Here is a 61,404-nt window from a genome sequence, read left to right on the forward strand (position 1 = left end):
TCCAATGAACTCCCTTATTTGAATAGCCTAAGATCACAATAAATATCCCTATACCGAAACGTTTTTGAACGCCCTCAAATGAAAGTTTATTATAGAATAAGACAGCAAGAGAAGACCATTTGATCAACAATTCTAAGAACTATGCACATTGGCGTACTCCCACTAGTTCCAGTAATTTGTACCAAACGGCTCAAAAGCGAAAATTCTTTAAAAAGAAAATGTTTCCTTCAACAAAAAGGTTCAAGGAATAAATTATAACCAACTAGCTTCAGCTCGCGGCTTCGCCTGCGTGTTGTGTTGATAAAAAGTAGCCTATGTATCACCTATCTACATACCCAATTTCAAACAGTCCAGCCGTTTTTGCGTGAAAGAATAACAAACATACATCCATACATTCTCACAAACTTTCACATTTAAATAATACTAGCTTCCGCCAGCGGCTTCGCCCGCGTGGTGTGTTGATAAAAAGTAGCCTATGTGTTAATCCAGGGTATCACCTATCTACATACCTTTCAATCAAATCGGTCCAGCCGTTTTTGCGTGATTGAATAACAAACATACCTACATCCATACATTCTCACAAACTTTCACATTTATAATATAAGTAGGATTAGTAAGATTACAAATTATACTTATGAAATCACTGATCTTCTAACTTGTTTCCGAACTAAAACCAGACAGTGAACCGACTTATTTAAAACCATATAGGTACCTAGGTAATACTTTTCTACAAATTATAACTGGTTGATTTGAGACTGTAAAAAAATATTTAGAAAAAAAAATAATCTTGGGACGGGTCAAATGACCGAGAGATTTGAAAAGTAACGTGAACGCCGCGTTAGCTCCAGTAATTGATCGTTTTGATCACACATTCGTATGCTCCTTGACCTGCAAGAAGGCACCTGAACTACCTTCCTCATGGCAAAAACCGAGACTCAGCCCTCTCGCTGCGGGTTGTTCGAAAGAGATACCGCGGCCCTGGTACATAAAGGCCTATGACGGAACACGACGGTTTTTAGTCAGTAAGAGTCTGACACTCCCTCACCGCTGCTAACCCACAGCGGGAGGGGTCATTTGATAATTTTTGACGTCGTTAAAAAAAAAAAGGACTCAGCCCTCTCTGACTCTCTCGGAGCACGAGGATAGTTAATAGAATGTAAGTAGTAAACTAATAATCTGTGGAGATCTAATGGGGAGGCCTATGTTCAGCAGTGGACGTCCTATGGCTGAGATGATGATAATGATGATGATGATGAAACTAATAAATTCGAAAGAGCTTATAAATTCTATTTTCTCTTGCCTTTACTGCCAGGCAAGAAGTAAAGAGGGATTATAATGATTATAACTAGGTATACCAAGACCCTTCGAAAATATAACTATAATATACATTTTCTTAGTTGTCTGTAGCAGAAGAATAGACGTTGACTTATTTATAGTTTTTAAACGCAATTTTGATCCCGATGTTCCCGGCGGTCCCGAGTGCGCTACCTACCTCCCTACTGTTCAAACCTAAGATCGTTTGCAAAATTATCACTGACCTCATGTTTTGGGATGAAAAAAAGGGAAACTATATATCGGGTGTGTCGTTCAAAATCACATTAAATGAAATGCGTTAATATACTGGTTAATATATGTCGATTTACACAAGAAAAAAAGAATAATACATAAAAATAAAAATTTGAATTCTTCAAACGAAGCAAATAGAATAAAAATTTGCGAAAATTAGAACACCATATAAAAGTACAAACATACAAACAACTGAAATTCTCCCTTGAAAACTGACCTGAAAACCGATAATTTTCACTCCCGATTTGGATTTGATTTTCTATAATATGGCTACAAAAGTTAAACTCTATATTTGCATTCATTCCATTTTTTTACACAAAGAAGGCACCGCGGCGCACGCGTTTGTATGTGAACTGAAGAAAAACCGTTGTTCGAAAATTTGATTTTGCGGTACAACTTAATGTCTATCTGTACAGGATTTAATTTAGCATAGATTTATTGTTATCTACTATTAATTAAACTAACTTATTGCTCCTGAAATGAACGAAGAAACTGAATGCTCAAATGAGTAGGCAGGTATTTCACAAATGACGTAAGTATGAAATAAGAATGGCTAACAATTTCTCGTTACTTAGATGAAATATTGTTGAGAACAACTCTAGTAAAAAACAGCTAAATTGATAAAATGATATGCACAGCAAATATAACTAAATACCTAAGTAACAAATAACATCCATGACATAAACATTTAAAAAAAGTATTTATAGAAAAAAAAAACAGAAATGAAACGTACTTGTCACATCCTTGCTGAAAGTTTCATAGTTCTGTGTCTCCATTTTAACCAGAGTATTCATCCTTATTTATTTAAATTAACACAATTAACACTAAAACCGAGATTGGCCGAAAGTTGGCGAACTCTCCCGAACTGCAGTTTCGGGAGATGTTTCTCCCTCGAACACACGTTACCAAATGATTATGGGGGTCCGACGAAATCAGTGCTAAGAAAAATAATAATAAATATGACTTGAGATGTAAGGGAGTGGACAGATGTGTGCCTCGTGGGAAAGTAAGGGCGCGCCGACACTTAAGAGAGTGGGTGGTGGCTTTCTTGGCTTTGACACCTCCCACTAACCATGTTTGGGATACAAATGTTGTTCGTAGATTTTTGAGTGATTTTGATCTTAAGCGAAAAATCCATTACGGAATCACAAATTAGGAAGAGTAAAATCATCTTTATTTATGCTGAAAAGCTTCGAAATTTATTTGATCAAATAAAAAAATTACGTTTTAGTATGATTAACATTTTCTGAGTTTTTTATTTCGAAAAGTTTTCTATGTACAGTGTCCCGCCCGACTTAATAATTGAGCTGCAAAGTTATTCAACGATAATTATATACTTGGGTAGAGGTGTATTCTATGGTTAGTAGAGTATATGTCCATGCGCGCAAAGAAGTTAATATCTCCACAAAGGTAAAAAGGAAAAAAAATAGAACTACTTGTTTTTTTTTTATGTAATCAATCTAAAACATGTAGACATATAAACAATCTTCCTATGTTTCGCCAGTAAAAAAATAAGTTAAAAAAGATATTTTAACATTTAATTGAATTGTGCAGTGCACTCACAGCTATTATTTATTTAAACTTTATGCAACAAAAATATTATTTAGGCGGTTTTAATGATATAGTCAATCTTAGGCATTCTTCTATTAGAATGGAAAAAAGTAATAAATCCCTCTTTTTGATAATCCTAAAATAATTTAAACCCGAAAAAATTTCCTTTCTATCAGAAACTAATACAAAGAAGATGCAACACGATCGAATTTTGCATCACGTTACTTTTATGTACATTTTTAAACCGAGTTTTATATTTATAAATTTTAATAGGCACATCTTTTTAATTTACCATGCGCGTGCCATTTTCTTTTTTTTGAGTTTAGAAATTTCCTCGATGAGGTGGGATGAAAAGTTACGTGTTGCACTCGAGTGCAAAGATTTTTCACCTTGTGATCTTTTGATTCCGCTAAAATTGAGCCCACTTTAAAAAGCAGTTTTGCACTCTTGTATTACGAATAAATAACTATTCCTCAATTGTTCAATTAACGGTTAAGTACACGGTAATACGAACATTTTTGATAGAGTCTTTTACATTATAAAAGTTTCGCTACGGCGTAGCAGCGCGTAGTATGATTGCTACGGCTCTCGTTTAAAAAAGCTACTGACTTATTTGTGACTAGCTGTATTTTCGTGGTCTCTCCCGTGTCCTGTGAGATATTCTACCCATTGCCCACGTTACTCAGGGATAATGTAGCTTTCCAGCAGTGAAAGAATTTTTCAAATGGGTTCACTACTTTCGGAGCCTTGGTACGAACAAACAAAAAAAATCTTCTTTATTATTGGACTACCTTTTTCCCACGGTTTGTCGTGCATCTTGTAACAACACCCTGAACAACGAATTCAACGTTACAAAATTGCCACTTACAGAAAGATAGAAACATACCATAATGCAGAAACCTATAAAACCTCCACTACTTGAAACTCCTCCGATTCATAAACTAAGACATAAACCTTCAGTCCCGCCCCCTTCTTAAACTAAATCCGTAGGAAGTAACCAAACGGCTAGGCAACAGGTTGTGAGATGCTAACCTAACATTTTTAGCCGTCCCCATTGGTGAGAAATATTTGGGTCAAATACATCTGTATAGGAAACACAGCCGGTTTTGGATAAGCAAGGTCCTAATGTAAGAAGGGGCGGGACCGTACAAAAGATGGGCTATGTTTACAAGTACATATAATATCACAAACTTTTTGTCGGACGATAGTTTGTTTAGAAACATAAATCAGTATGAAGATGATTGGCAGCACGTGTATTAATTACAAAGCTCAGGTATTTAGCCGGTATCAGAAGGTGTGAAATCTTTGTTTCGAATCAAGGTTTTCTTAAAAAAAATTACAACCATCGGGTTAACTGCCGGCCGTTAATGCTTGAAGCTATTATACTGCCCTGTCCTTCTAATTTTATAAACGCGTAAGTTTGTAAGCATATATGGATGTTTTTTAGCTTCTTTCACGCAAAACTACTAAGTACATCATATACTGAGATATACCCCTTGCCACACTAGTTCTTTTTTTTTTTCTTGTATACCTTGTGTTATTTTTCAATGACTGTATGTGTGGCTAAATAAATGGTTTAAATGGTTTAAGTACATGGAATTTGATCAAAATTTGTCAGTCATATGACTTATTAATCAGTTTAACGAATAAGCTACTTTCATGCTACTGCGAGAGAGAGGCAGTTCTCTCGAGAACAGCAAATATTTTATGAATACAAACAAGGATACAGAAATAATAATGAATGAAGTCTGAAATTTTCAATCTGCTCTGAACATGATCATCATTGTTCAGTACCCACACACTTATGTACCTATATGTTTCGTATGAAAATAGGACACGGCCAAATGTGGAATGACGTGAAACATGACCTCATACTGTTAAAATAATCTATACTAATATATTCCCTGGTGGGTTGAAGCTCTCGGGTCGTGGGGTCCAAGTGCTCATCTACTTTACAAAGACCTTGCGAAGCGACTTGCGACACATCAAAATTTAAGCATTGCCATACAACGTGGCAATGCTGCCAGCCTCTTGGGTACACTCCCGGTGGCAGCGATTAAGTATGGGGTATAATTATTATTTCAATTAATTTTATTTTAGCACTAGCCGATTTCCTGCGGTTTCACCCGCGTGCCGTGGGAGCTACTGCCCGCACCGAGATAAAATATAGCCTATATTACTCGCAGATAATATAGCTTTCTAATGGTGAAAGAATATTTAAAATCGGTCCAGTAGTTCTTGAGTTTATCCATTACAACCAAACAAACAAGCAAAGTTTTCCTCTTTATTATAATATTAGTATAGATATAATGTGTACGATAACAATATGATTCCCAGCACGTTCGTCATTTGTGTGATGTGCATCTGTTTTTGGCTGTGATCTAGGTGTTATAGTATGTCACGTATGTATCTTAGTTTAATCAGTTGTGTTAGCACCACGGAGTAAGGGAAGATCGGCTGAGATGCCATAATGCTGGTGGCTCAGGTGCCTTCTTCCAAATCCAATAGATGTAGTGTGGGCATGATCAAAATTGTCAGTTACTAGTGAACTAACGAGGTGTTCGGATTCTTTGACAAATCAGTCAACGATTTTTGGTATTACAAAAAGTGGTCGGGTCAAAAGAAGGCGTGAAGACAGAAACCTTTTTCGTCCCCCACTCACCCGCATGAGCACTCGTAACAGAAACAGCTAACCTGCGTAGACGCTACGAAAGAATGTAGATAAGATTTTCCAACTGAGGTTTTTCCTTCAGAGGTAGTTTTTACGCCACTCCCAAAATCGACTCCATTCTCATAGATACATAGGTAGTAGGTACAAAAACAAAGTAGTTTTTTCTGTCCCTATGTCCCTAAAAAAGCCAAAGTAGCTTTTTCTGTCCCTTTGTACGCTTAAATCTTCAAAACTACGCAATCGATTGTCATGCAGTTTTTTTTAATTATAAGATAAGATTTAAGAGGAAGGTTTATATATGTATAGTAAAATACCTACATTAAATAGTGGGGAAATACTGTTATCCCGTGCGAAGTGGGGGCGGGTCGCTAGTTTTTAATAAAATGTAGATGCTGTAGCGAACAGGCTAGCAAGCTAGTTTCAATATCGGTCCCCGGGCTGGATCGATAAAGTCCTGCGCAGTAACGAATGCAACTATATAGGTATTATAGATATTATAGATATTATAGATTAATGTGAGCGGACAGGGAACACATCCTTAATAAATATCATAACTAAATAAAATGCGAATTGTGAATGACTACCCCTTTTGCTCATTGGTTACCATACCGAACTGAAGGTCCAGGGTTCGGTTCCAAATACGGTCGTAATTTTTTCGATAAACTGTAGGTATACTTGTTGGCTGTGGTCTGGGTACCTCTTTCTGTAAACTTGTTTTTAACCGACTTCAAAAATAAAGTTTCTACGTTTTTGTAAACTTTCGGTTTCGCTACGAAAGGATGTCGATGAGACCATGGACATACTCGCGGACTCGCAAGCGCTATAAAGTTTTTCCTTCAGAGGCTGTCGCAACTTCAAAAATCTAATCTACACTAATACACACATCAAAAGTGTCTAGGGATCAAGCATTTTTATGCGGATTTCTTGAGATTGAGATGTGGCTTTGTAATAAATTTATGATTTTATAAATTTATATGGATCCTTTTTGGTGCATTTCATAATTTGAATCAGGAACTGTGAATCAAATTCGAGTAAAAGATGAAAATCAGCTGTCAATATTTTCCCTATAAACACATACAACGCATTGAAGACATTATTAGTGCTACTGTTTCCCTACTACTGATTAAAACCAACGTTATTATGGAGCGGCGACGTCATTTAAGCAGGGAAGAAATGCTCAGAGCCGTGGGAATGATAGAAGCTGGTTCCCGGCAACGTACTGTGGCTTTAGCTCTGAATACAAGTCAGAGTGTTATCAGTCGACTTTGGACACGTTACCGAAGCACTGGTACCGTAGCTGAGCGCCATGGAGGACGGTATCGCTGCACCACACGGAGACAAGACCGATACATTCAAATCTTAACTCGAAGAGCTCCAACAATAACCGCCATGATGTTAGCCGTGAGGCTTCATCACTCTTCAGGGAACTTAATTAGCGACCAAACAGTCAGAAACCGCTTGCATGAAGTGAACCTTCATTCCCGAAGACCGCTACGGGTACCACCTATAGCAATGCACAATCGTAGGATTCGATATCAATGGGCTCTTGAACACAGAAATTGGGCAGAAGAACAATGGCGTTTCGTGTGCTTTTCTGATGAGTCTCGTTTTGGTATGAGACCGGATACAAGACGTATACGACACTGGAGAACCCCTGGACGCCAACAGCGATTAAAATCCTGCCAGGAAGTCCATCCTTATAGTGGTGGAACCATCATGGTATGGGCGGGTATTTGGATCGGCGGAAGAACTGAGTTGATTTGGATCAGAAGCAACCTCAACGCTCAAATTTATGCTGAGACGATTGTATCAGACGTCATCGTTCCTCTACAAGTGCAAATCGGTCCCTTATTTCAGTTAATGCATGATAATGCACGACCGCACACCGCAAGAGTTGTAAGACAGACTCTCGCGGCAGCTAACATCAATGTCCTGCCCTGGCCTGCTCAGTCGCCAGACTTGAACCCGATTGAGCATGCATGGGATATGCTACAGAGAAGAGCTCTGCCGAATATGGAGGGTATCCAGTCGCAAGAAGACCTTTTTTTGTTGTTGCAACGAACATGGGCGGCCATTCCACATCGTGATTTGGATGAACTCATTTTGAGTATGCCAAACCGATGTTCTTGTGTTGTTAGTGTTCGCGGTAGAAACACGGATTATTAATTGTTTAAGTTACCCAATAAACTTTTAAAGAAAACTGTTATTTCAGTCTTTTTTTTCGAACTTTTGTGTTAGTGTTTCAAATGTCAAAAATCCCTTTATTAGGAAAATGGCAAATTTCTTTATTAGTGCAAAGGTGACTTGGTTTATCGTTACTGTGACAAACGAAAACACTTTATTTGATGAATCCTTAAAGAAAATTTTAATTAATATCAATCAGGAGAAAAGTTATTGCAAAAATATATGTTGATCCCTAGACACTTTTGATGTGTGTATTATAAAGCTGAAGAGTTTGTTTGATTGCCTGAACGCACTAATCTCAGGAACTACTAATCCGATTTGAAAAAATCTTGTTGTGTTGCATAGCCCATTTATTGAGGAAGGCTATAGTCTATTTTCGATGTCTATTAATTAGTTGTATTATGTTAATTTAGTTACCTAGGAACTAGGAAGTATCTAAACATTCTTCTCTTCAGCAAAAAACAGAAAATAATGCTGTAATGTTTTTTATCCGGGTCCGTGCAGAGATTCCCACGGAATGCGGGTGAAACCGCTGGCAGAAGCTAGTGTAGTTATATATTTTTTTTAAATGTACATGATGTAGCGAACATCCCGGTTGGATCGATAAAGCCCTGCGAGGCTAGGGCAAATGCAGCTACATACATACTCGTATATACGACATTTTACAGAGTAGAGTGAGTGGACAGAGAACACATCCTTCATAATATTCTTAACAATTAAAAAAAACTAAACTTGAATATTTGTCTCATTTGCATTTGCAATATGCATAGCTGGACGGCCGTGCTGAAGGTGAGGGGTTTCGTACCCGGTACGGTCGACATTCTTGCACAGCATGCTTGTTGTCTGCGGTCTGGGTGTTATACTACCTAAGTACCTATAAGAGGTTATCAGTTGTGTGAGGACCTATAATAAAAAGCTAATATCGATATAAATAGCTTACTATCGAGCTAGCCAACCATGTATGAAAGGTGTCCCGGTAATTATACGATTGTAAGCTATGTCCCTATATTTATATTTATTTAACTAACGTCGCATCTTTCATCGTGGTCGCTACCTAAGGATGTCGACGAGACCATGGACGTAGACTCACAAGCGCAAAGGGAAGTTTTTCTTTCAAATACCGGCTACTATGAAATAAATTGAAATAAAAATAATTACTACAAAATAGCATCAAAGCACTCCTCCTCATCTCTGCCGGGAGTGTACCCAAGAAAAAAATTGGTTGGTAAAATTACAGGTGTTATAGATGTGCTAAAAAGAGGCTTCAGGTAATGCTCACTCTGGATCTTTAAGTTAAAAATGCGCATGAAAATTCTCAGGTCACATAGGCAGTCGCTCCTTGCAAATCCCTGGAACCTACTCAGCCGCATCGGGTTAGACTGGAAGCCGCACTGCAACATAGTTGGGTAAAGGCTCGAGAGATGATGATTTTGCTTGGGAGAACGGCTTTAATAAATAGAGCAGTTAGGTACCAATACATTGTGAAAATAAAGGCATAATTTTTATATAGCTACTATAAAAATTAAATGAAAATTTTTAGTACGTAGGTAAATTGTAGATTTCAAAGAGAGGTCTAGCATGCTAGATACAATATCGGTTCCCGGGCTGGATCGATGAAGCCCTGCGCAGTAACGAATGCAACTATATAGGTCATACATATTACAGAGTAATATCACTGGTCAGAGAAATATCCGAACGAACTTATGGAAAATAAAAACTACGCGTCAAAAAACTCATTTTTTAATTTTTTAGTATTTATTTTGAAAAGTAAATTAGTTCGTATTTATATTCTATAGATATTTACCAGAATATATTTTTGCCTAACCTGTCCACTGCCGGACAAAAGCTGCCCCATTTGTTTTCCACATTTTCCGATCTGCCAATGATGCCACTATCTCGGTTTGACCTCTAGGAAGTGGGCGTTCCGGTCCACCCGCCACCTCTTCCGGAGTCTACCTCGTCTTCGGGGTGAATACCATATCTCAGGATGTGCAGCTGACGTGTCCGGCCTAGTTCTATCCTAGGTGTATTACAATTGGTATTTAATTTGTATTATATTCATACTTAATCTTATATATAAAAATGAATTGCTGTTCGTTAGACTGACCAAAACTCGAGAATGGCTGGACCGATTTGTCTTTTTTTGGTTTTAAAATGTTTGTAAAGGTCGAGAAAAGGTTTAAACGATACGAAGTTCGCGGGATCAGCTAGTTTTATATATAAAATAATTCGATATATTTACCAGCATAAGCTTTTTTGCCTTACCCATCACACTGCTGGACTTTTTCCTCATTTTCCGATCTGCCAATGATGCCACTATCTCGGTTTGACCTCTAGGAAGTGGGCGTTCCGCTCCACCCGCCAACTCTTCCGGGGTCTACCTCGTCTGCGGGATGAGTACCATATCTCAGGATGTGCAGTTGTCGTATCCGGCATAGTTCCATCCTAGGTATATTACTATGCATTCTAGTTATTAATAGATAATTTTTATTATACTAATACCAAGGAGGGTTTAGATGAAGACTATAATTTTCAGCCGTCTAAATAACAGTGCGTATAAAAAGGCATTGTATTAATACTTTCGGTGCAATGTTTCGTACCTGGCCATCATCATCTGCCTAGCCTTTTCACAGCTATGATGGGATGGAACCAGTGTAACCGCAAGCAGCTGGGTTCCAGTGTTTTACAAGGAGCGACTGCCAGTCTAATCTGCTCAATCCAGTTCCTGGGCAACTTACGTCTCAGGCATTCTATGAAAAAAGGTGCTATTATGTATACCTAAGCGACTGAATAATCTCAGTCTTAACTGGGCTAGGCGACGACAGGCTTAAAAATAATGTACTAATTAGTTCGCATTTTAGATTGGCAAAAAAAAATTACACGTATTTTTATTTTTTAACAAAACATTGAATGTTAAATATTTATCAAGATATACTGCAACAAACATTGAGAGTGGGGGCTCGTGACGTCTTGTCTATGAATTTGAACTCAGCGTCAGCGTCAACGTAACACAATATTCAAGCGTGTTGTATTTTTGTTGATATTTGCTAGTAGTTGGTAGTTAGAGAAAACAAAAATACGTTTCCATTATTTTATCGGAAAATATAGACTACCTAATTACTTTTTTTTTCGTACACCATGCCTAAATATTTGCAATAAATTCAAATAATTGAATTTCGTCAAGTTACGCAATATTTATAGGTATCGGTAATGTTTGTAACAAAGACAGGCATCCATAGTTACAGATAGCTACAGATTCGCAGGCGTACAATACTCTGGAATAATAAGTCTATTGTGTGTTTCACGGCCAAAGGGGGTGCATTGAAGCTGCATTAAATATTGCGCAATAACGACACCGATGCGCAGTTTTTTTAAGAAATAACACATTTTCTTCTATTAAGTTAGAATTCAAGAATAATTTGAGGTGAGAGATTTTTCTTAGCAGCCAGCATTGGACCTATTAGAAATAGATCTTCTTTCGTGTCGATGACATGTCTTATAGACTACACATTTTCAGCCCAATATGCCGCCACAGCGAGAGCACGGCCGGATGCACTCATGAGGTCCTGCCGCGAGCAAGTTTCGGGGCACAGTGGACATGCGATGAGGTGGGACATGGTCTGCATAGAAATAGATGAACTCTTTATTCATAATATTGACGTGTTTACAACTTGTTGCTTGTTTTACGTGAAGTGGTTAAACGACTGAAGAACTGTATAGCAGCTGTCTGTTCATAGTGGTCATCACATTCCAAGAACGTTCACTTCTAGGTATCATGTCTCTCCCACACCAAGTATGTGCCCAAACTCACCGTGAGATACACTATTTCGGGGGGTTCGTTTCTATTAGCGGGGTAATCGTTCTAAGGGAAATCGACTTTTATTTAATATACGAATTCATTGATGACATCGTGTGTATTAATTAACTTGTAGTGATTTAGCGAATTTTTTTTTGTTGTCCTACCTAGGATACCTAAGACCGTCTCTGTGTATGTATTGAAAAGTAAGACGATATGAAGGATGCAGGAAGATTGCATGCGAAGCGGAAGGTCGCAGGAGATGGCTTCTAACGGCAGTCTTTATTCAAGGATAATAATTGAAATGTAAAAGAAAAACTGCAGGGTATCTAAACCTATTTCATTATCATCAGCTTCTAAAACAGGGCACAGGTCTCTTCCCAAATGAGAATAAATGTCTGGAATCGCCAAATTGTCTTAAGTCTTAAGACTTGAAAATACTCTGTATCTACCCTAAAAATAGTAACAGCAAAATCATGGAGAAATAAATAATCAAGAATTACATATCATCATTACTTAAAATAATAAATAAATAAAAAACCTTTTATTTCATGCAATTTTTCAGGATACATGCGTAGTTTTAAGAAAGAAAGAAATAATAGTAAAGACATTAATTACACTTGTTTCCAATTAATTTAGAAATAGTTTAAATATATAACTAGGTTTGTTTTGCATGAACCCCTCCTCAAGTGAAGGTGAAGGCCTCCTCTAAAGAACTCCATGAGTCTCTATCTTGAGCTATTTGCGGCCAGCAGGTACCAGCTATTTTTATCAGCTCGTCTGCCCATCTCGTGAGCGGTCTGCCTTTGGGACGTTTGCCGATTGGACCTTTCCACGTTGTTACCCTGCTAGTCCATCTCTCGTCCTTTAACCTCGCTACGTGCCCAGCCCACTTCCATTTCAATTTCTTAGCGTAGGTTAGAGCATCAGTCGCTTTTGTGGTTTCTCTAATTTTTGTGTTACTTAAAATAGCCAAACAAAAATAAAAACATTTAAAACTGCAACGTTTATTGGAAGACGATCTATTTCAAGATCCAAACTCACTTTCTATTCAATACAATCGAAATCTTTGCTCATCCTTAACGGGACTCGCCACGCGCCCCCAAAAAACCACGGCAGCTGTGACGTCACACACATGACGTCACCACTCGGTTCAATTAGCAGTAGGCCTTAGCGGGTGGCGAGACCAGGTGCAAGCATCGTGAGAAAGTTAGCTCGTGGGGGACATACGGCTGCAGCGGGCGTCGAGCAAGTCTCAACTATTATTATTCAAACTCTTTGTATTTACTGTTAGTTTTCTTCAATGGTTTAATACTGTTATTGTGCGTCTTGGGAGGGTGTTCGAGGGCGGCGGGAATAATTAATAGCTGTACTTGGGAAGCGTGGGATTTATACGTGACGTCAAATCTTGATGGTGATTTCTTAGAAACTTTAATAACAATAGCTCAATCAATTTGCCAAAAATAGTGGGCGGTAGGACCATATGAGGAGTTTGATTTCATTTGTTAACAAATATAGTATCGTTGCCGCAATGGAGGTTCCAATATTGCGGAAAAATTGTTTCATAGCAAGATATCCTACAACGGTTTATCGGTTGCCCAATCATTGTGTAGGTATCTTTTTTTTAATAAAGACTCCTTTCTAAGAGGACTATATAACAAAAATATCTCCAAGGAAGTTATACATAATTCCAGACTTTGTGTATCAAGTATGGTTCTTGAACAGACGACACGAGCGAAGTTTTTTTCACTTCTCATTTCTAAAACCCTTGAGTTTTGTTGTATTGTGATCCCGGTGGTTCGGATTCGGTTTTTGTGTTTTTATGTGAAACAGGTAGGTACTTCCTTACTTTTTGTGGGCTATAGTTCGGCCATTCAGAGAATGCGTTCCTGACACGTCGCGATTGAACTGACGACGTAACTTTGCAATGGCGTTGCAGTTACGATAAAAATATTTTTGCTGGTTGTTTACCGTTTTAACAATTGAGGAGCATTAAAACAACATTATTATATCAATAATCAATGAATGTTATTACGTCGTCAGTTCAATCGCGACGTGTCAGGAACGCATTCTCTGAATGGCCGAACTATAGTGACGTCATTCGTCAGAAGGACACTTCTTAGTGTGGTGTTAAACGCTATTGGCTACTCAGTGTGGTGTTAACGAAAAAAACTTTTTAGGAGGTAGATATTGAGACTTTTCTTGATATTCTTATTTATGATAATAAAAAAAATCCGGATTTAGAACCTTGTTTTTTGGGAAGTCGGATGAAAATATGTTTTGCGGAGATAGATGTGTGGTGTTACAAGAATGGATAAAGTGAGGAATTATTATATTAGAGGAAGTCTGAAAGCAGCACTAGTTTCAGAAAAAATGATGTGAGGCGAGCGGTTATCCTGGTTATTACCAGGATAACCGAGGAGAGCTCAAAAAGACCAAAATTTGTGTTAACCCTTTGTATGTCGGAGCGCAGATATACTTGAGATACAATCGATTTTCCATTGTTTTATAATAACCGTCATACGAGTGGTTAAATCTTAATATGGGTGGAGGTATTCGAGAACCGTACGTTTCTTACTAAGCCACGAGCACATTTAACGGTAAAATCACCGGTCACAAAAAACTAATAATACCAAGAAATAAAATTGCGCGTTCACCACCAACTCACCCCAAGTTACACATTAGGGGAGATGTTCCTAAAACGGGTACCCCTCCTAAAACGGGTAGGCCTTGCCATTCGAATATTATAGATCTTAGTGTGAACCTGTGAGTGTAGAGTGGCGCACTACCCCCCTGCCGATCACGGTCAGTCGGCTCGCGCACCTGGAGCGAGCGTGTTCGAGGTAAGACGTAAAAAAAGTTTTCTGCTGAACTTATTAAAAAAAATCGAATTATGCTAGTGCTAACTACTCAAATATGGTGTAAGATATGGTTTTCGTAGTTTTGTATTATTATTTTGCATGTTATATGCTTATTAATTGTGAATAATTAGTGGTCTCCTTGTTTACTATTTTATGGTTAAGGTAGTTGAAATTTAAAACGTGCTTTTGGGCAAAACGGGTAGGGGCATAACGGGTGACTATCCGATTTGCCCTGGAATAATTTATGATATGTATTAAGCTGACCAGTGCCATTATTTATCTGACTCAAATGTAAAAAATACCTAATTTGTTTTTTTTTTTTTTTTTTTTTAATTGGGTGAATAAATATAAAAGAAAAACTTTAAATACTTCGTGGGATGTGGAAGTTATGAAACTGGACCGCAACCTCTTGACGAAGCTATAAGTCCACCTCATACTCCAACACCAGTAGGCCAGTATATTGAAGAACTTTCAACACCATGCAAGACTATAACGGCAGAAACACAAATTCTTAAAGATTTTATAACACCATGCAAGACTCCATCACAAACTACAATCCTTCTTCAACCTGAGGATCATCATATAACACCAATAAAATAAGGGGCACTTCCTCAATTGATCCCACAGAAAGCTAATCGAAGACAAAGAAAGCCACAGAGAGCTGAAGAAGAACAGGAACAGCGTGAAAAAGAAATTTAAACATCTTTTCTTTGATTTTTAACAAAATTATCTGTTGGTAGCATTATAATTTCAAATGTAACATTTAATGACGTAAAAGAGTAATCTAGACTGATCAAAATAAGACAACTGTTTAACATAATTAAGGAGATAAAATAAAGATTTACTGGATAATAGGAGGCTAAGATATTTTTTAAAATGTTTTTTAATTCATTTATCACATATATTCATTCATTACCTGCTTTGCCCAAAGGCGTTACCCGTTTTAGGACCCCCCCGAGGGCAAAGCGGGTATTTCGAAGGGGTTTATTTTTTTTATTTTTTTCAGAATATTGAAGAAGATTACTAAGACTATCTTATGTTTTCCAAAGTTTATTAAATAAACAACCCTATGAGTACAAATACAAGTCGCATGTAATGTTCTTGGTTATTTTATTTAACATCTTTCGTTAGCTTACCCGTTTTGGGAACATCTCCCCTACTTAGGGCGGAGTGCCGCCCGCCGTGCAGGTGCAGCCCCACGTGAGAACCCACTCCCCTAGCCCGGAGGAGTGGGTTCGATTCCCACGCCGTTAACTATCGGTAGCTTAAGTCAAGCAACTATTGTTTGCAAGGGGTGGTAAGGTCATTTGAGGTACCGTTGGAAGAAAATAAAACAATAAAGGTTATCATTATTACTTTCGAGTTTGTCAGGAATTATGATTGGAAGTAAGTACCCTGAGTTTGATTGGAATTCCAAGTGCCTTCGAAATAAACTATCTGGTCAGCTGTTTGTCGAAAGTTTTTGACTTGTCGATCTCTAAGTGAAATAGATGATTGCTTTATGTTTCTCAGGAAAGGATGGCACCACTAACTTACAATCTCCTGTTACTGAGCCCAAATCTGACTCTTACACAACACATTTACAAGAAACATTAACTAAAGCCATAACCCGTACCGTGCAGTCTTAAAAAGCAAAAAAAAAAATTACCAGTGGTCCGTCTGACCATACTTTTAAGAAATACCTGTACTAAGTTGAAGGGTTAGTAGTCCGAGGGAGATTAACACGTGCAAACTTCGAACCCCCGTCATTTGCATACCTATAATCATATTCGTTTTGCCACTGGGCATTTATGACGGCCCATACATTTCATACAAACAAACCATAAAAGTTTTACCCGATTGCACAACGTAAGGAAGGTATTGTTTTGATTAGATTTGAGAGTCTTTGTGTGTAAGTCTCCAAGTTTTAATTTTAATTTTTTGAGCTATGCTTATTTAGTGGTATTGGGTTGCCCGCATAACTTGTAAAACACTCAACATAGTTGAGAAAAAGATTAGGCAGTTTGAATGTGTTCTGCTTTAAGTCGCACTAATGTTTTAAACTTATAGCTTACACCTACATGCTATTCTTTTACGAGGAGTACTACGCCGTACAATAGGACAGTTCAAAAATGGCTGACGGTGATGATGTTTTTGTCTGAAGTCCACACATGCCTACATAAACTTTCACATTTATAATAAGTTTTTGGAATACTTACGTCCTATACTACGACACCTGAGAATTCTTAGCTTTTTATAAGTGTTTAAGGACCAAAAAAAAGCTACAAAAAAATCTATCCTAATTTTATTAAGTCCGGCGAATTATCCTGAAGTTCATATTTCCCTTTTACTACCAAACTCACGTAGGTAAATAATGTTTATTTATTTGCCTAAATTGTAGTGATATGTAAGCAAATAGTAAAATTCATCAGTTCCTTCCTAAGTGAAGGAGCATCGACCTTTTCTGTCAGTTTTAGTGCGTGTCAAATGCGTACGCGCAAATATTTGCACCAACCATGATAAAGATTAGTAGCTCGCGTCTAATCCTTGATGGACAAGATATCTTTAATCTTTAAACGTGTTTAAAAGTAAGCAAGTTTATATCTAACCCTTTTATGGTAGATATTAGGATCCGTTCAGACATACCGGCTCGGAGAGAAGAGCAAATTCTTAATACGTTGAAAATCGAGTACTTAGTATTTGTAGTAAGGTTTATTTTTGCATGTGCACTGTGCACTGCTTTTGTTATTAACAATGCTCGAAGGCGCTCGGTGTGAAATAATAAGAGGAGCCGACTGGCTCCGATCGTCGATCTTGACGTTTGGCTCCGATTGCATGCTCTTTAATGCTCGATCGGCTCCGGTCTGTATGAAAAGAAAAATGCGCGCCGATGCTCTCCGAGCCGGCCTGTTTGAACGGACCCTTAGAAATTTCAGCATGTAAGGGTGTTAAACCTTTATGGTGTTAGAATTAATTGTAACCAGGGAATGATCATCATCATCATCATCAAATGAAAAATAGATGTGTCAATGATCGGAGACTTTTTTTTTGCTTTTCCCGTGGTCGATCAATCTTGGTAGAAATTGTAATGTATTACGAGTATAGAGCTGAAAACTTAGTATATTTATTTGAAAACGCTAATTTCAGGACTACTGTACCTATATAGTAATCTTGAAGTTTTGTGCTTATAGACCATTTTTACTGAAGAAGGCACTGCGGCTATACTTTTTTCTGTGTATTGAATAATCTGTGTAATTAAAAATCAGCACATAAGTAAGCTCGTGTTTCATCAGTTTGACTATAGATCTGAAAATATGAGTAGCCCAATTCAATTCAATTTTTTATTTGCATTCCATATGTAATACAGGTGGTATTTTTATAAAGTTTTAACAATATATTAGAAATATGGACCCGGTAGGGCACAGCATAAAAAGATAGGAGAGGTTTGCAGTACTTATCATTATTACCTAGTTTAGTTTTATTAAATCTATACCAACCTATATTTTATTTATTTTTATTTATTTATTAGCTTAGAGAATCCCACCACAGTGCAGTATCTTCACATCTCTTTTTATTCACTGCTTATAACGTAACTTTCAAAAGTTACTGCAATTCAATTGACCCATACAAACGGACTTTACAATATTAGTATCTATAGAGATATTATATCTACAGTAAAAAATATTGTCCTACTATTATAGTTTAATCGTGTTCTCTTATCTACATAGTGGCAGGCGGTTAGCGCACAGCGTGGGAAAAAACTTCCTTTGGCAAACATCGTTTTATTTATTACTTTAACCAGGTATATGATATAACAGAATATTTGTCGATGACTAGCTGTTTACCGCGGTTTCGCTCGCGAGAACATCTCACGCCAGGGTAAAATATAAGACTATGTCACTCGGGGATAAAGATACTCTATCTTTGCATCAGTGAAATAATTTTTCAAATCGGTTTAAAAACAAAGAAATCATCAATTTTTTCGACTCCAACATACCTTGGCAAAAGGCTAGGCAGATGATTGAATGAAATTATGTATATTTTTTATGAGTTGGTCTTATTAAAGCGAACCTGTAAGAAAGTTTTCAGGCCGTTTGTTGGCACACAAAGGAAAGTGCGTGAACAAGCCAACGCGGGACCGCTCCGTCGCGTCATGCAGGTTGGATAACATGCAAATCATTACTTGACATGTTTTGTTTTAAAAGTATTAAAATTGTTGATTAAAAAAAATATTACAAAAAAACGCCAAATTAAATAATACCTACCTAATTACAAATAACTAATTAACGTCATCAACAATAAGCTTGGCAAAAGACATTTAGATACCTTTTTTACGAAAACAGCAATGCCCTGATTTCGTATTCATATTAAAATAGGTAACAGGGAAGCGACCTAGATAAGCACAGATGGCGCTGACGGGACAGATACATCAACTTATCAAACAAATATACCATCATATAGTACCACCAGAAGTCGTGGTGGCCTACTGGGTAAAGTACCAACCTCTCAAGTATAAGGGCGCGGGTGCGATCCCAGGTCAGGCAAGTACCAATGCAACTTTTCTAAAGTTTGTATGTACTTTCTAAGTATATCTTAGACACCATTGACTGTTTCGGATGGCACTTTAAACTGTAGGTCCCGGCTGTCATTGAACATTCTTGGCAGTCGTTACGGGTAGTCAGAAGCCAGTAAGTCTGACACCAGTCTAACCAAGGGGTATCGAGTTGCCCGGGTAACTGGTTTGAGGAGGTCAGATAGGCAGTCGCTTCTTGCAAAGCGCTGGTACTCAGCTGAATCCGGTTAGACTGTAAGCCGACCCCAACATAGTTGGGAGAAAGGCTCGGAGGATGATGACCATCATTTGCGAGAAGGCTAGTCAGATGATGAAATGAAGATGATGCATGGTTGGTGCTGTTAAGAAGTATCTGTGTGATAAGATATTCAGGCCGTTCACAAACAAAGAACATTTCGTGAAAGTGTCAAACGGGACGCGGGCCTCTCGCTCTATATTGCAATTTTGATTAGGGAACATTATACTGTTCTTATTCTATGTATGTTGTAGGTATATTTGTAAGTAAGAAATTGAAGATATTTGAACAAAGAATCATTATAAATAACAAAAAAAAAGTTTTTTTACTAATTAGGTACTACTAATCAACGTCATCAAGCATTTCAAAAGGCTTTTAGATTACATTTTGACGACATGATATATATATGAGATTTCATATTCATATTAAAACAGGTAACAGGGAAGCGACAGACGTCCTACATAAGCACAGATAGTGTACACGAGACAGATGCATCATGCCTAACCTGGCTGTATCGATCGGCCCGGGCCGCCGGTATTCCATCAACCCCTCTTCAATATGATGCATTATACACTTATCACAATTTATTATTTGGAGTAGATAGTATGTCTTTATCTTAGAACCCTGCCTCATCAGGACACCAATGTCGACGTCGCCGGCTACATATCCAAGCAGTTAGAACCCTGCCTCATCAGGACATCAATGTCGACGTCGCCGGCTACATATCCAAGCAGTTAGAACCCTGCCTCATCAGGACACCAATGGCGACGTCGCCGGCTACATATCCAAGCAGTTAGAACCCTGCCTCATTAGGACACCAATATCGACGTCGCCGGCTACGTATCCAAGCAGTTAGAACCCTGCCTCATTAGGACGCCAATGGCGACGTCGCCGGCTACATATCGAAGCAGTTAGAACCCTGCCTCATCAGGACACCAATGTCGACGTCGCCGGCTACATATCCAAGCAGTTAGAACCCTGCCTCATCAGGACATCAATGTCGACGTCGCCGGCTACCTATCCAAGCAGTTAGAACCCTGCCTCATTAGGACGCCAATGGCGACGTCGCCGGCTACGTATCCAAGCAGTTAGTATTGAAAATCTACGTGGCTTCTGGATACTCTGGCAGCTTGGCGACGATACCACCGTTGCCACTGTAATGTATGACCGCGTCATCCTTTGTTCCTCACCCGATGTTGGCGTCATTAAATATCGGGATACCTACACATAGTTGCTTGGCCCCATGTCAAGATTCATCAGCTTTGTCTTATGAATTCAACCATCATGCTAATTACACAAATGTCTATCGTACAGGGAATCGAACCCAACTGCCCCCTCCGTTCGACCGTCCGTCATGGTCACCATTGCGCTCAGGGGTCGTCATTCGCATTATTAGTAAGTTTAGTTTTGTTAATAATCAAGGATATTTGTGAAGGATGTACACTCTGTTCGCTCCCATTAATCTGTAAAATGACCTATATGTAGTTTATGTAGTTGCAATCGCCTTGCGCAGGGCCTCATCGATCCAGCAGGGCTTCCAATATCGAGTATGGCTTGCCTTTGTTCTCGATATTCATCTACAATTTTTACTAAAATTAATTAAAACTAGCATAAATATTTGAAGTTGTAAAGCTATGGAGGAAACCTTTATGTTAAAAATTTGGTTAAAACTACGGAAATATTTTATTTTATTCATTAAAATCGTACACAAATACATGTATTTCCGCTTTGTAATATTAATGTCTGTAATATCGTGATTACTTCTCGACCCTTATTATTTGAGGTCGGCGTAGCATGTGTTCTTCTTCCATACCTTTCTATCTGACGTCATCTCAAACTAACAGTCTTCGCAACCATATCATCTTTCACACTATCCATTCATCCTAGTATACCGTAAGTGCAGGAGTGGAGACCACGGACTAGCAAGCTCAGTGTAGGACGTCCACCACAAGGTGGACAGACGATCTCATAAAGGTCGCCGGAAGACGCTGGATGCAGGTCGCCTCCAACAGGTATCTGTGGAGATCTAAGGGGGAAGCCTGTGTTCAGCAGTGGACGTCCTATGGCTGAGATGTTGATGATGATGATGATTCATCCTAGTATACCGTGCTATTTTGTGCAAGTGATTAAAAAATAATCTCCTAATCCAGAGACGAACGAAAGACACGGTACTGGTACGGTCAGCGTCAAAACCAAAATCACCAAAATAGCAGACCAATCGTAAACCAATCGAATGTCGTTGGAATACGATTGGTCTTATATTAGTAGCAGAATGCCCGATATGGTTAAAACTGCTATAGCGATCATAATATTGCGATTCGATTTCTATTCAATTTTGACATTATTAGGAGAATCGCTTTCGGCAGTCATGCATAGTGATCATTGCACCAAAGGGGTCGTCATGTCATTCGTACCTATTTGTTAATTAGATTTTGTTTTTTTTTATTGCAAGGATATTTATGAAGGATCTCTGTCCGCTCACACTTATCTGTAAAATGGCCTATTATTAATATAGTTGCATTCGTTACTGCGCAGGGCACTATCGATCGAACCGGGAGACCGATATCGAGTCTACCTGGCTTTGTTTCCTTGTTTTGTACAATCCGAATGCAAGTCGCGGTATTGGTAAGTAGACAGACAAATCAACACTTTCAAAAGCGTCTAACAATGTAGTGTCATAATTTCTTAACTGAACACTTAACATCCTCAAATAATTATATGAATACTACTGGACTATACGGTGTTTAGCAGTTTTGAAAATTTAGATTTGTTCAGCTACTTTTGACGTTGACCTTACACGCTATAATTTTCGTGCTTGCAAGACCACGTCGTCCTTTGTTCGTGATTGGATATATACTTCACATGTTAATCGTTTATCCCTATGGTAAGCTAATAGTTTTGTGTCATGAGTTCAGCAAACGATTAATTTAACGACGTATTCTAAAGATTATTTAAATTGTAATGTACCTAATTGTATTGACATTAATGATTAAACTAATGACTATCCCCCGCACTCAGAGACTTTTACCATCTTACCACAAAAACTTTTAAACGTCAGTTTAAGACTTGTCTAAAAAAATGTCAAATTATGACGTTGACATACGGTTCATTTTGCAGCCAAAATTTTTTTAGACAAGTGTAAAACAGGGGTTAAAGTTTTTGTAGTAAGGCCATTAATGATTACTTAAGTTACTCCTTATAGTGACAGATTCTCATAGAAATCTGCACTAAGAAACGACTTAAGTAACCATTAAATATCTCTGAGTGTGTCCATACATCTGTATTAACTAGAACAAAAGAATTGTGATAATTTAAATAATGACATTTCATATTGTAATTTAAACATATCTTTATAGAAAGAGCAACACTCACACACAGTCGGTTAGCGCAATGGTAGCTTTGTATGAATGCAATGCAAGAAAGCTATTCCGACCGTACCGGGAATCAAACCCGACATTCTCCGTTTGACAGTCCGGATTGGTGGCCGTTGAGCTTAACGGGGTTGATTTTCGAACTATATTTAGGGTTCCGTACCCAAAGGGTAAAACGGGACCCTATCGTTTTCGCTCCTCTGTCCGTCCATCCGTCCGTCCGTCCGTCTGTCACCAGGCTGTATCTCATGAACCGTGATAGTTAGAGTGTTGAAATTTTCACAGATGATGTATTTCTGTTGCCGCTACAATAACAAATACTGAAAACTAAAATACTTACCTACATTATTGTTTTGCTCATTTTGCTCACAAACGTGATTTTTTTTTTCTAAATAATGGTACGGAACCCTTCGTGCGCGAGTCCGACTCGCACTTGGCCGGTTTTTTTATTAGTAAGAATATTCATTAAGGATGTGTTCTCTGTCCACTCATATTAATCTGTAAAATGTCCTATATAGTTGCATTCATCACTGCGCAGGGCATTATCGATCCACCCGGGCGACCGATATCTAGCCAGGGCCCCGATTCTCCTAATTTTACTTAAGCGTCATACGATTCACGTTCGACTCGATTCGACTGATATCCGATCCCGACTCGATTACGATTGAAGCGTATGTGGCATTCCGCTATTTTTTCTTTGAAATAAACGTTTTTATCCTTTTCTGTCATTCAATAATGAATCATTTTGTCTGCAAATGATTTACGATTGCAAAATGATTGTACAGCAAACTTCCGTATAGACCAAAGTTTAAAAAAAAGCAGACCAATCGCACACCAATCAAATGTCAATCGAATACGATTGGTCTTTTATTAGTAGCAGAATGCCCGATATGGTTAAAACTGCTATTGCGATCATATTGCGATTCAATTTCTACTCGATTTTGACATTATTAACTTAGGAGAATCGGGCCCCTGCTATCCTTTGTTCGCTACATTTCATCAAAAATTATAACTAGATTTGATTTTTCGAGTTGCGAAACTCTGACGGAAAAACTTTCTTCTTTCCTTATTGGTTTCTCTTACATGGCCCAGCATGTCTTCTTCTTTATGGCAAATAAATGATTCTATTCTATTCTGTTCTATTCTATTCTATTCCATACCTTCTTATCTGACGTCATCTTACAAGCAACAAGATTTTTTCTTATATTCACTAAAATCACACAAAAAAACAACTTTTTCCTCTTTATGATATTAGTGTACATACTAGACTATGCTATCCTTTGTTGGTCATTCGATGATGCCTCTTATTAAATTTCAGGACACTTTTCACACAAGGTAAGCTATTCATTAGCTTTGTGTTTTTGGTGCTAACACAACTACACAACAACAACACAAAAAGTGGTAACTATAACACCCAGATCGCAGTCAAAAAGCATGCTGCTCGTTGCAAAAATGTCGATCGTACCAGGAATCGAACCGGGGCACGATTCTGCTAATTTTACTTAAGCGACATACGATTCACATTCGACTGAGATCCAATCACGACAAGATTACGATTGAAGCGTACGTGGCATTTCGCAATTTTTTATTGGAAATAAACGTTTTTATCCTTTTCTGTCATTCAATAATGAATCATTTGGTCTGTAAATGATTTACAATTGGAATATGATTGTAGAGCAAACTACCGTACAGACCAAAATCACCAAAATAGCTGACCAAACGCAAACCAATCGAATGTCGTTGGAATACGATTGGTCTTACATTAGTAGCAGAATGCTCGATATGGTTAAAACTGCTATTGCAATCATATTGCGATTCGATTTCTATTCGATTTTGACATTATTAACTTAGGAGAATCGGGCCCCTGTTCGGCTGTCCGGCTTTACATGTTGACCATTGCGTCAAATGAGACAAATACAAGTTTAGTTGTTTTATTGACAAAGGAAATTATGAAGGATGTGTTCTCTGTCTACTCACTCTACTCTGTAAAATGTCGTATATACGAGTGTGTATGTAGCTGCATTCGTCCTAGCCTCACAGGGCTTTATCGATCCAACCGGGATGTTCGCTACATCATCTACAGTTTACTAAAAATCATAACTAGATATTTTGGAGTTGCATACCTCTAAGGGAAAAACTGCCCTCTCGCTTGAGAATCTACGTCCATGGTTTCGTCGACATTCTAAAGTAGGTAACGACTATAAATAAATCATTTATTTCAGATTCATCCATATTTGTTAGTTAAATTACAAGCTTACAGACTATGAGAAAGACGTGACTTTATTTTTAAATTATATGACATACCTAAATATATTTTGAAAGGGACACCTTTTACACATAGTTGGTTAGTTCCATGGTTCCCTTCTGGCTTTGTGTAGTGAGTTCTAACACAACTGATAGATTTTATACAAAGTGGTCAGTAACTATTAAGATAATCTGAGGTACCTATATCACCCAGACCTCAGCCAACAAGTATACTGCTCATCTCAAAAATGTCGAGCTCACCGGGAATCGAACCCGGGACGGGACCTTCAGTTAGGCATTCCAGTTAGTAGCCATTCAGCCAAAGGGGTCGTCAATCGTATTTCGTATTTTTATTAGTTTTACTTTTATGAAGGATGAGTTCCCTGTCCGGTCATTATTAATCTATAAAATGACCTATATAGACGCATTCGTTACTGCGCATGGCATTATCGATCGAGCCGGGGGTCCGATATCGAATCTAGCCAGCCAGCCCTTTCTTTGTTATCTAAAATATGCAAACTTAAAATACTAATTAGATTTTTGGAGTTGCTAGAATGAATTTTCAAAATGTATTGGTACCTATCTGTACCTACTGTTTATCAAAGAAGTTCTCCCTAGAAAAATATTCTGAACCAATTAAGATGCAATTAGAGTGGCAGTCCCTAAAAGTTTTCACTAAGTAAGTTTTCATGCACAAAGGACTCAAAGCAAGGATTACCTACCTACAGCGTTTTTCTTTGTTAAGAAGAAAAGTACCTGCAGCTACAGTGTGTTAAATAAATAGTTTTTGAAAATACATATACCTACATCTTTCTGGACATACAAACATCTGGACTATAAATTATAACACTCAAGTTCATGCTCAGAAGGTTTGAATCAAGCGAGAATAGACCAATGCTTCTATCAGCGACATATTTGGTACGCTCGCGCCATCTAGTTTGACAAGTAGGTACTTCGATTTGGAGATTGAGACTGAAAGATTGTTCTAAAAGTTACATTATATCATTAACTTCAGCCTTTTTATAATCCCCATAATGTGTGTGTACTCTGACAGACTTACCGACGAAAACCAAAGCTAAATCTCAACTACTTTTATGAAAGTTCGCGCGCCGCGAACGGCTATGCTAGGTATATATGATTAAACCAACCACTACACTAGCACCTACTAATTATTATGTCTTTGTGTTAAGGTGGGACCACACGATACAGACTTTAAGATTGTACAAATATCTGTAAGAACTAAGTTCTGAGTAAATAATCTGTAAAGTACGAGTACAAAGGAGATTGGGCAAGAATGTATGAAGTTTGGTCCAAATGTCCACCACGAACGAGACCTACATAATTCAATAGTCCACTTAATTTAGAGTAACTTTTACTAAGAAAGTAAAAAAAAAAACAATGCCAAAAAAAAGTTATAGCCAAAAATGTATTCTTAATTTTCGATAGTTTTTGTATGTTATCATTATTATTTTTTATTTTATTCCACTTCCATTTCCGCACTTTATCTAAAACTAAGATGAGTTATTTAATTTGCATATAAACAACGCATATTTTTTTGCCCGATGGATGACGAATCACTAACCAATTGAGGCGCCAGAAGTGCTTGAATATACTCAGCGGTGCCTGGATCTAAGAAAGTTCGATGTAACTGGCGGTATCTTCTCTCTAATAGTGAACAATTGTATTTTGTCAGAAAGTACGAAAATCGAACATTACGAAAAGTAATTGAAAAAATGAAATTGATAAAATCTATGCAATGAGTTTTTTGATTTTGCTATAACTTTTTTCTGGTATTATATTTTTTTTTACTTTCATAACAAAAAATGTTCCGTATTTAACTGGCTATCTAGCTATATAGGTCTCGTTCGTGGTGGACATTTGGACCGGAATCGCCCATTGTCCTTTAAAGTCTGAGTGAAAATATGATGACAAGATATTTGTGCAGACTTATCATTGGCTCAGACTTGATTTTTTATTGTACAGATATGTATGCACCGATTTTTGCGCAGACAAAATTCTACGAAAGTCTATGTAAAGTTGGTATCGTGTAGACCCACCATTAAATTTTTTCTCAGACTTTAAATTCGTACAGATACTTGTACAAACTTGAAGTAAGTAATACATAATTCAAGTGGACCCACTATTATAGGACTCTTACAAATCAAATACCTAACATCTTGCTTTTTTATTGACCAACCATACGTACAGTCAGCACCAAAAGTCGATGAACAGAATCAACATGACAAAACACCTGTTCACAATAAAATGCCATAAGTTATAGTCGCAACTAGGAAACAAAATAGACTGTACACCAGAAACTTACAAAAGTCGTTAAACACGAGTATTTCAAAAGTATCTGTGCACTAGTATTCCTAAAGTCGCTGTACACCATCAATCCAAATGTCGCTGAACATCATTGTATCAAAAGTCACTAAACAGCAGCAAATACAAAATTAGGTTAAAAAGTATATTTTTAATGTTGCCGTGTGTTAATGTACTTTTGACGCTTATGTTGTTCAGCTACTTTTGGGACAGTACTTGCTTGACCTTAATAATGTATGTTAACACGTTAGTATCTATTTCAACAATTTTAATAATTATTTTGGAAATACACTCTTTTGCAAAAAAAGCGGGCACCTATGCGAAATCTTAGTTTTAAGGACTTTACGTGTATTTCAAAGGGTTTTAATGATTGTAGTATGTTTCTAGCATCAAAAGGGTTAGCCAAGCATGCGTGAGAGTGTATTCTAAATTTGAATTTTGTACAATTGCTAAGAAATTGGTTAAACCTTGTTTTGGACTAATTGCTGGCAGAAAGTTCGTCGGTGTTTTGAAAAGTTTTTGAAGTGATTTTCAGAAAACTGATAATGCAGTCTTAATTAATGTACCTTTTTGTTAGATCAAAACATTTTTGAAAAACTATGCGTATTTGATAAAATTTTCACCTGCTCTAAATGGGCTATTCTGATGATTGATGGCAATGTTAAGAGTTTCGGTATTTTAGTGTAAAGCGTTCTTCTGTTTAGATATTATACCCACGTGTTTTAAAATATCGCTTTTTCATAATTAAACACTATTTAGAGGAGTATCAGTACATTGGGCTGCGACAAAACCAATTTAAAGTAAGCAGTGCCGATCACAACTCGTCTCCTTTCGGACTTTAACATTTTTAAAAATCTTGAAATTCTACAAAATACAGAAAATAGCGCATAGACTGTGAGCACGAGGTCTTAAGGTCTCGTAATCACTGATTTTCAAACAACCTCGTCTCTTGGGAAACTCCGTAGACCTCCGAAGATCTATGAGTCTGAGCGTTCAAATAGCGTGTTTTCATCCCACTGACATTTTATTAAATAAACTTGCCTGCACCGAGATTTCCTAGCATCTACAGCACTTTCCTGCTTAAATCATAACAATGATTGGCTATCTGCTCATTTCTTAAGAAACATACGTTTGGTCAATACCTTTGAATTCTTGACTCCCTTTCAGCGAAATCATCGTTTAGTAACCCGATACCTATGGAGTTATAGAGAGCTTCAACGTGGCAATAATTAGACTTTTTAGATAGCTTAAACCCTCCTCATCATTTTTCATGTGGTTAATTTTAACATTTATCACAAAATTTGGTATTTTTTAATGTTAAAGTACGATAGGAGACGAGTTGCGATCGGCACTGCTTACTTTAAATTGGTTTTATCGCAGCCCGATGTACTGATACTCCTCTAAATAGTGTTTAATTATGAAAAAGCGATATTTTAAAACACGTGGGTATAATATCTAAACAGAAAAACGCTTTACACTAAAATACCGAAACTTTTAACATTGCCATCAATCATCAGTATAGCCCATTTAGAGCAGGTGAAAATTTTATCAAATACGCATAGTTTTTCAAAAATGTTTTGATCTAACAAAAAGGTACATTAATTAACGGCCAGTTTCTTCATCAAAAGTTAAAGTTAAAGTAATGTCTAAAGTGAAAGTAACGGTCAAATTCGTTTTTTCAAGGCTAAAGTGACAGCAAAATTCATAGAAAAATTGAATTTAACAGTTACTTTAACTTTAGACATTACTTTGACTTTTACTTTGGCTTTAACTTTTGATGAAGAAACTGGCTGTAAGACTGCATTATCAGTTTTCTGAAAATCACTTCAAAAACTTTTCAAAACACCGACGAACTTTCTGCCAGCAATTAGTCCAAAACAAGGTTTAACCAATTTCTTAGCAATTGTACAAAATTCAAATTTAGAATACACTCTCACGCATGCTTGGCTAACCCTTTTGATGCTAGAAACATACTACAATCATTAAAACCCTTTGAAATACACGTAAAGTCCTTAAAACTAAGATTTCGCATAGGTGCCCGCTTTTTTTGCAAAAGAGTGTATTTCCAAAATAATTATTAAAATTATTGAAATAGATACTAACGTGTTAACATACATTATTAAGGTCAAGCAAGTACTGTCCCAAAAGTAGCTGAACAACATAAGCGTCAAAAGTACATTAACACACGGCAACATTAAAAATATACTTTTTAACCTAATTTTGTATTTGCTGCTGTTTAGTGACTTTTGATACAATGATGTTCAGCGACATTTGGATTGATGGTGTACAGCGACTTTAGGAATACTAGTGCACAGATACTTTTGAAATACTCGTGTTTAACGACTTTTGTAAGTTTCTGGTGTACAGTCTATTTTGTTTCCTAGTTGCGACTATAACTTATGGCATTTTATTGTGAACAGGTGTTTTGTCATGTTGATTCTGTTCATCGACTTTGGTGCTGACTGTACAATGAAAAGCATTGTGGTCCCTTACAGATACAACTCATTCAGACAACTTTACAACTTGTCGGATTAAGTGCAGCTGAAAATCATTCCACAAAGAGTTACAAAGATGCATAATACACAATGTAGATCTAGATTTGCGAATCTGGTTTTGTAAGAGTCTTTGAAGGGCAACAAGAAACAAAAAAAAATAAGCAAACTAACTTTTGCCCGCGACTTCGTTCGCGTGGAATAGTGACTTCCGACAGACTTTTGGTTTTACCCACATGTGGAAGATATTCAAGGGAACTGTTACCTAGTAGACCTCTTGTCAAGAACCACAGCGCGATCTCAACGCTATCTATCGAGCATAGTGACAACTCGGATTATTTAGGTACCTATCGCTATTCCGTTCGGGCATTTTCTTTGTACCTACTAAAAATTGTATTATATTGATATTATTTTATCGTACCTTTCTACTATTTATTTACTTTTTCCGATGAATTTAAACAATAACATGAACCGAAATGATGCTGACTTTTGACCAATAGATGGCGGTGTATGGCGGGAATAAATTTTATTTTTTATTTTTTTGGAATAAAAACTATCCTATGTCCTTTCTCAAGTTCCAAACTATGTCTAATATCACTAATTACTTTTTTTCAGCAGTTTGTGTCCAGCAGTGGAACGATGAAAAAGGCTGACGATGATAATTTGAAATTAATTGTCAGCACAAAAAAATAGAATAGGTACTTAAGTTTCGTAAATCCTAAAGGAGTAAATACTTGAGCGACATAAGAGATATATGCACAATGCGAGTTCAATTCCACCTACACAGTGCGTTTATAAACACTGGGCTATTTAGTCGTTTTAACTATCGCATTGGTATTCAGGGTTCACAAAAATTCTATTGTAAAATAATAAAATCTTATTACCTACACACTATGTGTTATCGACGAAGCTTAAGCTTGATAGCGAACGATTTTTGTTGCATTCGTCTGATAGAGCTTAAAGTGATATTAGTACCTAGGTAGATATAACTTAAATTCAATTAGGTTCAAACGCTGATTTAGGCCGTGGGTCTGGATTCAAGACCTAGGTGGACTAATCATTAAAATTGTTAAACAATGTTTCTGTATGTTTTTGTTCCACCATGTAAGTATTAGATAAGTTTTAACTTATTCATTTTTAAACAATAAAATTTCGGAGGCCATTCGATTTTAAGTGTAATAATTGTAATCATGAACATATTATAGGCAAAGTTCTGTAGCTCTTGTATGGGAATCCTTGATTTTGATGTAAAAAGTTGATAAACTTTATAACTTATCTTTAACTTTTTTGGACTATCCCAGAGCCAAAAAAACAATATAAAAATATAACTACCTGCCTTTTTTTTTAAAGAGTTGTGTTCAAATGCCAGTGTGATATAAAACATCTACAGTACTTTATCAGACAACCCTAAAGTTAGGTCGCTTTTTGCCCTTATTATTGCGTCTGCGCCGGATCTAAACATAAACTGCGCATGCCTGTCCGTCTGGCGGCCACTACGCTAATTGTATTAATATCACAATTCATCTTGACTACATGTCCCTAAGCGCTACTATTTTTTCAAATAAATATAAGGTTAAATGTAAATATTTTTCGTGTTTTATGAATAAGGTGAGTTTTTTGCAATGTTGCTCCACATACAAACTATTGATTGTATCGTAAAAGCGGTTAACAAAGTTTAATCTTACATGACATGCACGCAATACCCAGTTATCCGTCCGTTCGCTATTCAATGCGGTAATAGAACCTACAACACGCAGCCGATGCCTCTAAATAATATGACCCGGTGTATAAATAAAAAAAGGGATATTATAAATTGCATATCAAATAAATAATCGCCTATCAATAAATACTCATCATTTATATTCTTATTTACCTACATCAAATAACTTACTTCACTACAAATAAACTAAATGTTTAACAAAACTCAAACTGCAAATAATTCGAAATTATACATCAATATGACATTACTTTTTTCCTTATAATGCAATACAGTTAAATTTATTCTTGTAAAAAAATACTACATACAAGCATTAAATACTGACTGCACAGAAATTTTCCATATTTCATAGCAAAATAACTACCCCAGTCGCATATTAACCAGTAAGTACAACAAAACCTGTTCATCATATTTGTCTTAATTTTCAAGAAGCCATGCTCGGCTATTAAAACAAAAAACTCCTGTCACATTGCATTATTTCTAAAAGCAGAACAAATTAACTGAAAAAGGTTCGCGAATCGCGGCTTCGCGCGCTTTTTCGTCACTGGAGTGCAGAGTGGCGCGAGCGAGTAAGATAGAGATAGCGTTAGGTCGGGTTCCTTCTATCTGGCAGAATTTTATTTGGCTGAATTTTATTTGCATTATTTCGTTTAGTTAGCATAATGTATATTTTGAGAAACTATTATTTGGTAAAATCTCACTTGGCGTACTATGAAGATGGTAGAATTTTATTTAGATTCAATTTATTTAGCAAATTGCCATTTATAACCTTCAATTAAAAAACATTGTATTAAAAATTTAAGCTAGTAACGAAAACGAATCGCTGCAAAACCGACTCCACGTAGTCTTGTTTGCCCTACCCCTAGAGTGCAATTCAAAACCGCGTAGGCGCGGAGGGGCGAGGCGGTGGTGAGCGTGGAAACCATCTGCGACGATAAGCTCGCATGGGACCGCCGGAGCCCCGCAGCGCCGGAGCCGTGACAGAAGCCATACTTGCTGCATGTTGCATGCTTACTTCCATGTTGCATGCACAATTTTGTACATAATTTTTATATTTTTTTGCTGATCTCATTATGTGGGAATTAATAAATAATAAGATGACTGTGACTAATAAAATGCTGTTTTATTCAGAAAAAACTGCTGTAAATAAAATAAAAATAGAAGCTATATTTAAAAGAAAAAGAGTTAACATGTATAATGTGCATTAAGATTATTAGCTGTGCATTGATGAAAAAGCTTTTGCTTTAGGAAAAATCGCTGTACGCTGCGAAAATAAATTGTAGTGTGTTTAGAGATATTTTGAGTTGAATATTTTGCTGTGCAATCAGTAATTTTGATGGGAATTCGGAACCTTATTGCATAGAAAAAGGATATTTTTTTATTTGCGTTTAAATACTACCCATAAAAAAATATGACACCAAACTGGGGCACCATTCCGCTATTTTACTTAAGCGACATACGATTCACATCCGACTGAGATCCAATCCCGACTCAATTTCGATTGAAGCGTATGTGGCATTCCGCTATTTTTTCTTTGAAATAAACGTTTTTATCCTTTCCTGTCATTCCATAATGAATCATTTTAAGTCTGCAAATGATTTACGATTGCAATATGATAATAGAGCAAACTACCGTAAACAGCAAAATCACCAAAATAGCAGACCAATCGCAAACCAATCGAATGTCGTTGGATTGGTCTCCGTCTTATATTAGTAGCAGAATGCCCGACATGGTTAAAACTGCTATTGCGATTCAATTTCTATTCAATTTTGACATTATTAACTTAGGAGAATCGGGCCCCTGTATGGGTGGGCTATATATCTTTTTCAAGCGAATAATTTGTAAAGTTTGGAGAGTAATGAGAATAATCTTGGAATACCGATGAAATAAACGGGAGAAATAACTAAAATAAATATCGCTAAAGCCAAAAAACTTTTATCTGAACTAGAAATGAATCTACCAAAATGTTAGTATTACATTAAAATTTTTTAAAGTCTCAGGCTTGAAAGATCTTTTAGTTAGATGAATTTCTTATTGTCAGGCACGCAACATTAATATTTTTTCTAATAAGATTTGACTTTAGTAATTACTAAATCCATTTCTTCCATTTTCTATACATAATAAATAAAGTAATGACTAGGTTAGCGCAATTTACTTAAAATCTAGTGTTGGATTTAGATCATAACACAGTCATGATTTTAGTTTAGATCATCACATATTTCGCAAAAATAAATAAACAAAACAAAAATAGATAGTAAAAAACAGTAGAAAATAGTAGAAATTATTTTTCTCTAATAACAACTTTTTTTGTAGACGTCAATCAAGAGAACTTCAAAATCACATTGACATAGTTTACAAGATGGTTGCTTGTGTTATCTTCTTGTCCACTTTATATTGATTTCTCTCACACTATCACATCGCTAAGTACTTACATCTCATTTAAAATAAATATCCAATAATACATTACACTTAGTTAGCCATGTCGGTTAAACTGTACGAAGCGCGAGAGCACGTCAAGGCGGCAGAAAAATTGTAAGTAGAACTAATTTTGTGATTTTAATTATTTATCGAATGAAAGCATTGTATTTTTTGGGTTTTTATTCAAATATATGTAGTCTTCTTCTTAATGAATGTAGAATCATGGGGAAAATGTGAAAGAAAGGTCGTAGAATTTATTAAGTTACGTATTTTCGTAACAGTGTAGTGTTCGTAATTTAAATTTTTACGCAAGTTTTTTATTAATTTAGTTGATAGTTCAAATTCGTTTATTAATTCTAATTATACATTAATTTATTCTAAACACATGATAAGTAAATAGTAACGGCATTGTAATAGTAATTAGTCATGAATTTAAATTATTTAAAAAAATATTTAAATACTCCTGAATTGTTTTACGAAATCTAACTTGACTATGCACATATAAGGTAAGAAACTATTAGTAATACAACTAGCTAGTAGGAAACTTTTAATTTGTAGCCTTTCAATATGAAAAAAATGCAACAAAGATCAATTGATGAGGCACCAAAAGTTTTTGAACATCAGATGGACACATAAACAGTAATTTATATTTACTGCTCTTAAGAATATCTCTATAGCTGCATATGACAAACTTTTAGTTAGCAGATAGTTTGTGTGGGCTCAGAATCCAGTATGAAGGTGAATTGTAGTACATATATTACAAAGAGTTTTTTTTTTACAAATGAAAATTGACAACCATCAGGTAAAACTGCTTAGTCTGCAGCTTGCGAGTACTGAACGCCTGTGAATTACACCAATTTCAGCACATATAAAACAAAGTACGTTGTCTGCCTGTCTTTAAAGGATAAACTACTGAACAGCGACCTTAGCATGGCGATTCTATCTCTATTCTACCAAGAAACGACAAAGCTCTTTCTTTCCCACTCGACATGTCTTCTACCCGAGCATGGCGCGAGCTGTAGACTCGCGTTTCTATCAAGAGAAAGACTTTCCATAGCAACGGATAAGTAGCTAGTGATGGGTCGTTCTGCGATGAATTTACGTTTAGTTAGCCAAAAAAATGTGTTAATGCACTATTTTTCACGCATGAACCTATACATAAACTCACGTAACTCAAAGCAACAACAAAACGTATTCATCGAACTTATTTCTTATCTGTGGAACTAAAATGGTTGATGTTTGTTTGTTTACAAAAAACGATTATTGTTGTTGATTTTACATATTAATTTAAGTTGTTGATTTTTAATATTGGTGACTACTGCGGCAAGGAAAAAGTAAGTAGATTTTGTGATTAAATAAATAAAGTACTGATTATTCCAATAGTTGTGTGTAATTAATCTAAACGAACAATAATTAATTATCCATACATACGATGAAAAGAACATAATAATCTCAATAAATGGTGATTGGTGGCATTGTCCGATGAAAACTTTGCCATGCACAGTTCAATGTGTTCCTCACTGTTATCTTGCTTCCCTATATTATTGCCCGAAGTTTTTTTACTTTCGCCGTTACAAAAACTGTTTATTTACAGCGTACGAAGTCCCATCCAATAAACAGAGAAGATAGTATCGCGATCCATTGAGAAAAGAAAGCCACGATAAAGAAGAATGGGTCAGTATTCAAAAGCTGCTGAAAAAATATGGAAAAAGAACGAGTTCTTGGCATACAATGCTGACACGAGAAATATTCTATTAGTAAGTGTCTTTAAATAATATTCATTTACTAGTAATAGTTCCCCAGACTTGTTGGCTTCATTCTAGCAAAACTCTCATGCTTTGTTTTCAAAATATAATTATGGCAATAATAATTATAGTACCTATTTGTTGCTTGTGTGATATAATATAAGCAACAACTCTTAAGATAAAAAATAAAATGAGACAATCATTTACACAGAGGTAAAGGTTTATTTACATAAAATTAAGGCTACAGATAAAGTCATTTATTCAAAATAGGCTGAAAATCAGCAGCAGAAGCGGTGGAACAAACTCCCCAGCAACTCAATTCTGTCTGTATGGTTTGAAGAACTGTTGATATACAAAGATATTCATAATAGTTGCTCTTCTGTGAGTTGCAGCTTGTAGTAAGCTACCACTAAGGTCATTAGTGTGTCTCTCTCTCTCTGCCTTTCCTCGGGAAGAGTTGTAGCTTGTAGCATAGGCACCCTGCAAAAAGAAATAACTGTGTGTGTTTGGTAAAGAGTTTTTACAGTATTATAAAAGAATAACATACTGATAGTGATACATTATCAGCATTATTATTGGTGTCATGAGCCAAGACCCTAATGCATAACTAGAATCCCCTGAAAATGAATGATAATTTAATTTTGTGTTCTTGTTTCAGATTACAAAAAAAGGATGCTAAATGACAGCTGGGCCTTCAGTTTACAAATTATAAATTATTGAAATTATATTATTTAATAAAGAATGTGAATATTAAAATCATAATGGTTGTTTATTTAAAATGTAATTTTTTTCTTAGCAGATAAAACTGTCCAATTCTAGAGTCATATAGCCTGCGCAGTTCGTTCTTAATGAGAGAACTATTGAAAATTGATTGTTTATGAACTCTGTCACGATAATTGGCATTTATGTTCAGGATTTTGCACTCAGTATCTACAATCTGAAATAGAGGTCATATCTAATATTAGGTATACTAACCTTGTATTCACTGCAAAAACAAATTGTTTAAAAAATTTGCTAACAGTGGTTAGTAATGTTGTTAATGACCTAAGCAGAACCCGAGCAAAGAACCTGCAACAATTAGGTTTTGTTAAATATTTTTCTTCTGTTTAATCATTTTCTTGCAATGAAGGGCAATACCTACATAATAGACAAAATAATCTTAGAAACAATAATAAATAAAGTGAATAGATTTTTCTATATTTAAACCTTATCTATAAGGACGAAAACTTTGTCAGATTTTTGGTTGATAACAATTGGAAAGCACAACGAAATAAAATAGACTGTAGGTACTTACATTGACAAGAACAGGCAGACCCTGAGATATAGGAGACAGATTCCTGGCACAAATACTTCACCATCTCTGCACATTTACGTTTTCGATGTCGAGAGGCTTAACACTCGTATAGCTCGTTCTTTGAGCTTTACACTGATTCTTCTCAGCATAAATACTGACCACATGACGACGGTAGGACCCCGAAATACTTTGTAAATGCTATTTGAGAACTTAAAATTATAATAATATTCTTGTCTACTCTTGTCTAGGTCCGATGAGATGTAGAGTATTTGACATTTCATATAGAAAGTTATATCTACTCCCAAATGTCAAAAGTAGATAAAATATAGTCGTCATGCTCGACGCGATAGACACATGTCGATGAAGAAAAGAAACATTTCTCTTCTCGATGTCAAACATCGCCATGCTCGGATCGATAGAAATCTTTCTTCAATCTGTCATTTTGTCGATTCTCCGGTAGACAAAAGCTGTTTCTATGGCGGTCATGCTAGGCCCGCAGATTTCATAAGAGTTCATAACTCTGTTAGTCTCAGTTATAATTCCTTCCAATTTTTCTGGTTTGACCTCATCTTACCAAGTGGTATTGGGTTAATCCGGTACCTGGGTTGAGGAAGTCAGATAGGTAGTCGCTCCTGGTACTCAGCTGTGTCCAGTGAGACTGGAAGCCGACCCCAACATAGTTGAGTTGGGAACAAGGCTAGGCAGATGATAATGATAGAGGCAGATAGAGAAACAAATGCTTTTATTGAAAATTAAGTTCTATTTTGATTTTTAAATGTTTTTTGTGCCAATGCAATTATTATTGATGTGCTTTGCTTTCTGTTTATTTGATGTCAATGCTATGCATATGGAATTGGTGTTCAGTAGTTAATTGTGATAAAATTGGATGAATGATTGGATTTTATTCCTACTGTTTCATTACTACCACTGACACATTAAAACAAAGAGGATGTTTGTTCCTCTTTAATACAAAAACTTGAATGATTTAAATGAATCTTATGAAACAGAATAATTAACTCATAAGCTTTTATTTACCATGTGGAGGAAATCGTTTTCACTGGTTGTGGGTGATACCGCAGGTGAAAGCTAGTATTGTAAACCAAAGACCCAGTAGCACTGTTTATTTCTATAGAGTTTTCATGTAACGTGCATAGATCAACCTGTGAAGAAGGTTTAAGTTCACAATTTACATGTCCCAGCTATGGGTAACTTATCTTGTTGGCGCAATGGTTACTATGATGGACTGCCAAACTGCTGGTCTGGTTGGTCCTGGGTTCGATTCCTGATAAATTCAACATTAATGTGATGAGCATGATTATTGGCTGTGGTCTGGTTATTGTTATATGTATCTATTTATAAATATACATAGATATATTTAAGTTCAACCATTTTTGTCAGAAATAAAGTATGCTGAGTGATATCGAAAGTCATAGAACGTACCAGGAACAGCATGAATCAATAACATGGTCTCTAATGACAACACAATTTTGTTATTAAAAGAAGTTAGGATATGCCTGTCTATGTTCTTTTGTAAATAGTGATTTTACTGCAATGCCAAGTGTAATATATTTGCGAATGCTTTCATATCTTTTTTGATCTTTTCATTTGCTTTTGCCAGTGTTTACAACAGCTGTGCATACACGTGTTTTTATTATGTCAGTAAGTGGAATGTTTTAACATTGGCACTCCATCCCTTTCATCCAAGATTGATAAATCAAAGTAAAAAGTTGTGATGTATTATTTAATTGACATAATACAGAGAAAAGGTTTATGAAATCAGGGCTTCTTAGTTACAAGAAAACTGTTGAACAATACTCTTGTATGCCGCTTGCGTCATTTAGTTGCTTTTATAAGCAAATTATCGTTTTATTAATCAATTTGTCCTATAAATACACATATGTACATTTTTTTTGCAACTAGTTTTTATTTGTTTTAAGTTACTACTTACTTTCAGTTACACATTGTTTAATTTAAGATTTCATGTAAATTGCAAGCAACTAGAAAAAGCTGTTCTGTTAGGATTAAACAGAGCCGTTCAATCACTAGTCTAGTTTTATAACGGAACTTTTAATGGTTCAAATTGTTTGAATATAATTGTTTAGGTATAGATACTTGTAAAAAAGACAACTTAATAAATTTTGTATGTTTGTGGCAGCCTGAAGACGGGACTTCTCCGTTGGAAACCGGACTACGATTCTGCAGCCGACGAATACAGCCAGGCGGGTAAGTTCCTATTAATTTTGATCTACAGTGTAATCTGTGCACTCACTATTCCTTCACTCTCATACCCCGATGGGACGGCAATCCGACACGACCTGAGAAAGATCAGGCGCAGGACCGACATTAACGTGCTCTCCGATGCACGGGTGTATCAATCACCAAACTCTCAGGCTCCGCGGTGATTTGTGAAATTTTCTAAAACCCACAAAACGATTTGGCCCTACCCGGGAATCGAACCCGAGACCTCGTGCTCAGGAGCCGCGCTTGCGACAGCTAGACCAACGAGGCAGTTATAGTAGAGAGAGTATAGATAGATGTAGTAGATAATACACAACCAGTTGGGTGTGGCATATTTGTATATAATATGGCCTTCAGTTGACCACAGCACGACCTTGTGAATCTGAAACCGCATTCAAACTGGTGAAATTGCACGTGCCGTTCCCTTGTTTTGAGAACATTATATGAAGGATATAAGTTACGAATTACTATAGATAATATGTAACCAGCGTTGCAACCGGGTCTTTCATCCTTTTATGAAATAAATTCAACACTTCGCGCGTGGGTCCACTTTTGGTTTATTTTTAGGGTTCTGTACCCAAAGTCTGCTCATCTGTCCGTCGGTCTGTCACCAGGCTGTATCTCAAAAACCGTGATAGTTAGACAGTTGTTCAGTGATGATGTACTACTTAAACATAATATTACAGTTAGCTCCCATACAATAAATGTTTTAGATAAAGGTACAGATCTCTTCGTGCACGAATCCACTCGTACCTACAGTTTTTACATATCTTTCTTCTTTCAGCCCAATGCTTCCGCATAGCCCGAGACCTGGTGAACTCGAAGGATTGTCACCTCAAGGCTTCCGACTGCTACAAGAAGAACCGGTCGTTCTTCCACGCGGCAAAGGCTCTGGAAAACGCCATCATTGTCTGCAAGGAAACTGCTTTGCCTGACGAGGTTAGTATCAAAGTTCAAAAACGTACATTTACTTAGGCTGATAAATCAGCACTTTTCGAACAACAAAAGGCATACCCCAAAATCATGTATTTTGCGGGATATTGGTCATCTCGACACACTAATCTCACCACGAATGTGTCCAGTTGTTGAAACTCGAAATTTGTACATTTATCATGTTGTCAACTCGCCACGTCAAGATTTTAAGTGGTTCTACAAATTGGTCAGCAATATATATTATTAATCTGGTATTTTTGGGTTTATCTCTTTGGAACTGCCACTAAATGCACATTCGAATCGCGTACATGGTGTTCCTGACCATATAAGGCCTAAACACTCATCTCTTACTCTCACGTTGCCTTTAACTTTGCCACGTAGGTAAATATTTATAAAAAGCTTTAATATTTCATCTCCAATTATTCCATAATGATGTATAATAAACTACTAATACAAAGAAACCCGCAAACCGAAGCCGTAGTAATGGCGTATTTATTAAAATATTCGTTACCCAGAATACATGTAACACAAGAATACCCAATGCTTATAATTCGTGGAAGATTCTAGAAGCCTTCATAGAATTTTCCTTTACACAAATACCTATAAATGACTCATTAAGGCCGTTTGTTTTGTGTATTACAAAGAATTATGTTTTTATTCACGAAGATAAACAAAAGACGACTGGCTAAGGCTCAGACTTTCACCAAAGCGGAGCGGAGAAGTTTTGGAATGTAATCATCATCCTATCAATGCCTAGCCTTTTCCCAACTGTAAACGATTGTAGTTTTGTTTTTTTTACCTTTTTTATTTAACTGTGTGATTTTTGTTGCAATATTTTAATTTCATTAAACGAATAAAATGACAACGGGGACGAGGTTCGCACGCATATCGAACTCTTTGCAGCACTGACTACAACTATATAGCGGTTTTATTTTTTAGTTCGGCTTTTGTTTTCGTAGTTGTCATCGCGCCGTCTCTTTACTATAGTACGCGCCAAATAAAGGGCTTATTACACTTGACTAAATTCAGTCGTCTAAATGATTCAGTCACTAAATTCAGTCAAATGTAATCGCATTTAGGAAGGTAGGTTTCATTGAATCATTTAGAAATCTAATTAGACATACCTATTTAGACGACTGAATTTAGTCAAATGTAATAAGCCCTTAAGCGTGCAATAAAGTTTGTTCACCTCCTTCTACTAATGTATCCCAATATTTCAAAACGATACGAAAAAAATGTATGGGCAATGTCGCTAACACGATCAATACAAGTGTATCGTGGTAAGAGGCGTCCTTGTCGCAAAGGATTACAATCCTTTCGTCAAAATTATGATCAGTCGTTTTTAGTTCAAATATGGGCAGACAAGCGCATTCCAAATTCGGAATGACGGAAGGACATTGTTACAAAATGGTGGACAGGTGATGCGCCCCTGACGGCAGGGCGGTTGAATGATCTTTATTGCAAGTTTATTTGGCGCGTACTATAGCCACCCTCTCGTTTTCAAGCTATCTTTTACAAATTGTTTTTTCATTTAAGGCCAGTTTTACGCTCTTTTCTCGGTTTTCTTACCGCAACTCATTGAACACAATATACAGCCCACCTCCCACCGCACACCAACTATATTGGATTTGGTTTCCAGTCGGTACTCTGGTGCAGCTGAGAACTAGTGTTTTAGCCACCGCCTATCTGGCATCCAGAACCCAGACCCAGTCAACCCGATACACCTTGGTATGACAGGTTGTCAGTCTTTCTGGCTTCTGACTACCCGATATGACTGCCAAAGATGTTCAGATGAAGGCCGAGACCTTCCAATTTATCGTACTTTCCGAAATCGGACTCATCATGATAAGATGGTCACTCATGGTCTACGGACCGACCGCACGAAGCATTGCTTAAACCTATGAAGAATAGATAGAATGTTCTTATTCAAACTTCTCCGCTCACGCTAACAAATCATTTTGGTTGTTCGAAACTTCTTCGCTTAGATACGCTTTTGTTTAGTCTAGCCTGAGACTTGTTTACTGAAATAATGTGTCGTTCCTTTATATACATATTTTATCCAGACTTCGAATTAAAGGTACTTAGCTGTGTATTCAGAATTCCAGTGATTTCGATGATTAGTTTCTTCAATTGTGTAATTGCGGCCACGAGTTTTATAATATAACTGATTATCTAGCTTCGTACGTAAACAGGATAAAAATGTGTTATGAAAGGTATAAAGAAAATAAAAAAGTAGTATAACACATATGTTTTGGCTAGAATGAAATATCCCTCTCATATTCTCTATCAACAAAAACTAGACGTGTAAGCAAAGATTTCTCGTAGGTAACATACGAAAGTTCCAGAACAAAATATAATTAAAAAGTGCAATCAACAAGTCATTATCGATCCCAGTCGCTGTCTGAGCGAGTTAGTCTCAAGTTTCAATTTCATTTTGTGAAGAATAATCGTCTTTAACGTCATATACCTCTAACCATGGACTTGTGACAGCCACCCACGTTGCTAAGGTAAAACAAAGGATTTGTGGGGGCGTGTGGGGGTACATGACGGCTTACGTGAGCGGAATGCCTTTCGCCGGTCAGTTGCGAAGGTAAATAGATAGTATTATAGCAATTAGATTGGTAACTCAATTTATAAATAGAATAATTGGACGTTCATATGATACGTTTTAAGGATAATGTTCGGGTGGTTTCGTGGAAGATTATTTTGGCTTACACTTTACGATTTGGAAATACATTGGTGCTATCTATTCCCCGCGGTTATACTCGCGTCCCGAAAAGGAACTAATGGGATCCGAATAAAAAGTAGCCTATAACCTTCCTCGATAAATTACTGCTCGATCAATATTTCCTGAGATTAGCTCATGTCAAAATTGAATCGCAAAAGCAGTTTCAACTTTAGTATTGTAGCTTCTCAATAGAGAAAACAGTTCATTATTTTTGAAGCCTCTAGGGTACAAACAAATACTGAAACTAAAATATTTGACATCTTTATTATATTGGCATAAATAATATCCATTCTATCTTAACCACTTATTTCTTTGTCCACGCGTCTCTTCGTACCAGAACTTTCTAGTAGTTTCATACGTCTGTGAGTAGATTATGTTACCGTATATTCCCTAGATATTGAGTCCTACCGTTTGTTTCAATAAGGACTGCCTCGGGGCTACTGCCGATCGATACACACGTCGGTGCCATATTACTGGGAAATATACGTAATTATAGTTCGGCCATTCAGAGAATGCGTTCCTGACACGTCGCGATTGAACTGACGACGTAACTACATTCATTGATTATTGATATAATAATGTTGTTTTAATGCTCCTTTATTGTTAAAACGGTAAACAACCAGCAAAAATATTTTTATCGTAACTGCAACGCCATTGCAAAGTTACGTCGTCAGTTCAATCGCGACGTGTCAGGAACGCATTCTCTGAATGGCCGAACTATAGTTAGTTAATTAGCTATCTGGCTAATGAAGTTTATAATGAACTTTGGATAAAAGGCTTTGACGGATATGAAGGATGATTTTTTTTCTCTGGGATATTATCAAATGATAATATCCCCCTCCCGCTGTGGGTGCAGTGTGAGGGAGTGTCAGACTGTTACTAACTAAAACCACCATGTTCCTTGTTAAGCCCTTTATGTACCAAGGCCGCGGTAACTCTTTCGAACAATCCCGCAGCAGGACATCTTTTTATCCTACGTCGTTATGATTATTAATTATCCTTTTATTCGGGAAGTCGGTTAAAAATCAAACATCAGCCGCGTCTGGCAGTGTGTCTGATTGCGACTAACTCAAAAACTGCCGAACAGATTTCATTAGCTTTCATTACTAAGTAGACGGGTTCCTGAAAGATTAAGTTTCAAATACGAAATAAGCCGGAGCACGTCAATTGTATAGAAATAACGTCATAAAACGGAAATTTTACAGAATTTTCTTTATTATATTGTCCAGTAGGATATTTTGAATTCATAAGTCGTATTGTGCTCACAAGCTTAAATCATTGGCTATTGTCAAATATTATAACAATCAAATTGTTTGTGTAGGCTTTCAGGGTAAATGGAAGCCCTTTACGGCTTCCTATTTAGACTTCAATTTTATTGTAAGTCCAGTTCGTTTGTTGGATAAATTACGCAGTTATTTTGTATACGTTTTCCATGATTTGGTTGGTAGAATATTTTTTTGTTAACGTTATTATAGTCAGTGGCTAAATAACATCGGAAAGGGTCGATCGATCATAAGGTTAAGTCAAGTGTGGCGCGGTCAAGTCGTGGATGGGTGACCATGTAGGTATGGCAAGATGAATTCCCTCTGTTTTTCTGAAAGCACTATTCATTTTTGATTGGTCCCGGCTGTTGTAAATCTTTTACAGCCTCCACCGGCTTACTCTGAAGTCAGAAAGTCCGGTTTTTTAGTGTAAAGCAGTTCATTTATCGAAGAAGACTACTTCATAAGACCACTTTGTACCCAGTTGCGAGAAGTAGTTCAAATGGTGCACGGAATGTACCCAGAATTTTGTTGTAAATTCCCATTCCATTTTATAACTGTATTAGCTCCTGCCAGCGGTTTCACCCGCATCCCGTGGGAACCTCAGCACGAACCCGGATAAAAAGTAGCCTATAGCCTTCCGTGATAAGACCGGGTCGGAGAGCAGAGCAAATTCTTAACACGTTGAAAATTGAGTACTTAGTATTTGAAGTAAGGTTTATTTTTGCATACGCACTGCTTTTGTCATTGAGAATGCTCGAATGCGCTCGGTGTGAAATAATAAGAGGAGCCGAGCGACTCCGATCGTGTATTTTTTCTCGACGTTTGGCTCCGTTTGCATGCTCTTTAATGCTCGCGCAGCCGATCGGCTCCGGTCTGTGTGAAAAGAAAAATGCGCGCCGATGCTCTCCGACCCGGTCTATCTGAACGGACCCTAAATGGGCTATCTAACACTGAATACATTTTTCAAATCGGACCAGTAGTTCCTGAGATTAGCGCTTCAAGCAAGCAAACAAACAAACAAACTCTTCAGCTTTATAATATTTGTGTAGATAAATGAATTATTTGACTTTGTTTCCAGATTTACTCCCTGGCGACGGAATCGTCAAGTTTATACCAGCAGCACGGGTCGGGCGACAGCGGCGCCAGTGTGCTGGACAAGGCTGCTAAGATCCTCGAGGAGAACTCCCCCGAACTGGCTGTCAAGTTGTTCCAGCAGGCTGCTGATGTGTCTTCTGTAAGTAGTAGATTCATTCACACTTAACACTGGCTGTAAGAATTTACTTCACTACCTACTCAGTTTTTTATGTTATTACCTCTAAGAAGTCGTGGTGGCCTAGTGGGTAAAGGACCTCTCAAGTATGAGGGCGCAGGTTCGATCCCAGGTCAGGCAAGTACCAATGCAACTTTTCTAAGTTTGTATGTACTTTCTAAGTATAACTTAGACACCATTGACTGTGTTTCGGATGGCACTTTAAACTGTAGGTCCCGGCTGTCATTGAACATCCTTGGCAGTCGTTACGGGTAGTCAGAAGCCAGTCTAACCAAAGGGTATCGGGTTGCAACGGGTAACTGGGTTGAGGAGGTCAGATAGGCAGTCGCTTCTTGTAAAGCAGTGGTACTCAGCTGAATCCGATTAGACTGGAAGCCGACCCCAACATGGTTGGGAAAAAGGCTCGGAGGAAGAAGTACCTCTAAAAAGGGTGCGCTGATGTGTGATAACGTTATTTCTAGGATTCTTTCTGATATTATAAGCGAGGACTTCTAATTGGCTCTCTGTCGACTATGACTTCCTTCTATTGTTTAGCTTTAAGTCCTCCATAGCGTATTAAATAAATAAATTAAATATAACCTGATCTCTCTCCGGTCGTGTCGGATTGCCGTCCCATCGGGCTATGACAGTGAAGGAATAGGGAGTGCACCTGTGTCTGCGCAAATGTTTGTGAACTTTAATATGTTCTGCTCAGTTGGCTAATCTCTTTACATGAGAACATCCGCCGTAGTCGATAACAGTCTAGGAGGACATCATCATGATCAGGTTGTAGCAACTGCCTAGCCTTTCCCCAACTGCGTTGGTTTCGATCATCATTTCCCAAGTCTTTTCCCAACCATGTTGGGTCGGGTAGCAGTCTAACCGCATGCAGGTGAGTACCAATGTTTTACATGGAGCAACTGTCTATTTGACCTCCACAACCCAGTTACCCGGGCAACCTGAAACCCCTCGGTAAGACTGGTTGTTAGACTTTTTTAGATCCCAAAACACCCACCGTCCGCTATATTCTATGTTTTTTGATGGATATAAGAAATTGTGGTCTCCTCGTGTATAACTAAATTAATATGCTATAAGTAACTGATGACTGGATGTCGGAAATAGCCTATAGTTTACCTCGATAAATATACATTATGTAACGCTGAGAGCGGGTTCCAATACACGAAAAGACAAACTTTATTGTACGTTATGTAGTTTAGTATAGAAAAAGTCGTGGTGGCCTAGTGGGTAAAGGACCAATCTCTCAAGTATGAGGGCGCGGGTTCGATCCCAGGTCAGGCAAGTACCAATGCAACTTTTCTAAGTCTGTATGTACTTTCTAAGTATATCTTAGACACCATTGGCTGTGTTTCGGATGGCACGTTAAACTGTAGGTCCCGGCTGTCATTGAACATCCTTGGCAGTCGTTACGGGTAGTCAGAAGCCAGTAAGTCTGACACCAGTCTAACCAAGGGGTATCGGGTTGCCCGGGTAACTGGGTTGAGGAGGTCAGATAGGCAGTCGCTTCTTGTAAAGCACTGGTACTCAGCTGAATCCGGTTAGACTGGAAGCCGACCCCGACATGATTGGGAAAAGGCTCGGAGGATGATGTAGTTTAGTATAGGTTTTTACTGACTATCCGATTGGGGTTTTTCAGACGGAGAGCAGTCAGCACCAGGGTTCGGAGTACATCAGCAAAGCTTCGCGCATACTCGTCAAACTACAATGGTAAATAAGTTCCTTTATTTACATACTAGCGACGATGAATTTTATCTATATCTAAAATTGAATGCGGTAAAAAGTCTATGTAAATACAATAAATAACAATGACTTAATCAATGGAATCATTATTTTTAGCAGAACTTTATTTGTTATATATGTACATTGTACATATTTGTGAAAAAAGTCTTACGAAAATTGTTTACCTTTTCTTAAGTGCCTATTCCAATGGAGAACTCTCCATTTATTATGGAGGATTTATTATCGAGAGCTCTCCGTTTGAGTACCACCCACAGGTACCCGTACCGGGATAAAATACAACATTAGACATTGATAAATAGCGGGTGTTTCTATTGGCAGAGAAATTTTCAAAATTGGCTCAGTAGTGTGTCTACAACGTCAGAAATTCACTAAATCTCTACGTAATTTTAGTCCATTTTATAAAAGAAACTCTTGTCTGTTAGTACACTATTAACCCAAGAACGTCTGAACCGAATAAGCTGAAAATTAGAGTTATTTAGAGACGGACACAGCACGAGTTTTATCCTCATCTAGGCAATACTTCGCTGACTGAAGCTAGTATTAGTAAGATTGACTACAGCATTATTTAAAAACTACATTTCATATTTTCGCCATCTTCATCTGCCTAGTATCCCAACTCAGTTGAGGTCGACTTACATTCTAACCAGATGCACCTGAGAACCCTTGTTTTACAAAGAGCCAACCAACACGACGTTTTTGAGGGCTGCCTTTTGTTTTTGACGTTCGAAAAGTGCTTTATTCATCAGCCTAATTTGTATAAACGAGTTTGAATGTTTTAAAATATTTAATTTTCACCATCCCTACTAATATTATAAATGCGAAAGTAACGCTGTCTGTCTGTCTGTTACGCTTTCACTTCTAAACCACTGAACTTATGTTAATAAAATTTGGTACAGAGATAGAGTTGACCTTCAGAAAGAACATAGGATAGTTTTTATCCCGGACTTTTGAAGAATTCTCCTGGAAACGCGATATATTCGAACTCTACGCGGGCGAAGCCGCGGGCGGAAGATAGTGCGATATATATATTTTTTTATATTCCAGGTATGACCAAGCAGTGGACAGTCTCCGTCGCGAGATCGGCTTTCACCAGGAGTCTGGCAACACCGGAGCTATTGGTCGTCTGACCGTCGCAATCGTACTGGTGCAACTGGCCAGGGGTGATGCTGTGGCTGCTGAGAAGGCTTATAAGGTGAGTCATCATCATCATCATCTCCCGAGTCTTTTCCCAACTAAGTAAGTAAGCTAAGTACCAGTGCTTTACAAGGAGTGACTGCTTATCTGACCTCCCCCACCCAGTTACCCGGGTAACCCCCTTAGTAAGACTGGTTGTCAGACTTACTAAGGCTTCTGATTACCCGTAACGACTGCCAAGGATGTTCAGTGACAGCCGGGATCTAGAGTTTAACGTGCCATCCGCAACACAGTCATTGTCATACCATTCATCATGTACTTAACGTCGACGTCCCATGGGAACTACTGCCCGTACCGGAATAAAATATTGCCTATGTTACTCGATGATAATGTAGCATTGTAATGGAGAAAGAATTTTTTTAATCGGTCCAGTAGTTTTCCTCTTTATATTATTACTAGCCGTTTTCCCGCGGTTTCACCCGCGTCCCGTGGGAGCTACTGCCCGCACCGGGATAAAATATAGCCTATGTTACTCGCAGATAATATAGCTTTCTAATGGTGAAAGAATATTTAAAATCGGTCCAGTAGTTTTTGAGTTTATCCTTTACAACCAAACAAAGTTTTTCTCTTTATAATATTAGTATAGATTATACATAAAAATAATAAAAAAAAACTTTTCCAGGAATGGGGCAGCAACTGCGAGGTAGCCGAAATGCAAACCCTAGAACAAATTCTCCAAGCGTACGACGAAGAAGACAGAGAGTCCGCCAAGAGAGCCCTAGCGAGCCCCTTCATTCGTAACATGGACGTGGAGTACGCCAGGCTGGCGGCCACCGTGCCGCTGCCCGAAGCCATGGAGCCCGCGCCCAGGGCTTCGGTCCGGGAGAACGCGGCGCCGTCCTACGTCAGTCCCAACGCACAGTCCACTACCACTGCGGTGAGTGTTTCAAACGGGTCCTTGGTCATTATTCATTTACAGCAGTATTCTAGAGAGTTCCATATTCTCCTTGTAAAACTGGTTCTCAGCTACATCCGGTCAGACTGGAAGCCGACCTGAACATAGTTGGGAATAGGCTCGGAGGATGGTGGTACATCTGACGTTTGACGTCTGTCGGTGTGGATCGTGTGTCATATTTTTTTATAAATAATTTACTGCAAATAACGTAATCAGCCTAAATACTAACTTTATTATGTACACAGTGCATAGCTAAGTGACATACATTGAAGTCGGCAGTAAGTTTAGTGCATAAGGGCTTCATTTCAACAAAAACTGTACAGCCAGTGACTAGACGTATTTAATTTCTACCCTCTATCTAAAAAGTGTTGTTGACATCGGGGATATTCTCGTCATTCCAAACTTGACTTTGACAGGAGGAAGATATTCTCGTTATCGTTATCGATCGATATCGGGCCGGTGGTGCCATCTAGCGATCCTGCACTGAACTATTACTCTTTGCCTACTGCTATGCCTGGTGTTCAGTGCGCAGTTTGTAAACGCGTCAAGTGTGGTAGTAGCAAGTGTTGGCGACTCCCATCGAGGATGCGTTGGTTTTAAACCGGACGCAGATATCTTAGCATTCTGGCGCTGCCCTGAACGCAAAAAGAACCTGCTCACGGATAACAGAGCAGATACTTCAATCGAGGGTTCGGCTGGCTTGGCAGGGGGGTCTGCAAGTCAAATTTGCTGAGTGGCACGACTGGTGAGGTGGATGTCAGCTGCTCTAACCCAGCACCCGTGGCCTGCGAGCAACAAAGTACTAGCCCGTCGTCTGCTTCTACGCCGCTACATAGAGGCGCTTCCACAGTTGTCATCGCGGCTCAGGAAATTTCTCCTGTCGTAGTTTCTGACTTGGGTTTGTTCATGGATAAGTTGAGGGCGATGTGTGTGGAGATTCAGTATTTATATATTATTATATATAGATTCAGTATAGATATTTCAGAATTTAAGTATATGTTAAAAGTAAATGGATTACAAATTATGTATTATTTTGTTTAAAAAAAATCGTACTTGTTCGGGGAAAAAATGCGATTTTCGCCAAATGCCCGGGTTTTTTAATGTATGTCCGGGTTTGGCAAAATTCGAGATGGCAGCCTTAAACTAGAGGAGCGCGACGTCATCAGCGCGGAGCGGGTCGGCGGCAAGCAGCTCAACGCCACTAGCTCCGCCGGTCCGGCGGTGACGCGGCCGCGCGCCGTGGTGGTGCACCTGGCGCGACGCGCTGCTGGCGAGCGCGCGCGTGCGGCGCGGGGCGACCACCGCCGACCTCGACATGCCCGGCCCGCCACAGCGCTTCTTCATTCTAGAGGATTACTTCAACAGGGATTTAAAAAGTTTACCTCGGTCTACGATGGGTGACACGAATGATGTTGATTCAATGTTGCAAACTGGGCCTGACTATGGACCCGGAGCTACGTTTCGAGTCACACATAACAAGAATCCTAGGAAGTATTATATGGAATACGGAAATATCTGAGCATTCCTTTGCGCAAACAACTTGTTAACAGCCTCATACTAATCCAAGTTAAACTATTGTGATATAGTGTATGGTCCATGCCTTCTCTCTAGAACCGAACGCGTTATCCAACGTATTCAAAACGCCTGCGTTCGTTACTGTATAAATATTCCACGTAGAAGTCATGTTACCCCATACGTAAATGAACTAAAACTATTATTAAAGATGGAAATATTAAAGAAGGAAATGAAACCTGGAGAAAGCTTTGTTTGACCAATTTGGCACTGTTAGGGCTCAAACACCAGGATATCTTTTCAAAAAGCTAACCCAGAAACAAAGCCAGATAATGCATAGTCTCGCTGACCGTTCCCATGCATCGCACTACGGCATTCAGAGGAAGACTTACATGGGTACATTTTATTTGCGTTTTTCTCTCTATTGTTTTTATCTTTTTAATATTAATTGTATCACTACAGTAAACCTTCTCTGAGTCCTTTTAAACCACTAATATAACAAAACTAAGAATTTGTTTTTTTTTCATTCTTTACATGCAAACAACTGAACGGATTTTCGTGAAACTCAAAAAAACTATAACATCTTTTTATCCGAGTGCAGAAAGGACAATGGGCGATTCCGGTCCAAATGTCCACCACGAACGAGACCTATATGGCTAGATAGCCCGTTAAATATAGAACATTTTTTGTTATGAAAGTAAAAAAAAATATAACGCCAGAAAAAAGTTATAGCAAAATCAAATAGAACATTTTATAGATGTTTTCAATTTATTTTCGTGATGTTCGATTTTCGTACTTTCTGTAACTTCTGACAAAATAGAATTGTTCAATATTAGAGAGAAGACACCACCAGTTACATCGAACTTTCTTAGATCCAGGAACCGCTGAGTATATTTAAGCACTTCTGGCGCCTCAATTGGTTAGTGATTCTTACATACCTACATCGGGCAAAAAATATGGGCTGTTTATATGCAAATGTGTCTTACTCATCTAAGTTTTAGATAAAGTGCGGAAATGGAAGTGGAATAAAATAAAAAATAATAATGATAACACACAAATACTACCGAAAATTAAGAATACATCTTTGGCTATAACTTTTTTTTGGCATTGTTTTTTTTTTACTTTCTTAGTAAAAGTTACTCTAAATTAAGTGGACTATTTAATTATATAGGTCTCGTCCGTGGTGGACATTTGGACCAAACTTCATACATTCTTGCCCAATCTCCTTACTTCCCCTAGAAAGCAAAAGCTATTTTTATTCTAAACTAGCTTCTGCCCGCGACTTCGTACGCGGATCCTGTCCCTTATGCCAGCGACTACGGGGTCAGCAAAATCAAATATCTGAATAGTCTAATATTGAATTTTAAGGGCCCGTTGACTTGGAAACAACGGAATACGCATAACCATTAGAAACGTTCCATATATTTAATTTTTGTACTTTAACGGCAAAAGCACAGCAGACTAAACAAAACGCTGAGAACTGAACCGCAATAGACGTGACCATAGGGATAGAAGTGGTGATTCTAATTAGTCCGCATTTAAGTTGTTAGTGGCAAAAATATTAGGTACACGTATTATTACGTAAAAAAACATTAAATAGATGACAAAGTCGTGGTGACTTAGTGGAAGTCGTGGTGGTTTAGTGGGTAGAGAACCAATCTCTCAAGTATGAGCGTGCGGCTTTGCTTCCAGGTCTGGCAAGTGCCTACCAATGCAACTTTTCTAAGTTCGTATGTACTTTCTACGTATATTTTGGATACCAATGACCGTTTTTTGGAGGGGATGTTAAACTGTAGGTTCCGGCTGTCATTGAACATTCTTGGCAGTCGTTATGGGTAGTCAGAAGCCAGTAAGTCTTACCAAGGAGTGTTGGGTTGAGCGGGTAACCGGGTTGTGGAGGTCAGATAGGCAGTCGCTCCTTGTAAAACACTGGTACTCAGTTGCATCGTGACTGGAAGTCGACCCTAACATAATTGGGACAAAGGCTCTGGAGATAATAACGACAATAATTATGAGATACAGGCACCGCAAGAAATCTGAGGCTGATGACGGGGAGTAGCGACCCCGCGGGGCTATATATACTGAGTTCTCCAGGGAGAGTATACTGTCCCCCATCTCCGGCCGGTCGGAGTGAACCATGACGGGGGTAGGTCTCACGCCTCTGGCTTGGCTTGGCCGTCCAGAGTGGAGTCGCTAGAGCAGGATTAGTAGCCCTGCTCGGAGGGTAGGTGCCTCATGGTAAGCACAGGGAGCGCGTAATCAGCATTTAAAGTCCACCGAGGTATCCTCACCCTACAGCCGCTCATGTACCTGTTGCCCTCTTGTTGCTATTCAGTGACTGGTTCCCGGGGGCCCAGTAAGTGAGGTGGCAAGTCTCCACCTGCCATTTTTACATGTACCTAATACATTGTCATCCACTAACATCCCATCACAATAGCCCAAGTACTTTTCCTCCATAGTTAGCAATAGTTTAGCACAGAACCGGGGATTGTCTTTTTTTAACGACGTCCACCGGGGATTGTCCTTGGGTTCATTTCTATAGTGTATAAAGGGATAATCGTCGGTTTTGTGTCACCATTTCATTAAAGTTGTCTCAAAAGGGCTTCGGCGTGTTGGCTTCGGCTCCACGTTTACCTCCCAAAAATTCGGAACTCTGTAGTCCCGAGGTCTGGAAGAGACATACAAAATAATAATGAGATATAACGCAACAAAGTCGGAGAGTGGGGGCTCGTGACGCCACGTCTAGGTATGTAAAATTTGTACTAAGCAATGACTTAACACAAAATTCAAGCGTGTTGTATCTTCGTTATTATTTGTTTGTGTGAGAGAGAAAAGAAAAATACGTGTCCATTATTTTAGGGTTATCTAAAAGACGGACTAATTACTTTTTTTTGATTCGCCATACCTATTTCATAACATTCATTTCTATACATTTCAAGTGTAGTATTGCTCTTGAAGTTCCACATCAGGTGTTTTAGATCTTCAATTTGTATAAGTCAATAGAAAGTGCTTATCAAATTGAAAAACTTTTGCTAAAACATCATACCTGTATATGGTACAGAGAAGCTGGGCTCTTGGGGTTCCACATCAGGTGTTCCAGATCTTCAAATTTATTATCTCAGCTGAAAATGCTTATCACATGAAACAATTTTTGCCATGGCACCATTTTTGTATCTCTTATAGTTTTGTTGGTCTGTTGGAGTTCTGCATCAGGTCTTCAAGTTTCGAAGATAAATTATAGCCTATATGTTGACCAGGCTTAATACTGATACAACAAAGAAAAAATCATTGAAATCCGTTCAGTAGTTCGGAAGATTAGCGTGTACAAACAAACAGACATACAGACATACAGACATACAGACATACAGACATACAGACATGCAGACATACAGACATACAGACAGAATTTTTTTTTTGGATTTGTGCTCCATTGCTGTTTCTAAACCCCACCCAATTATTATTTTTTTAATATATTCAATGTACAGACACAGTTTTTTTACAGATTTATTATATGTATAGACTAGCTGATCCCGCGAACTATGATATTAACGTGATATTAATTTATATTATTATGAACGTGATATTAATTTATTATTACTAATGTATTATTTTGTTAAAATTTCAGCAAGTACTGAACGAGGAAGAGGAATCTCCTTACGCGCCGGTCACATACGCCAAGAAATCTGACGACGATGAAGACCTATGTTAAACATCAATTTATCTACATTTATTTCATTATTATTATTACGAACATTGTACATTAACGAGCCCGAACTAACATGTACTCTGACAAAAAATCTCTGAAGACCCGTACATAAAAAAAAAATATATATTAAAGATTATTTTACGAATATCGTAAGATAATTGAATCTTTACCATACCTAACGATGCGGTTGTTACGGGTAGTCAGAAGCCAGTCTGACAACCAGTCTTACCAAAGTGTATTGGTATGCCCGGGTGACTGGGTTGAGGAGGTCAGATAGACAGTCGTTCCTTGTAAAACTCTGGTACTAAACTGTATATGGTTAGACTGGAAGCCGACCCCTACATAGATGGGAAAAGGCTAGTCAAATGATGATATGTTACTACAAAACTTTTGTAGCTGTCATTAAGAACAAGGCAGATATCATCAGGCGAATTGAAACATCTCACACGTTTTTTGTCGAAATATGAAAGTTCAGGCTTGTTAAGATACTTCGTATATTATATAATTGTTTAGTTCGCCTACCAACAACAATGATAGCACTATAATATGATTATTTTGACAAATAATGTTTTTTTTTTTGGAGTTTTGGTGATGTCACCAATTTTCTTTATTACTTATTTTGTCTTTCAGTTGTATATATAGCATTTAAGTTGATCTGTTTCTTGTGGTTACACCTTTCCGCAATCGGGTAAATAGTAGCCCATGTCACTACCTGTTTGTGTGCCAACTTTAATTTTAAATAGATTTAGCTTTGACTTGGAGTTACTTTGCATTTATAGTATTAGTAAAATGTTATTTATTTATTTACATACACAAGCTTAGATCTACTATTACAGGACGTGCCTAATGCGGCAGATAAGTTCTTATTATTTCTAAACTAAAATAAAATAACCCAGGTGACTTCTAACCAAAGTGTCATAAAGAACTTTTGAAACCTTCATATTATATTCCTTTATTATTTGTTTCTTAATACTGTTATAGTGCTATCGGCAAAACATTTGACAGAGATGGGAAGATTCTTTTTATAATAATTTATAGTAAAAAGCAGTCATTAGCCTAATGTAAGTGAATTCACTAAAAGTATGAAAAGTGAGTTTAAAGCCGTCTCGGTTGAACTGTAGGCCTTAAATTATGTTAGGCTGTTAGCTAAAGTTATTTATAACGTGCTTCGTATATGTTGGTTATTATTTAAGTGATCGCCATCGCCCATCCATCGCTACTTCACAAAGTTAAGATTCATTCATATAGACAGACATTTGAGCTCACTAGACATGTGATGTGAGACATTGACAACAAAATACTGTTTAAAAATTAAAATAGTTTCATTTTTCAAGAAATTGTACTTTTGACCGAAAATAAACAAGGCTTGGGCACCAATTTTTTGTATACCTACTAACACTTACATAGTTCCTCTTACTTGACCTCTCAAGCACGATTGTGTTGTTCGTTTCAGGGTCAGGCAAGTACCACATTAATGTTTCTAAGTATATATATCCTGGACACTAATCACTGCGTAAAGGTGAAAGAAAACATCTTGAGGAAGTCTGAATCATCAGCCTTTGTATCTTCCCACTGCTGGGCTGCGGCCACCTCTCACACAGAGAAGGATTGAGCATTAATCACCACGCTTGCTCAATGCGGGTTGGCGATTTCAGACTTCATAGTCAGGGTTTCCTCGAGAGGTTTTCCTTCACGTTCTTATCAGGCTTTAGTTTCTAATACATACAAACTTAGAAAAATTGCATTGGTACTGATGCACCATTATGTATATAAAAACTTGTATGTCCGTGTCTCCCACGTTACGTGCTAGTGAACGCTCAATTGTGACTGATATCGCAATATATGACACGTATAATATTCTTGCAAAGATATTCGTGGTGAGATGTAAAAGCAATCAGTAGTTAGAGCTTTAAACTAGGTTTAAAGATCAAGCATTTGGTAAAGTCATTAGACAAATGTTTCACAAGAAACAATGTATATTTTTATGTATATTATATGTCATATCCCATTTGCTTGGTTTCTATTGCTATGCTATTTTGAAATTGTCCTAAAAATATTTGTGGTACATATAGTATGTATTATATCAAGTTTAAAGACAGGCAAATAAATAAAATATGTTATTAATGAAGTTAATGAGAATATTTCGTTGCTATATCAAATATTTGCAATTTTAATACTTACCATCGAGCACTTGCGTCAATTCATACACATTTTCTATAATGTTATACTTTAATATATTCATAGAACGTTAGCTAAGTGAGATTTAGTGAGATTAATAGTTTACGCATATTTATTATTGTATTCGAAGGAGCAAATAATCCTAAAATGTAGTTTTTTTTGCTTTTATATCAAGCTTACCCAATCTACGTATACTCCGACTAAATTCAAAGTGGTGTTATCTAAACCATGGTAAACCAACTGAAATATATTTTGAATTTGGTCGGGTTTTACCGCCATTGCTTACATTGGTTTGCTTCTTCGAATATAAGTATTTTATTGTTCTGTGAGATAGAATTGTTGGTTTACGACGAATTTCAATAACCTATCTGCTGATTTGCTTACTAAAGATAGGAATTGAAATGGTTAATGTCCAAATAACTGTTGTTATGAATTTTAAAATGTTCAAAGTAAAGTTGTTTTAAGAGAAATGGACGTTCATAAAGTTAGTGAACGTGGCCTTTAATTGGTTCATCGTTTACGGCCATGTGAAGCCAAGAAAGATATTCTAATTTACAGAACATATAAAATTAGATGTCAAATAAGTATTTGGAAAAATATGAACGATGTTGCTTTTGATTAGTACCTAAGTCACGTTATGCTAGCTGTTTCCCCGCGGTTTCTGCATACAAATGCACCCAGTAAAAAATATCCCATCTTCTTATAGAAAGTGGTTTTAAAAAATACCGGCTAGGGTACAAAAATGCTTAGAAATGATGGTTTAAAAACATAGCATGAATGAACACCGGTTCTTTTTATGACCACTTCTTTTAATAAGATTCAGTCGGCGTTTTAAATATGATTTATATTGCGTCATTTGTTTTTTCGCAGCATTGAAATTTGTCAGTATCTTGTGAAATACGGGGAAACATTTATTATTTATACACACGTGATTAACATAAATTGTTGTAGGTATATAGGAATACCAGTTAATTATAAACGCATAGTTACGCGAAAATAGATACCCAATATTTTGTCTGCGTATTTCGAATAGATAATTGTTCATATAACATATTCTCATACTGTAAATGTTTTACTGCATTATAATGCTATATTCCAGATTCTTTAAAATCTTTTTCAAGAGAATGAATACTATTTACGGCCGTCCAATATTCTGTCCGTGTATTGATTTGCTTACTTAAAGATAGGACATTAGCCCCATGTTAGTTATGACAAATTCCTATCTTCTAGTAAGCAAACGGTAGATAGATTGAGTATTGGAAACGGCCCTTAGTCGGTTAGTGCATTAGTCTTGTCTCTTTCTAGAATTCGCGATCTGCGTAACTTTATGAAAATGTTAACATTATTTTTATTGTTTAAAATTAATGTTGCCAGCTACATAACTGTAGTGTATTAAGTAGTTACGTACTTATTATTGTTTAAATATATAATGTATTACTTATTTGTTTTTGCACCTACTCTATGTAAAACGCAAATCATATATTTTTATTATTATTTTTGTACTTGTGTACATCCAAAGTTCGTCGACGACATAAACGCCAGTTTTCTTGAAACAACTGTTTACTTTGACGGCGCGTCAAAGTAGTGAGTGCCCGTCATAGACATAATATTAGTAAACAGGACTGCGCATATAAACCCAAAAAACGAGCCGAGTGAAACAGTTAGTACGGAGGCTGTCTGTCCCTTTCTAATAGGGTGACTATGAGATTAAGCTATGTGAGACAAATCCGAATTTGCTAAGATTATTAAACACAGATTAGTATTGAAGTTTTAACTTACGTAGTTTGTGACCTTAAGATACTAATAAAGGCTTTTAATAATTAGCGGAAATTAGCAGTATAAAAGCAGGAAGATTCAAAGTGAAGACTGTTTTTTTTGTATTTCTACTTCATATGTAGACTGCTGAGCCATTTATGTCGCCTTTCTTCATTTTTTGGGAAGTTATAACAATAGTACAACAGTTTTAAAATCCATCACCCATATTTTGACTCGTTACAAGAATTCATGGGCACCCTAGTTGTTTGGTTTACGAAAATGTTATTATTAGCTAACCTGTGGAACGATATATTGCAACCACCATAGGATTCAAGTTTGTTCAAGTTTGCAAGTAGAAACACAACACTTTTTCACCATTTTAATAGTTTAAATTGATTTAATACAAAAAAAAATAAACAAAATTTTAAATGCTGATTACGCGCCAAGAATGTTCAGGGTTACCGCTAGAAAATAAAAAAAAGCAAAATAAAAATTTATGTTGTTTATGTTTTAATAATAAATACGAATAAATTAATGCGATTGTTATTAATTTGTTGACTTACAATTGTTAAAATAAGATAAAAATATAAGTGATTCAATTGTTTTTGGGAAGACAAAACTTTTGATCACAACATTTTTTTATGCTGGCAAGGTGTTAGAAAGAGACAAACAGCCTCCGTTCGAACTATCCCTCTCGGCTCGGATTTGCCTCTGTGTATTATGCAACCAATTTAGTACCTTATTGCGTTAGAATAGAGTTCTTTTTCGTAAATATATATTTTGAGCGTGCGCAATCTTGTTTAGTAATATTATATCTATGGTGCCCGTTGGAGGTTACCGCCGGCGGCCACAGCGTACGCGAGGGCGCCACCAGCGCCTGCACGAGCGACGAGCGCCATCTTGTAACAGTCGCTATTTCACTATATCATTTTATACAGTCCACCAAGTTTAATTTATCGTCCTAGTCATCATACTGAGCTATAGTTCAATTTTAAAACATTTTAAAGAAAAACGGTGGTGTATGTTGTCGGTAACTTGGGTCGTAATTGTTTAAAGGTGCCCAAAAAGACATGTGCTATTGCTTTGATATTATATACTTTATGTTATTTCGTTATTGTTACAGCTAGCTAGATTGTGTGTATAGCGTTAAAAGCTCATTCAATTCACTGCGAAAATGCGAGGAAACTGAATAAAATTGTCGACTGAAGTAATTAGTACCCCTAATTATACTACATCTTAATTTAAAAGAAATTCAATGAAAATATATAACATGATTGGTGAAATTAAGATTTTATATTGGGCTTCCAGTTGCGGACATACAGACAGACAAAAATGTGTTCTTTATTTAATATTAGCACAGTTTAAATATATTCTCTTGTAAACAGTTGTGAAGCTACGTTCTTATGCGTGAGTGTCATTTTTACAAACGTTAATACATAGCTACACAACTGTTTAAAAGAGAATATACCTAAACTGTGATATTAGTCAGTTTAAGTAAAATACGCACAATTAGCTACATAACGGTCTTTCCACAGTTTCAAGTAATGTGATCTCTCTAACCAAACAAGGTTTTGAATATTTCCTCGCACTTTCGCAATGAATACCTAATATATAAGTAAGATACAACCTTAAGAGGGAATATGGTCAAATGGATTAAATCAATGTAAAAATTTAATCAATCATACTGAAGTTTTATTTACTACTAGTTGATCCCGCGAACTTCGTATCATTCAAACCTTCCCTGGACCTCTACAAACATTTTAAAACCTAAATCAGCTCAATCGGCCCAGCCGTTCTCGAGTTTTAATTAGATTAACGAACAACAATTCATTTATATTTATATAAATTGTACAGCCTTACTTATAAACGTGAAATAAATAATAAGTAATACTTAAGGGCTGTTTAAGAAAATTCTTACTTATAAACGTTGCTTACGCATGTCTTAACTAACATTTAATCACTACTTAAGACTTTAACGGCCAGTTTCTACATCAAAAGTAAAAGTCAAAGTAATGTCTAAAGTAAAAGTAACGGTCAAATTCGTTTTTTCAAGGCTAAAGTGACAGCAAAACTAATAGAAAAAATGAATTTGACCGTTACTTTTACTTTAGACATTACTTTGACTTTTACTTTTGATGAAGAAACTGGCTGTTAGTAGTGATTAGTTAAAATGTTGCTTAGAAGGTGATTAGAGATTTTTATAAGTAAGGCTGGTATAGATTAGCTGTTTGCCGCAGTTTCACCCGCGTCCTGTGGGAACTACTGCCCGCACCGGGATAAAATATAACCTATGTTACGGGACAGAGTATTTTTCAAATTGTTTCAGCAATTTCAGAGCCTTTAGGGCATGCACAGCATGATGCAGTCTCGTTTTGTATTTGACAATAAATAATTCCAATTGTTTTGACATTGTCATATACGTCATGTCACCATAGATTTCCATTTCGGACTCTCGTCTTTTGAGCACCGGTTCAAAGGTGTTTCAAAAAGTTATTGAATTAAAGTTTTAGAGATGAGATAAACTAACGTATGTATCCAAATATTCATCTGCCTTTTGTCAACGACAAAACAGTGGCGGATCTACCGTAGTGGGCATGCCCAAGACCCATATTTACTTGCGTCTTCACACTCTTTCTTTTTAAATATTCCCTTATGTAGTACCCTTTGCTATATGTTATCACTTCTATAGTCCTCTAGGTACTTCCTTATTTACGTTCTCTATATATAAACCAGTACGGGTTTGTTACTTTAATGTTGAAGCTTAGGCAAAAAGGGAAAACTCTAACCTACTTTGATGATACTACAGTATTCATTTGTCATCTATTTATTATATCTCCAATGGGTGCCTAAGGAAACAAAAACAATTCTTAAGTTTATTATCTAAAACCTACCACACCCACGCCGATACGTTATAACTACAGAGTAAATTCTTCCCTTTACCCGTATACCTATTCTATCGGAGTTGGAAAGAACA

The 61,404-nt window shown here is 37.2% G+C and overlaps 2 protein-coding genes and 3 long non-coding RNA genes across 5 annotated transcripts in view; 2 read left to right on the forward strand and 3 right to left on the reverse strand.

Moving 5' to 3' along the window:
• Positions 1-2,480, reverse strand: part of LOC124645234 (zinc finger protein 260-like) — a 10,616-nt gene extending 8,136 nt beyond the window's left edge. Inside the window, exon 1 of the mRNA XM_047185024.1 lies at positions 2,300-2,480. Coding sequence (XP_047040980.1) covers positions 2,300-2,360 — 61 coding nt within the window. The 5' untranslated portion in view covers positions 2,361-2,480. The remainder of the gene's footprint in view (positions 1-2,299) is intronic.
• Positions 2,481-9,758: 7,278 nt separating this feature from the next.
• Positions 9,759-10,822, reverse strand: LOC124645430. Its single transcript, XR_006986223.1, has 3 exons — positions 10,573-10,822; positions 10,238-10,358; positions 9,759-9,992 (listed from the first exon to the last, which is right to left on the reverse strand). It is a non-coding gene; the product is annotated as an uncharacterized LOC124645430 (long non-coding RNA).
• Positions 10,823-33,913: 23,091 nt separating this feature from the next.
• On the forward strand, positions 33,914-55,874 carry LOC124644996 (gamma-soluble NSF attachment protein-like). Its single transcript, XM_047184714.1, has 8 exons — positions 33,914-34,094; positions 39,175-39,242; positions 40,042-40,196; positions 45,262-45,417; positions 47,087-47,157; positions 48,235-48,382; positions 49,007-49,261; positions 54,417-55,874. Exons 1-8 carry the CDS (start codon positions 34,042-34,044, stop codon positions 54,498-54,500), a joined length of 990 nt encoding a protein of 329 aa, XP_047040670.1. The 5' UTR covers positions 33,914-34,041; the 3' UTR covers positions 54,501-55,874.
• LOC124644997 lies at positions 35,256-36,438 on the forward strand. The gene is made up of 3 exons (XR_006986133.1): positions 35,256-35,314; positions 35,575-35,737; positions 36,384-36,438. It is a non-coding gene; the product is annotated as an uncharacterized LOC124644997 (long non-coding RNA).
• Positions 36,574-37,328, reverse strand: LOC124644998. The gene is made up of 2 exons (XR_006986134.1): positions 37,020-37,328; positions 36,574-36,793 (listed from the first exon to the last, which is right to left on the reverse strand). It is a non-coding gene; the product is annotated as an uncharacterized LOC124644998 (long non-coding RNA).
• Positions 55,875-61,404: the final 5,530 nt, after the last annotated feature.

Source organism: Helicoverpa zea, chromosome 31, assembly GCF_022581195.2.
Source record: "Helicoverpa zea isolate HzStark_Cry1AcR chromosome 31, ilHelZeax1.1, whole genome shotgun sequence".
In the NCBI taxonomy this organism is placed as follows: Eukaryota; Metazoa; Arthropoda; class Insecta; order Lepidoptera; family Noctuidae; genus Helicoverpa; species Helicoverpa zea.

Coding starts and splice junctions, on each gene's coding strand:
- LOC124644996 (XM_047184714.1), top strand. CDS start 34,042: ATGTCGGTTAAACTGTACGAAGCGCGAGAGCACGTCAAGGCGGCAGAA. Junction 34,095..39,174: donor GTCAAGGCGGCAGAAAAATT/GTAAGTAGAACT, acceptor TGTTTGTGGCAG/CCTGAAGACGGGACTTCTCC. Junction 39,243..40,041: donor CGACGAATACAGCCAGGCGG/GTAAGTTCCTAT, acceptor TTCTTCTTTCAG/CCCAATGCTTCCGCATAGCC.